Genomic DNA, 72,089 nt, shown 5'->3' with positions numbered 1-72,089 from the left:
GTTTTCACTGATAAGACTCTTATTTCTCTCAACTCCCGTCGCCTTATGGTGCCTGTGAAGGTTTTCATCGATAAGACTCTCTCATTTCTCTCAACTCTCGTCGCCTTATGGTGCCTGTGAAGGTTTTCACCGATAAGACTCTCTCATTTTATTTTTTCCAGCTGGGGATCGGAGTGTTACCGATATGACTCTCTCTGCTGGGGATTCTTTCGGCTACCAATTCATTTCCAGCCTATGATCCTCTTCTCTGTTAGGGATCAGAGTGTTATTCCCGACTTCCGTTTGCATGACTTGGCACTTCTCGGATACTGATCGGGAGGTCTTTTTGGACATCAATATGGGTTTTTGTGTATGGCTAAAAGAAAAGGGGTATCAAAAGGGTTCAAAATCATTTTGATGGGTAAAACATTACAACTCTTGGAATCGAACTTTCTTCCCAATATTACAAATACAAACTTCTGCCCCAGTTTTTCTTGCTTGGGGATTTTATTTTTTGTTACACTATGACCGAGCCGTGAGGCGCCTACGTATCCTTCTCTGAGGAATTAGGTCAAACGTAGTTCCCAATTCCTTTGTTTTTCTTGTGACTTTTCTTTTGTCTTTATTATCATTATTTTTCTCTTCTCTTTTTCTTTCATTTTCATCACTGATTCTAAAAGAGGGGTATGAAAGAATAAATAAGGCTCAAAGGGGGAAGCAAAGGTTAAAGTGTTTGGATAGAAGAACGAATTGCCTCCGTCATTTCATTCTCCGATAAATGCCAAGTACAAACAAACAACGATTACAATCAAAAGAAATCATACATAATATCTCTTAACTGCGTCCGAATTGATAGCCATGTCGACGCATTTCCCTTCGATATCTGTTAAACATAAAGCACCATTGGACAACACTCTGGATACAATGAATGGCCCTTGCCAATTCGGAGCGAACTTGCCTTTTGCCTCGGCCTGATGTGGCAGGATTCGTTTCAACACCTGCTGCCCCACTTCAAATATTTTGGGGCGCACCTTCTTGTTGTAGGATCTTGCCATTTTCATTTGATACAGTTGGCCATGGCATACTGCTGCCAATCGTTTTTCATCAATCATGCTCAACTGCTCCAATCGGGCTCTGACCCATTCATCATCATCAATCCCAGCCTCAGCGACAATCCGAAGGGACGGGATTTCAACTTCCGCTGGTATTACTGCTTCAATTCTATATACCAACAAATAAGGAGTTGCCCCTACCGAGGTACGGACAGTAGTGCGATAACCCAACAATGCAAATGGTAATTTTTCATGCCATTGCCTCGAACCTTCTACCATCTTTCGAAGTATCTTCTTTATGTTTTTGTTGGCTACCTCAACTACTCCATTCGCCTTGGGACGATATGGGGTGGAATTGCGGTGTGTAATCTTGAACTGTTGACATACCTCTTTTATCAAACCGCTGTTAAGATTAGCACCATTGTCCGTGATGATCACTTTCGGGATCCCAAGTCTACAGATGATATGGGACTGAACAAAATCTACCACTGCCTTATTGGTTACCGACTTGAAAGTCTTAGCTTCAACCAACTTAGTGAAATAGTCGATGGTCACCAGAATGAACCTATGACCGTTGGTAGCTGCCGGCTCAATCGGTCCAATGAAATCCATGCCCCATGCAACAAATGGCCATGGTGCTGACATTGTATGCAATTCTGTTGGTGGAGAATGAATCAAATCTCCGTGTATCTGACACTGGTGCCATTTTCGCACAAAATTGATACAATCACGCTCCATAGTGAGCCAATAATACCCTGCTCTAAGAATCTTCTTCGCCAATACATATCCGCTCATATGTGGCCCACAAACTCCAGCATGTACCTCTGTCATAACTGTCGTGGCTTGACTAGCATCTATACTCTCAGCAATCCCAAATCTGGTGTTCTTTTGTACAACACTCCTCCACTGAGGAAAAATCCATTTTCCAGTTGCCGAATGGCTCTCTTTTGATCTCTGGTAGCCTGCTCCGGGTATATCCCCATCCTGAAGTATTCCTTGACATCATAGAACCATGGTTCGCCATCCAGTTCTTCCTCCAACATGTTGCAATAAGCATGCTGATCACGAACCTGGATATGCAACGAGTCAACATGAATTTTGTCTGGGTGGTGCAATATTGATGCTAAGGTGGCCAAAGCATCGACAATCTCGTTATGAACTCTTGGGATGTGTCTGAACTCCAATGATCGAAATCGCTTGCTCAGATCGTGCAAACATTGTCGATATGGTATGAGCTTCAAGTCCCTTGTTTCCCATTCACCCTAAATCTGATGCACCAGGAGGTCCGAGTCTCCCAAGACCAAGACGTCCTGGACATCCATGTCTGCAGCTAGCCGTAGACCCAAAATGCATGCCTTATACTCAGCCATGTTGTTGGGACAATAGAAACGCAGCTGAGCCGTTACAGAATAATGATGTCCTGTTTCAGAAATAAGTACCGCTCCTATTCCAACTCCCTTCGCATTTGCGGCTCCATCGAAAAAAAGCTTCCATCCTGGTTCCTTGGTTATTTCAACTCATCTATATGCATCACTTCTTCATCAGAAAAATACGTTCTCAAGGGCTCGTATTCTTCATCAACAGGATTCTCAGCCAAGTGATCAGCTAATGCTTGGGTCTTCATGGCCATCCTCGTCACATAGACGATGTCGAATTCTGTGAGTAATATTTGCCATTTCGCCAATCTCCCTGTGGGCATAGGCTTCTGGAAGATATACTTCAGTGGATCCAAGCGTGAAATGAGATAAGTAGTATATGATGACAGATAATGCTTCAATTTCTGGGCCACCCAAGTTAGGGCGCAACATGTATTCTCGAGTTGAGTGTACTTAACCTCATAGCCTGTAAACTTCTTGCTGAGATAATAGATGGCTTGCTCCTTCCTTCCCGTAATGTCGTGCTGCCCCAGTACACAGCCAAACGAATTCTCCAAGACCGTTAGATAAAGAATTAACGGTCTTTCTGGCTCAGGTGGAACCAACACAGGTGGATTTGATAAATATCCTTTGATTTGGTCAAATGCTTCCTGACATTCTGCCGTCCATTCTACCGCAGCATCTTTCTTCAGTAGCCGAAAAATGGATTCACAAGTTGCTGTGAGTTGAGTAATAAACCTGCTGATTTAATTCAACCTTCCCAACAGACTCATTACTTCTGTCTTGTTCTTCGGCAGTGGCAAGTCTTGGATGGATTTGATCTTTGACGGGTCCAACTCAATGCCTCGCCGACTGACGATGAATCCCAACAGCTTTCCAGATGGAACACCAAATGCACATTTGGCCGGGTTGAGCTTAATATCGTACCTTCGAAGCCTTTGGAAAAACTTCCTTAGGTCTGCTACGTGGTCCTCCTGATGCTTGGATTTTATGATCACATCGTCCACGTATACCTCAATCTCTTTGTGTATCATGTTATGAAACACAATAGTCATTGCTCTCATGTACGTTTCCCCAGCATTCTTCAAACCAAATGGCATTACCCGGTAGCAATAATTCCCCCATGGCGTAATGAAGGCCGTCTTTTCCGCATCTTCTTCATCCATCAGAATCTGATGATACCCAGCATAGCAATCCACAAAAGACCCGATCTCACGTTCGGCATAATTATCGATCAAGATATGGATGTTGGGTAATGGAAAGTTATCCTTTGGGCTAGCCCTATTCAGATTGCGGTAATCTACACACACCCTGATCTTCCCATCTTTCTTCGGGACTGGCACCACATTAGCCAACCAATCAGGATATCGAGTGACCCGAATAACCTTTGCTTGCAGCTGCTTGGTTACTTCCTCTTTAATCTTCACACTCATGTCTGTTTTGAACTTCCTCGATTTATTCTTGATGGGAGGGCATACCGGGTTAATGGGCAATTTGTGAACCACTAAATTCGTGCTTAACCCCGGCATGTCATCATACGACCATGCAAAAACATCTTTGAACTCAATAAGTGCTTTGATTAGTTCTTCCCTGATATTCGGCGCAATGTGGATGCTTATTTTAGTTTCCCTGATATTATCTGCATCCCCTAAATTGATGGCTTCTGTGTCATTTAAGATGGGCTTGGATTTCTCTTCAAACTGGCTTAACTCTCTGTTTATCTCTTCGAAGGCTTCGTCCTCATCGTATTTTGATTCATCATCATAATCGACCTCTTGTACAATTAGTTCGGAATCAGATTGATTTTTTAGACTGGGTTGAAGATCCGTTGTGCATGTCATGTCATTAGAACCAATATAAAGAAAACTGTTCAGAAAGAGAAAAGAAGAAAACAAAATTAGAACAAAATAAGAAGAAAAAGGCTTTCACTTTATTAAAATATGGGATAACAGAGTTTCACATTTTGCCGAATACAAAACCAAACTGGATTATAACCCTGGAATAATCCAAAAACAAGAAAGAAAATCCAGAGCCTACTACCAAGACTCCCTCCGGGTAGGAACAGGAGTAGCTGTCCAATTGTTGACATTGGCCCTAGGCCCCATAAACTGTATATCTGCCCTACTAGAACCTTCTCCATCTTCTATCACGTTGACGTCGGCGAACAGCCTTTCAAAACCCTCATTCAAATCTCCATCTGGCCCAATCAGTGGTCCGAGAACTTTCGGGACCGACAACTTTCTGATACCTGCTCTGAAAAATGATCTGGATAGGCGCAGAACTGGCTTGGGAAGAACCCAAACTCTTTTCTTCAACTTGCGGGCATGTCTCACATCTGCCGCTGTAGGCTTGAACCCCAACCCAAAGGTGTCCAAATTTTTGGACAAAGAAACCGGCTGAACAATACTCTGAAGATCAGCCCCTAAACCTTTGCCTGGCACAAACCCGTTCTTCAACATCTCCGAGACTACCATGACAATCGCAGTTGCGATCCTGGGAAGTGGAAGTTCCTCGCCTTCAGAAATTTTATCCACTGATACCGTATCGAAAACCTGGTAAACCCACGGTCCCTTATCATCATCAGTCTCTATGAAGGGCATAATGGCATCATTTACGGCGCTTGCATTGTCTTCCACATGTACTATGATCTCTTGCCTATCCCACTCGAATTTGACCATCTGATGTAATGTAGAAGGCACTGCTTTGGCGGCGTGGATCCAGGGTCGGCCCAACAGAAGATTATATGACACTGCCACGTCTAACACTTGAAACTCCATGGTGAACTCGACTGGACCAATTGTTAATTCAAGTATGATGTCACCCACTGTGTCTGTACCACCACCATCAAACCCTCGAACATAGATGTTGTTCTTGTGAATCCTGTCACCATCGACCTTCAGTTTGTTCAATGTGGCCAAAGGACATATATTGGCACTGGACCCATTATCAATCAGTACTCGAGTGACTACCGAGTCTTCACACTTCACAGTCAAATAAAGGGCTCTATTATGTTCTGTACCCTCCACGGGCAACTCATCGTCTGAAAAAGTGACCCTGTTGACCTCGAAAATCTTGTCTGCTATTTTCTCCAGATGGTTCACAGGGATCTTATCCGGAACATGGGCTTCATTCAGAATTTTCATCAATACCCAATGGTGCTCGTCTAAATGGATCAACAATGATAACAATGAGATCTGTGCCGGGGTCTTCCTCAACTGTTCCACAATGGAATAATCTTGTGCCTTCATTTTCTTTAAAAATTCTTCTGCCTCTTCCTCAGTAACTGGATTCTTTGTCGCTACTGGGTTGGCCCTTCTTAACTCTGCGGGAGCAAAACACCTTCCCGAACGAGTTAACCCCTGTGCCTCACATATTTCTTCCACAACTTCCTTCCCCTTATGCATTACCATTACTTGACTGTAGCTCCATGGCACAGCTTTCTCGTTGATTATCGGCAACTGCATTACTGGCCTGATAACAACTGGTCCTATGCATGCCCCCTTCACGGCTACTGGCTTGCTTGATATCCCTTGCACCGTTACTTTGACCGGCTCTGGATTCTTGGCAACATCAGACGAACTCTTCCCTATCACCACCACTGGCCTGCCTTCTACCCTTTCCGACTGTACTACCGCTTTTCCACTGATCAACTTTTCTTTCGGAATGGCACGGATCATCATTACCGTTTGTGAGGGCTTCTTAAGCTTCCCTCCTTCGTGCACTAGTTCGATCATGTGGGCTTCATGGTGTTCCGGCACCGGGTTCTGATTGATGTTAGGTGCCTCTGGCTCCTGGACCTCAATCCTATTTGTGTCAATGAGATCTTGTACGGCAGTCTTTAACTTCCAACACTTCTCAGTATCATGCCCGGGAGCCCCCGAACAATATTCATCGCTTACCGAGTGGTCTAGATTTTTGGGAAGGGGATTTGTCAATTTGGGCTCCACAGGACTCAATAGGCCTAACTGCCTCAATTTGTGGAACAGAGTAGTATAGGTTTCTCCCAGCAGAGTGAATGTTCTCTGCCTCTGCACCCTTTCATTCCTGAAGGTCTAATTCCCACGAAAACCTGGTCCCGAAGGATTCCTGTAGGCCCTTGGTGGTGGATATGTGTTTTGTGGAGGTGGATATGTGTTTTGTGAAGGTGGATATGTATTCTGGGGAGCCAGCGCACGCCATTGCGGATGAGATGAAGGCTGGGTGTAAGTTTGGGCGTGATGGACAGAGAAATATGGCTCTTGTGGTGGGTAGTAGGGCTGTGGAGGGCCGTATGGAATGGGTGGGTAACTTGAGTGATGGGGTCTAGGTTGGTAGTGAGGAGGGGGACCTATGGATCTAGCCCAAGTACCTGCCTCGACTGTTGTGACATCTTCCCTTTTCTTCTTTCCGAGCGCACCTCCCGTGCCGCTCTAGATGGCCTGAGTGGTTGCTTTAATCGCCGAATAGCTCAGGATTTTGTTGGACCTATGTCCCTCTTCGATCATACCGCCCATCTTTACTACTTCATTGTAAGATTTTCCAACTGACGTTACCAGGTGACCGAAGTAAGTTGGCTCCAGAGTCTGCAGAAAGTAGTCCACCATCTCCCCCTCTCTCATCGAAGGATCAACTCTTGCCGCCTGCTCTCTCCAGCGGAACCCAAATTCTCGAAAGCTTTCCCCGAGCTTCTTCTCAAGTTTCAACAATGTGAGACGGTCAGGGACGATCTCAAGGTTATACTGGAAGTGACCTGCGAATGCTTGTGCTAGATCATCCCAGGTGTACCACCTACTTGGATCCTGTCTTGTGTACCATTCCAGTGCATACCCACTTAGACTTTGACCAAAGTAAGCTATTAGCAGCTCATCTTTACCACCTGCTCCTCTCATCTTGCTGCAAAAACCACGCAGATGTGCCATTGGATCACCGTGCCCCTCATATAGATCAAACTTTGGCATCTTGAACCCTGCCGGCAATTGAATGTCGGGGAATGGGCACAAATCTTTGTAGGCCACACTGACTTGGTTTCCTAACCCATGGATATTCCTGAAGGACTGCTCCAGGCTTTTAAACTTTCGAAGCACTTCGTCTTGCTCTGGGCTCTTAGCCGGCTTTTCAGTCTCTACCTGTATCTCGAAGTGAGTATTATAAGTATGAGTCTAAAGTGCTTTGAAGGTTGGTTCAGGGGGTAATATTGGTTATCGTGAGCCTGAAACAACGGCTCGCTGGATGATCTTTGCAGCGTGGTTGGTGGGGGTGCCACGAAAATAGGAACATTTGGTGGAGGAGGGTTCTGATTGGGTTGTGAAGCTTGGGGATCATAGGCATTTCTTCCCTGATAGTATTGGTGACTGGGGAAGCTTGTCGAAGGGCCGGGGGAGGGTATTCCGGCATGTGTCCTGGTGGGAGAGTGGGAATAACGGGAGGGTTAGGCACTTTTTGTACCCTAGCTAAGGCCAGCTGCATTTCTTTCATCTCTTGTCTCATCTTATCCATTTCCTCCTTCAGCATTTGATTCTCCGTCCTTTCATCCTCGACACTTTGGTCTGAACTAGTCATGCTTTTTAGTACGGGCCCTTTGGATCTTGTTTGGTAATGGTAATCTGCCAGAACGTTCTAACAAACTAACTGGTTCGAAATCTCTGGATAAACAACAAACTTGTTAGCGTTAGAGTTTAACACATATTGCAATTTCACGTTGGGGGATGCAATGTTCCTAGGCAGTTTAACCATTTCTAACATGTCTTTGCTTCGACCGCATGCGTCATTCCGGCTTACTTTGTTTGTGCCTCGTTTAAGTGTTTCTGAAACTTTCTTTATCTCTCTTTTTATTTCTTTCTTTTCCTTTCTTTTATTCACTTTGCCTTTTCTCTTTTTCTTTTTAGTGGTGGTCGAATCTTAAGTGGATTGCCTACGTATCATGTCCCCGCATGAATCAGACCGGGCGTAGTTCTTCCCTATAAGTGCGAAAAATAAAGACACCATTTTTGGAGTTTTCAACCTTTACTAGCAAAACGTTTTATTACAAGGCAAAACATTTTTGAAAGGAAATTGACAGACTTGATACAGACTACAGACTTTATGCCAAAAAGGGAAATACAAACTCCGACGGACAATAGACTCTGAAGATAAGGAAAATACAGACTCAAACTATGAAAGTTTCAGAGTTTTGAATTTTGGCACCCGCGGGGCGTCATTCGGCCTTGCCGCGGGTTTTAGTACAAGGCCCCTTTGCAGATCTCTCAAATCTTCCATGATCTGGTGGACATAAATCATTATTGAAGCAAAGAAGGTGGCCCTTCACCACCTAAATCATCCCACCATAGCCGCAACTTGAAAGGAATTTTAGTCATTATTGAAAAAGGTTCATTTTGCATCGTGTTCATTCTGCACATTTTTTAAGGTAATTAAAAAGCAAAATTTTATTTGACTCAACCAATTGACTATTTTTTAATTTTCCACTGATTAAAAGGAAGATCCGGTTCCGCACACGGCTTTTCAGCACTTCGGGAACGAAGATTTTAAAGCTGGGTGAGTCAACCGGTCAAAAATCCAAAAATGACTAAAAGTGGTCGTTTATGCAAAGTCAGCTTTCCGGTGTCCCTTTCGGGAACATTCGGCTATTCTTGCCAAAAACGGCATCACCCGACTTATTTATGTTGACAATTAAAATTTTGACATTTTTGGCTATTTTTGTAAAAGGGGAGGTTGGACCCGATGAGGGTTGCCTACGTATCCCGCGCCCTGTGAGAATCAAACCGGCGTAGTTCAGGTCGATAAAACAAACTTCTTTTGAAAACAAGACTCTTTTTAATGGAAAATAAAACCCTTTTTCATAAACAAAACCCCCTTTCTTTCTTTTTTTTTTTTCATTTTCTCAAAAATTTGACAGAGTTGCGACACTATTGATTTTTCAAAACAGGCGATTAACCATCTCTATCTTTCTTTCCTCAAAGTATTCAAAAGCCGGTCAACATGCAAGTCCGAAACAAATAAATGCACAAGTAGCAAGTAAGATGCATTAGGATGGTCATTTCCATTTTTTGGTACACCTGTCCTAGACAGACCCAACCCCTGTGTTGAGCCTCCAAAGTCAAATGCACGTGATGCAAACAAACGTTCCTACTAGGGATCCGGCATGAAGCTGAGTTATTCTAGGTTCATAACCTGGGTATTTGTTCTAGACTGTGTACCCGAGCGGACAACTCGAGTCGAGGAGGGGGGTCTACGTACCGGGAACCAAAAGGCCATCCGGCTTAGTAACTTGTCCGGCCTCTTTCTTATTTAAGGTATTGACACTAACAGAATAGGGAGTCTCGACCAGCAAGCTCCTCCCCGGGGGTAAGAAGAGAAAGGTTTCAGCACAGTTTATATACAGTTCAGATAATATCAAAGCGGTAAAAGCATTATTTAGCACATTAAGCCCAACATGTAAAAATCACATAAAACCGAATATAACAATTTATCTAAGCTCGAATTCTGAACCCTGAACCAGAAATTCTGGGTTCGATCCCCAGCAGAGTCGCTAGAGCTGTCACACCTCCTTTTTCACCCGCGCCACCACAAAGGGGCGCAGAGGGAGTTTTTCCAATTAAGAGACAATCGAAACGGGATTTATTATTTAATTCAGAGGCGCCACTTAGGAGATTTATGGTGTCCCAAGTCACCGGTTGAATCCCGAATCGAGGAAAAGATTGACTCTGTATAACAGTCCGCGAACCAGAAATCCAAGTAAAGAATTCTGTTAACCCGGGAGAAGGTGTTAGGCATTCCCGAGTTCCGTGGTTCTAGCACGGTCATTCAACTGTCATATTCGGCTTATTTATCTTATTTTAATACATGTTGAGCCTGTGTGCAAATTTTAGCTATGTACCGCTTATATTATTATTATTTTTACCGCGAATTGCGACATCGTAAAAATATATCTCGAACCACGTCACATCAATGCACCCGTGGTTATTGACACATTTCAACTCTGTTGAGATTTGGATTTGGGTCACATAAATGTGCACCCGAGTTTAAGAAAATAAATTATTAAGTACGCGCCTAAGCGACTAGCGTATCATTATTTTGGGTAAGGCCGTGAAATTTTGCTAAAACGGCCCATCCCGTCATCTAAGGAATTTTACAAACTCTTATAGAGGGCCCCGCAGCTTATGTATTTTGTTTGTCGAGGATCGTCTTGTTCATTATTAAAAAAGGAATTGCACCGTCATGGAAATGCATCTCGAACCACGTCACAATCAATGTACCCGTGATTATCGACATATTTTGACTTCGTTGGGATTTGGATTTGGGTCACATAAATGTGCACCCGGGTTTAAGGAAGTAATATTATTTACAGTACACGTCTAAAGGGACTAACGCGTTGTTGTTTTTGGAAAAGACCGTGAAATTCGCTAAACGGCTCACCTCGGAATCTAAGTATTTCAAATATACATTTGATGAGGGCCCCGCGACTTATGTGTTCTATTTAGCGAGGCTCGTCTCATTTCATTTGTAGGTCCCTCCTAAAGTGAACTAAGATTTTCTTATATTTTTTTCTCTAAAGATAAAGAAAATGTCCTAATTGGTTAATTTTAAGAGCTACTTTCCCATTTTAAGAAAGAAACTTATGATTAATCTGCATCGGGCCTCCAAGGCCTACCCGTGGGACAGCCGGCTTTCCCGGTCAGTTAACTAATTAGTAATAATTACAATTATTAGCTTAATAGCACATTACCATTCATCTCCAATCTCGTTTTAACTATTGACGATGGTCTATTATTATCAGATTGCAAACATGTACCATAACATTATTATTACAACTAAAATATGTTACTCATCTAAACTACAACACTCACTAATGACAACATTGTCTAAACTTACATAGATATACGCGTTATAGAATATATAAAAGAGAATTTCATAAGAATACTTAGATACAAGCTTGATTCTTAACAAGATATGAATAACGAATGTGCTCTTAATCAATAACCACATTTAAACCCATACTTACTGATTTCAGCTCAATTTTATGAGTACAAGTGAAACTCATGAATTCCAAAACACTTTACTGTTTCAGTTTGCAGCTTGCTTCCAATTTCAAAAATTATACTACAAAAACAAAACTAAACCCATACGACTATTACATAGTCCCATTCCAAAGTCCAAACAGTCACGGAATCAAACAAGCCAAACAACTTATAAATAGCCCTAATTATACAGTCATCTATTATTCATGTAACAGGAAACACACAATTAATATCGAGTAGAATACAAGCATTTTATAGTTTGAACATTAAATCCTCTGGCCATTTCATTTCAGCTTCAATGAGCATACACCAAGATGATTCGAAGTAGGGTACCTGGAATCGAGAATAGCAGAAGAAGAAGAAGAAGAAGAAGAAGAAGAAGAAGAAGATAGGCAGGTCAGCGGCAGCAGATAGCACAGCACAACAGCAACAGTAGTGATCAATGCCCAGTAATATAGAACAAAGAACAGACCCAAGTGATGAACCAGAAAATCCAGAAGTGTGTAAAACCAAACAGAATTACCAGAACTGACTCAAAACCAAGCCTGAATAAACCCAAAATCACTAGAAAACCAACTTGGAAACCTCTAAAACTCTCACAATAAGGAATCAAACTAGAAACATGCAACTCATTAGCTGGAATTCTAATCTGACTTCAGGAAACTAATGCAACAGTAGGTTTTCTCAATCTTTTCCAAGGTCAGGAAGTGTGTGTCTATCTTTGGACTTTTCCTATTTTGTTTTTGACTCTAAACCCTTACTCCCCTTTTTTTTAAAAAAAAAAAGTCCCCCCCCCCTAATGTCTCTACTAATCTCTATTTTTAATCAAACACTGACCCCCAGCCCTCGAGGGCACTTAGGCAGAATATTTTAAGCTAATTCTGCCCATCATTTCTTTTCAATTCCACTAGAATATGTTTTGTTCCCCACTAAACTTCTTTTTATTTATTAATCCCACGCGAGTATGGGCAACCTATTTTCTATTCAAATCCCTTAAACCTTGTGAAATGGTGCCCATACTCCCTTACACAGCCTTCAACCCCCCACTACTGTTTTAAACTATTTCATTAGTTTAATGGTATTTTAGTACCCTACTGTCAGAACATTCAACTTAACTAATTTCAAATCTTTCAATCCCAAAATACCCTCCTCAAGTCCCTAAAATTATTGCCCTACCCAATCCCCTTTAACCCTGCATTGAACCTTTCCACTCTAAACTATTCAACCGACTAAGCTGAATACAACAAGCTACGATAGATATAACCAATTCAAATCAGCAGTAACTCAGGATAACAAATGACCAATAAATCCAGTTCAATGAACTGAATATACCAACAGGTTCTGTTCTAAGTTCAAATATAACAACGAGCTCATTTCAATACAAACGTTAGAACACAAACAAGGCAGGAAGGAAACAGACAAGAATGAACCACAAATTAGACTTTTATCATGCTAATCCAACATTCAAGCACACCAGACTAATCGACGACACTTATTCAATCGATTACACAAGTTATAACACATACAATCAATAGAAAATAAGAATCGAACATGCACACAGGTGAGTCGAATCGTATTGATAGAAACAGGGATTCATAATAAAACTTAACTAATCGACGACACTCATTCAAATCGATTATATAGTTTTATCACATTCATTAACCATGACCAGAAAAAGTTCGACCAAATAAAGAGTCATTGAAGACGAACAGAATCAATCTACAAAAGAAATGGAAAGTCAATAAAACTAAACTAAATAAATAAACAGATATAAACACATACAAAATGGAACCAATAGGAAAAAGAAAATACCTCAGGAACTCGGAGACTAGAAGATCCTGACTTGGACTCTGACTCGGACCTTTTTTGAGGTCGAACGGACCTTAATCGAGTGTTCTCAACTGAGAACACTTCGACTAAGGTCCACTGGACACCCAAATTCCTTTTCTTCGGACAAACCTCAACCTTTGGTTTTCTAGGGTTCTTGGGGGTTCGATTTGGGGTTCGGATGGTTCTAGCAAGATCCGAACGGAACCAAGTGTGTTTTGGGCATGAGGGAGGCCAGGGGGTGCCAGGGTGTGAGTTTAGGGTGGATTGGGGTAGGTCCAGGTTTTGCTCGAATCTTCAAATGAAGATTCGAGAAGTTTGAGGATGATTCGAAGCAAACGGGTACTGGATTTGGATTGGGGGTGGTTAGATGTTCTAGGGGTGTTAATTTGGGGGTCATTGGACGAACTAGGGTTCTAGACTAATTCTTCGATCTGATATTCGAAGCAGACAGTGATGATTCGAGGACAACAGAGGGTAGATTTGGAAAGAGGAGGGTGTGATGGTTCAGGGGTGTGAAGATGGGGGTCATTGGACCACCGGAACCGTCATGAGGCGATTTCCGATGGGCGGTGCACGGTGGCAAAAGGCGGGGGGTATGTTTGGTCTCTGAAACTCAGAGACGAAGAGGTGAGGGGGGTTTGGTTTAGGGGGGCGTGGGGGTAAGGAATCAAGGTTATATACGCGGGGGTGTTTTAATCCTGGTTGTTGATTAAAGCACGACCAACGGCTAGGATCAAGGAGCTAATTAAATACGGTGTCGTTTGGTTTAGTGTTGGGGTCGGGGTCGATCCGGGTAACGGGTCGGGTATGGGGTTACGGGTGAGGGCGGAGTGATCTGGACCGTTGATCCAGTGAGATCAACGGCCCTGACAACGGTCCAGATCAGGGCTTCCCCAAAACGATGCCGTTTGGGTGTCTTTGAAACGGACTGGTCCGGAAAAAAGGATATTTGGCCTGGTCCTGAACTTCTTTTAAAATTGGCCCAGTCCGATTTTTCTCTTGTTTTCTTCTTTTTCTTCTATTTTCTTTTTAATTCCTAAAACCAAAATTCCTAAATTGAATTGTAAAACCAAGATTATTTTAAAAAGATATTAATTAACCCTTAACAACAATTAACATACAAGATTGAAAAATAAAATCGCACAATTAAACAATAAAAATGACAAAACTACCAAAATTCATATATTTTTGTGATTTTCATTCTTTAAAATAGGACATGGTTTGATAAACTCCAAAATGCATAATTAAATCATAAATGCACATGCAACACATATTTTTGTATTTTTCTTAATTAAAGTAGAAATAAACATGCACAGACAAAAGTACAAATAAATCACAAACAACACAAAACCATTTTATTTTGAATTTTTGAGAGTAGTTATCATAGGGCAAAAATCACGTGCTCACAGTGAGGGCTTTCAGCTGTTTTCAGTATTTGACGGAGACTTCGAGGTAGCTGCATGGCATCCGCAGCCCTGTCCTCTCCCTCTTATCTTATTATCTTTTCGCATTTCCTAGACTATTGATGTATTAGGTATTCAGACTTGTATTAGAGGCTCTAGACTCGTGACACCAGATTGTTGGGGCTGTGTAGTTATTGTTATTTTGACCTTCCGCATATTTCTGTTATTTTAACGCTTATAATGACTTCAGTATTTAAAATCTGTGTTAGAAAATGGCTTAAATGTTAAAGGAAAATGGTAAATTGATTAGTTGGCTTGCCTAGTAATGTGATAGGCGCCATCACGACCGGTATTTGTGCTCGTGACAAATACTATGCCATATGCGCGGTCATTAGCGCGCCCACTAGCGCGACCGCGATCCAGTTTGGATAAATATAATTCAGGGGTAAACTTGGAAGTTCGGGGGCAATTCCACTTAACCTATAAGAGGTCCAGATTTCCCAAAGGGAGATTATCAAGGTTTTTAGATTGAATTGGAGGCAAGAACAAGTGTGAGAAGAGCAATCAACCATTAGAGTTTTTCAATCTTCTCTTTGTTATCTTTATTTTGCACATTATGAATACTTTTGTGGTTTTATCTTGCTTTTCTATGAGTAGATAAATATTTAGTCTAGGGTTTTGATGGAACCTATTGAAGGATGAACTTCGTGTTATGTTAATATAGTTTGCCCGGTTTAATCTCCATTTGTTCAACTACGTTCTTGTTGTGGTTAATTGATAGGATCCTCAATTAGCTGTGCCTATTTAGTATGTATTACTTGGGAGAGAGTGCATATTTAGGTAATTATTGAACATCACCACTCCCAAAGTATATGAGGGATCAATAACCAAGAGTTTAAAGGCGGGATTAGGGATAACGATGCCTTGGGTGTGATCTAAAGTGAGCTATAATCAAGGCCAACTAGCATAACTCGGGAGAGTGCGTCTAGTAAATTGTCGTAATTACTCGAGAGAGATTTACGGTATTAAGAGTGCTCATGATCGATAGAGATGATTATGCAAATCTGTATGAAACATAACAGGAAGGGATTCCATCAATAGGGGAAATCACAACCTTAGATCCTTCTTTTAATTGTTTACACCTTAATCATAGTTAGTCTTTAGTTACTTAATTGCAGTCAGTTATAGTTAGTAAAAATACCCTCAATTGTTATTCAAAACGTTTGGGAAGTTGATTACCAAGAATTTAGTGAGTCTAACAAGAGTAAGTGATAGGTTAATTCTTTGTGGGTTCGACTCTGGGCTAAATACTCAGATTATATTTGCAACGTCCGCTTAGTCCTTTTTATAAGGCATAGTTGGGCGTGATCAATGGACTAGTTTATAAGTATAAGTTCGGCTGGGACCCACCGTTGTGGACCGAGAGCGGTGCCTAACACCTTTCCTTCAAGGTTATTTCGAGCTCTTACCCTAAATCTCTGGTAATGCAAACCAATCCAAGAGTTAATCGCTCTGGGTGCCCTAACACACCATAATCCGTTAGGTGGCAACTGGTCAAATACCAAATTCCCAAAAGGAAATGAGTTATTTCCTCCATGAACGTCGGAACCCAGACTCTCTCCGCGGAGGGAAAAAAGGGGGCGCGACAATTATGAACACATGTACTTATGCACGACATGATATTCACATGCATATGCATGACACTATAAGTATTTCATAATGTCTAGACTTACAGGTTGAGTCATGTTCTCTATATTTCTTCCATGATTTTTATGTACTTATTTATGTGCTTTACATACTCGATACATTATTCGTATTGACGTCCTTTTTTTCTAGGGACACTACGTTTCATGCTCGCAGGTTCTGATAGACAGGTCGAGAGTCCTCCAAGTAGGCTATTAGCTCAACGGAGGATATTGCTGTGCTCTGTTTGCTCCGGAGTTACTTGTTTGCCCAGTATGATTTAGACGCATATTTTTTGGTATGGCGCGGCTCTGTCCCGACCTTTATGATAAGTATGTACTCTTAGAGGCTTGTACACAGATGTCATGTATACGGATATTTGTATGGCCTTGCCCGCCTATGTTTCGAGTTTACAAATGATCATGTTGGCCTTATAGGCCCGTATGTCACATGTATAATTTTTTATATATATCAGGTTAGTCATCCTATATTGAGTATTTCCCCTATGTCTATTCTGGCTAGTCTATGACGGCCCGTTTAGCTCATTTGCCAATGAAATTATAATAAAATAGAGATATTATATTTGTACTCGGTTGAGTAAGGTATCAGGTGCTTGTTGCGGTCCATCGGGTTGGGTCGTGACAGAAGTAGTGAAAGTGAAGAAGTTATAGATGACAAAAATTGTGGTCATTATTACCTCGAAAGTCAAGAAAATATTTGCTGAATCACGGGGCAATACGTGTTCGTGCAATTAAATGCGAGAAGATGTGCATCCCTTCAAATGTCAGAGACTGTTAAGAAACTTTCATCTATTTCCCGGTAACACTACTAAGTTACGTCAGCGAAAAGTAGGGGGACTATCTGTATGGGATAAAATCGGTTGATAACAGGTGGTCGAATGATAAAGTGACACATGGAACCGAAGACAGATAAAAGATGAGCTAACAAATAATTGGCACCGTGTGCGAAGTATGTAACTGGTACAGGGTGGATCCCAAAAGAAGTACAACCGATGGTAAAGATTCAAAGGCTTGACATCGGATAACATTTAATGAGCAGTTGGTAAGGAGAATATTTGCATTCAAAGACAAGACGTTATGAACCCATCAATGGCGTTTTTATTCTCATTCAAGAGGAGCTTGATTTTAGGATCTTGTCTCCCTAAGGATAGCTATAAATAGCAGGATTGAAAACCCTTGTAGAACATGAAATATTCTGCACAAAAATCTTTAATATACTATTTTAACGTTCAATCTAAACAGTTTTATCATTGCTTCTGTTTTTGCTCTAGAAAGACCGAGTTCAGAATCAGGCTTGCTATTTTATTTAATTTCAATTGTTGATCTTATTTTCATTCTTGTTTATTTATTATTTTTGGATCAAATCGATTCGTTTGTTTATAAACCATGCTATAAATTCTGTACTTTTTTATGGGTAAACACCAACTTCAGTTCAAGAAACGACTCAAACATGTCTTTGAATCTCAAGCCCAGTTTGTACCAATTACTGTCCCAATTAATAAATATTAATGGAATGAGCTGTTCAATAATATATATATATATATATATATATATATATATATAGTCTAGACGAATATTGTAATGATTAAAGTTCAAGAAAAAAATTAAGTTATTAAATGTTTTTCTTAAATTGCATGTAAACTTTTTTTTTAAATAAAAAATCATAGGGACGCGAGATAGTATTTATTTGGTTATTATGGGTAAAAGCTCATGCAACTCAATGATATGGAGAGAGAAAAATACACATACGTGCATTTCATTATAACTAATAATTAAAGTATGAACATAAGAAGTTCAAGCTGAATCGAATGACATTATCTTTCTTAGTCAAGGCTATTAATTTCTGTTGTTAACTACTAATGAATTTGTTCATTGACTAAACTCATATAGCTGGTCGGTTAGACTTATATGGTTTTGGTCTTCGATTGTTGCCGCAATGTTGAGCATGTTTACAAGAGAGGAAGCACAAATTAATTAATTGTTCAACTATATTTTATTTGACGGACATGTGGTTGCTACTTATTGGGTTTCAAAGAGATATATACTCCTAATCTGTGTTATTCTTCTGTTCCTTGATAGAAATAGTCATTTGATTTGACATATATTTCCCCTGCTGAAAGAAAAATAAATCATGTCATTTAGTTGTGTAATTTTATTATGGCAGCTTAAAATAAAAATAAATTTGTTTTCCTATTCAAAGTTTGTTATCGAACACTAATTATTCTTCAACATCGATCATTGCACGCTCTCGATGTCGGATGTAGCTCCTCAGTTATGTCCTTATGAATTCATTCGAGCTCAATATTCTCGACGTGAAATATAATATACATGTAAAAATTCTATGTATTTCAATAGATATTATATCTGAGCTAATAGAAACCTTCAACATCGAACCGTTCGAATTTAAATTATAAATTTGCCTCAATACACCTTAACCATTATGTCAACTAAAGTCAAGTAATAATTTAGTTTTATTTATTTATTTTTGTTTCTTTTGAGTGTTTTGTTTCCTCACGTGGGGGCATTTAATTCGGGTTCCATGCATGAAAAGCACCTATATCTCCTAAATCATGAAAATTGGCTACTCTTATGGAGCAACGTAACAGGGTTAAAGGGGATGGATCTATAGTCAACGCAGTCTTCGTATATTGTGGTATTCGTACTGAAAATGTAATATTAGAATCAATAAATGTAATTCTTTTCTCGTTTAAGTCGTTGTCTTCAGTTGTGTTCCACGTTATGGTTTGGCTCAACAAACAACAAGCTTTTTCTAAGGCAAACGTTTCAAAAGCCACCTAGGAATTGGATTTAGGTGTAATTATGTGTAATTACATAGTTTGGCATATTTATTTGGTCAAGTAATTATTTGGTCAGCATAGAATTAGATGTAATTGGAAGGATATAATTACACTCTCCAATTCTCGAGGGGGAGGTGAGAATTGGTGTAATTATACTGTGTAATTACAAGGTTCCCTTTTAGTTTCTTTCCTTTTTGTTTTTGTTTAACTTTTTATTTCTATTTTTTTTAATTAAATTTATTTTTACTATTTAATTTCTTTTGAAATTTTAAAATATATTTTTCTTTTTACATATTTATCTTTTTTCTCTACATTTACTTCTTGTGATTCTATGTAATTGCTTGTATTTTATTAATTATTCTATTTTTTGAAATTACACCTCCTGATATTAGAAATAATAAGTCATTAATAAACTTGGCATATAATGAGTGATGCAATTAAAATAGAATTTTGTTGTTGAATGTGAATATAAACTTATTATATTTCCTAATCTTAAGTTGTAGTGGAATTTATTATTATTATGTTGGAATTTGACATATGTTAAAATATATTTTTTTGAATTTTGAAATTATATTATATTCATGGTTCTAATTTACTTGTTTTAGTGGTATTGGCTCATATTGCATGTTCTTCATTTTTTAGTTAGAATTGATAGATTAGTTTTGTCAAATATTTGAATAATGTTATGACATTATATTTATAAATATTAATTTATTTTATCAAACATGAATTCCATGATGTTCTTACGAAATGTATGTTTTTAGTTTTTGAAAGTATGTAAATTAAATATTATTACTTTGGAAAATATATATATATATATATATATATAAATTATTTTTACAAAATTAATTATAAATATATGATTACTAATTAATGTATATTCACTAAAAAATATACATTTTAAATACCAAATATAATATCATTTAAACTTCAAAAAATTTATAGGCGTATTTATTATATTAACTTTTAAGTTTTGATAATTATTTTATTTAAAATTTAATTTAACTGTGTAAATACAATTGTGCAATCAAACATTAAACTTGTAATTACACGGTAATGACACTATGACAAACAAATAGGTCGTAGTAATTATACAACAGTGTAATTACTAGGTTGTATAATTACTACCCTAATAATTATACCAATTCCAATTGGTTTTGAAAATGTTTTCCAAAGACCAAAAATATTCTCGTTTGATACTGAACAAAATTTTGGAAATTCGGAAAACATTTCCAACACCTGACATATTTGTTAGGGTAAATATATCTTTCCCGTACTCGAGACAACGTAAATTCCCTTAAATTCAAAAAACAAAAACTATTCCAAATTATTAATAAAAACATTTCCGAAAAAGAAATACAAATACACTAGTCGCACTTCCCAAAATTGCGGATGATTCTTCCCCATAAATGTTACTCCATTTATCAGACTATATTGATGTGAGGGGATCTAATTTTTTATATGAATTCGGACATAGGTCCTTCAAGGTTTTAACAATAAAATTTACGGATAATTTTACAGAACTGTCTTCAGGTTTTTCTTTATTGCACTGACTTTCCGCGTGGTTTACGATATTACGCTTACTTCCCTGTTTTGTTTTTTTATAATAATTCTTTTAACCTATTTACCATTAATATAATGTAATTATTATAATTTAACCAATTTGTCTTTATTAATATTCTTTTTATTTTAATTTAGATATATAAACAATTTTTTTTAGAAGCCCTTTAAAAAGTCCCTTTGGCTTGAGAATATATAACAGAAAAATCTACGGATATATTTATAAAACCTCTCTTCTATTCATCATGAAATAAAACTGGTAATGCATCCTATGTATTGGTAAATTAACGCCTAACACAAAATTGACAGACAAAGCAAGTGCAAACACTTGAGTTCTACATCGGTTATAACATGCTGATGTGAGATTATATATTTGGCTCTCCCACCTGAATAGCTAACTTTTGGAGCTAGTGTGGTTCTCTTTGGATTGTATTATCAAATCTATTACTGAATTTGATGCTGTTTCGGAAAATTTTCGCTTTCTGATTATCAAGATAAATATCAAAATCTCCAATTGTCCTTGGACCGTGATAAGGCAACTTCCTTGTTCTTTGGGGAAAAAAAATTAAAATTGTTGTTGTAGTTTCTTAAAAAAGATTTTTGTACAATTGGTTAATTAAAATAGTGTGATATTAAAAAGGGAAATCTAAATTATAATCAGTTTATATTAATTATAAATAGTTCAAAAGTATTGTTCCAACAAAATCAAAACAAAGAAGGTAAGTGTAATATCGTAAAGTCGACGTAATGAATTAAATTCTGGAGAGAGACCTCTAATGTATTATCTCTAAAATTTATATATATATAGAAACTATTAAAGAGAGCTTGAGAAATTGTAATTAAAAAAAATGTTTCACTCCACACGTGGTAACACTTTTACAAAATGGGGTGAAGGGAGTATTGAGAAAAATGTCATGGTAGGAAGATAGGGAGTCCTAATGTGGGGTTGGGGGCGGGGGGAGTGGAGCTTTCATGCTTCACACTCCAAAACTGCAGGTCTAAAGTCTTTGAAGAAGAAAGAAAATGACAGTTTAGAATATGTGATTATGACCACCGACCCCCGGACCATTCTTATTCTGTATTTTCTGTCCACGTACTTTTCAACTTCACCTAAGAGTAATTGATAGGTGGACAAGTACCTCCTTCTCCAAAATCACATCCTTCTCCCAAATGCCAAGTGCCTAGTGCGCCAAGTGAGTGTCTCTATCTATTTTTACTTAACAAAAAGATATGCCTCAAATGAGTAATCATTGGCTTGATATTGACCTCCATTATTACCCAGCAGCTAAACGTCACGAACTTCTCCACTGAAAAATTAAAGCAAACCTAATTATGAAAACGCAGTATTCATTCCGTCCTCCTGTATTTACAAGTAAAACGCTATCGTTGAATTTGCAACCTGATTCATAGACAAGTAAATTGATTTGATCAAAAAATGATAAAGAAACAAGATTAAGAATAACACTTAGCGATAAAATTGAAGGAAATGACAAGCTTGGCTCCGAGAGTAATGCCTCCGAGAACAGAAATAAGAACAATGAAAAAAAGTAAATAAAGTTAATTGATTGAGCTTGAGAATGGAATATAGCATAAGTTTTGCGAAGGATCTCGCGTGTTACAATGGTTGTTGAGCCTACTATTTATAGCTATATCTAGGAAAACAAGATTTTATGATCAAGCCCCTCTTAAATGACAATAAATGGGCCATTGATAAATATGTAACGATATGTCATGAATGCAAATATTCTTTGAAACGGCTGCCCATTTAATGCGAAGGAACATTCTTCATTTAATGTTGTCCGATGACGAACTTTTGATCTGTTCGTGTTGACCATGCTCTCTTCGGGGTCTATCCGATGCCAATTGCAGTTGTTACTTTCGGTACTAATTGTTACTTAGACTTACTTTTTATCTGTTTTCGGTTGCACACGTCGGGCTATCCTTCCATCATTCATTATATACCAATTCTACCCAAACACCGTAGCTCCCTAAGATAACTGACTATTGACTTTAACTTGACTATAAAAACTAGCTTAAGAGGTAATCCTTTACCAAATGTCAAACATTTAAATTTCCGTTCCCCAAACGCTTAGAACTAGACATTTGAGATGTACACAGTGTAATACAAACGGCAAAGGCGAAGGTACCCTTTTCTAAGTGGAGTTAATTGACATACCTCAATTATAACATTACACTGTATAGATAGATAAATTACTTTTACATATACGTATTAATGTTGAGTAGATGAGGATCCTCATCGCCTAATTAAGACCTTATGAAAACACAATTCCATTCAAAATAGAGACATTCTAACACCCTTTCCAACCCTAGCAAAAATCATGAAAACGATGAAAGGAAAGCCGATATCCTTAAACTGTTATAAATAAAGAGCATGTGGTTTCCATGCCAAATATTCGCCGTTATTTTCACTTTGAAGTGGATATCTTTTGTGTCTTACTATGATAAAATTTGTTTCATCTTTTGCAATTTAAGGATATTTTCTCAAAGTTAGGATAAGTTTTTCTTATGTTTGCCCATAGACAAGGAATAAGTGTACCTCGAAATTACGCTTTCAGCCGTTTTAGAATTGACGATGTTGAATGATGAATCATTGAATTCAAGGATCTTTGAAATGGAAATGAGCCAAATTCTAGCTATCTAGCTTGAAAAGGATTTTTCATGATAGGTTTATCTTTTCTTTAAAGTTCGTTGCCGAAAGGCCAGTGAACAGGAACAGAGTTAGAGAATGCAAGGGGTTTATCAGAATCTCCATCGCCGAAATTTTATATATATATATAAAGTCAAAATTATTTTTATGTATATACAATTATACATTATATGTTCAACTATCTTAGCACAGCCAAGAATGTTTTGTGCTAAGATATCAAGTATGCACTTGGTGTGGTTAAATCCTCGCAGTCACCGGGCATAATAGTTATGCATTAGACATATAATCCAATTGACATAGTAGCAAAAATTATAAGAATAAATTATATATGCAAGGATTCGTATATACGCTCATAAACAAATCCTATTGAAGTATGGAAAAACTAAGATCAGCTAGAATTAAAAAAAAAAAATGCATGCGTTAAGGAAATATATAGACATTAATTTTGTGATTTCCGAGATTTTCTGAATTGGAATCTTAATGAAAAATTATTTCCTGAAGTCTTCTACGTAACATACTAATATATTATAAGGGATTTTATAAATTATAAACCTTCTTTTTTAAGAAAATCCAATGGTGTTGGAAGTTTAAGCGATTCCCTTGATATTCCTGAATCCAAAATTTAGCAAGTTGTGAATTTCGACAATGGCCAGACGCAAATTGCAGCAATTTTATTTTTAACAAAGCAAAAAAAAAAAAAAATAGGGCAGCTCGATCGATACATGAAGCATCTTGTGTTCATGCGGGGTTTGGGGAAGGATCGTAATCCAAGGAGATGTGAATGTAGGCAGCCTACACTGACACAAGCATGAATGATTTGATTTCATGGCTCGAGCCATGGCTTATAATTATAAGTCACATAAACAATTTTACAGTTGCTGCAAGGCTCCGTCAGCAATTTATAAATTTAAAAGATAAAAAACATGTGAGGATCATGTAACGCATCATTGTCATTGATGAGTACCAATCACAGTTATAGACAAAGCAAGTCTAAGATTGTGTTTTAATATTTTAGGACCAAAATTAAGTACTGTTAACTTCGGTCGCTGCTGCTACTATTCATTTTGCTGCCCCATATGATTAAAGATAATATACTCTTTGGTGACTGAAGTTGCTTGGCTTCATTTTGAAAGCTCAGTTGAAGTTAAGGATAAATGATCCAGAATGAGATGACAAGGCTAAACTTATTGCTGAAGATATAATTAAATATCTTAGGACATCTACTGATGCAAAAATACCCTCACATTTAGAGGGAGGGATGGATAAGCTCGGGATTGGCAGAACTTTTGTTCCGCTAAGTTTGTGTTGTGAAAGATCGTTGGTTAACTACCACACAATCACAAATAAAATAATTTAAAAAGAAGTATTTACCTTGAAAATAGTAATAACAATTAGATTTAATTTTGTGGTTTTAAAAATATGTGATCTATTTTTATGCTAGTTGTTGGGCAATAGATGCTAAGTGAAAGATTAGAAGATAATATAATAGCTTGTAGATAGTGTAATAATCAAACCGAATGGCTGGGAATCGGGGCCTCGAGCTTGCGTATACGGGGCCTCGAGGTCGAGTCGGATGCCCGGCTAAGGGCAGTCGATGGAGGATTAACAGTTATGACAAATTTGATTGTGGCTCTTTATGACCAATAATGAGCAATAAAATGAAGAACAATAAATAGAACACAATGAATATAAGCAATAAATGTAAGTATCAAGACAGTGAGTCCAAGTTAGAGAGCAGAGAGAATGTTCTTGTATTAAATGTTGTGTGTAGTATATCTTCTTACAAAATGACAAGGGTCCCCTTTATATATAAGGGGGGGAATACCAAAATTATACAAATGCATTTATTACCAAGATATTGGTTGGTACAACCATTTAATGCCACGGTACAGGCTTGAACTAGCCAAATAGACTTTATCAGCTCTAGTCACGTGCCTTGGGAACCTCACATCGATCCACCGTAGCCACTGAGTTACACTGTCTCGAGGTCGATCATTGAGAACCTCGGGGTCGAAACCCCAAGCTGAACTTCGAGCCTTCTGGGGGCAGTCTTTACGAGGCGCCTTAATGGTCATAAAATTGGACCACAGATTTTTACCGTATACAGATAGTACCCGCGTTTCTTAGATTAAAATGATGAGAAATGATTTTGACACCGATCTCTTCGAGCCTCTTGTGATGATGTGATGCTTATGACGTCAGCCTTTGCAATGACTGAGACGTCCCATCGATATGTCTTTCCTCAGAACATTTAATGTAGCACCAGTTTACTTTCTCAAGGCGATAATATCGCCGCCGATCCATCTCCCAACAGGCATTGATTGTGCCTGTCGATACGTTTTCCAAAGACATTGATTACGTCGTCTGTTACGCTGCCACCCTTTCTATAAATGGAAGATTTCTTGAACCAAACCTTCATACAAACGTTCTTCAACAGCCTTTTACTCCTTTCTTCTCTTCGTCCTCACCCAATGCTATTTCTTATGTTTGAAGCCCGTGGCCATAACGGCAATGTTCTCATCAGTTATGCCATGGCCCTTTCCCAAAGCTTTCCCCTACTGAGTGAGATTGCACTGGTTTGTCGTTGTTGTTGTTGTTGTTGGCCCTAAATAATGAGAGAGAAATCTCAAATTATCTTCGCGTTAAAGGATATGTGGACTATGAACTTCTACTCATCTCTCTTAACTACCCGGTGTGGCGCTTCACTCCTTTTGCTTTCTGTGGAGTGAGGTGGTGTCATATACTAACTATTGCATCCCGCAGCGGTGCAACATCTCAAGAAGTGGCTTCACAATAGTAGTGTTGGCGAGACCCACACTCGCCAGATCTTTTACCCAGCCACTTCTTCATCTTTTTCTGCTTCTTCTTCATCTTTTTCTACTTCTTCTTCATCTTTTTCTTCTTCTTCATCGTTTTCTGCTTCTTCTTCAATCTTGAAGATACCGTTTGAAAGACCGAGATGAGCCCCCTGAGGAAATGGTTCTCGAAGATACTGCCCCCGAGGATGTACCCCCGAGAGCAGATTAGGCTTGTAGCTGTTATATTTTATTTTTTTTGGTTTCTTTGTTTCAGTGCAAGGACCCTTCGTGAGCTTTTGTAATCATGTGTAAGGACCCTTCGTGTGCTTTTGTAATCATCGTTTACAAATGAAAAGGTGTTTCTTCAATTTTGTACCTGATTTATGCCAGATTTCCTTTTATTTGTGTTTGTGAAGAATCCGAGTGCATGACTCTACCGATCGGTCCGAATACCGGGCTCGGGTGTAGGTGTTTCCCCGGTTCCTGATTGGTTAATACGATATCCGTGGAGCCCTTTGTCATTCCTCGGAATGAGCCCAGATTGAATTGATACAAGCTTAGGCTGCTGGGACCCCCGACTTCGAGTTGAGTGAGAGTAGGGCTTCAAATTTTTAGAACAAAACTTATCCTTTTAGACCTCGTCGATAGTCCTCGAGGGGGAACTTGCTTGGATGCCTGAGAATAAAGATATCCCTGAGGCTTTCGAAGGCAGTCCCCGAGTGAGAGTTCGCTCAAGCTCGGGCGACCTGAAAACTTATTTTGAACTTAGAGCGAAGATAGCCTTAAGGCGTTATAGATAGATCCTGAATGAGGGTACGCCTGGACTCGGATAGCCCCTGGATTAAAGTAACCGAGAGGGAGTTTAACTTGATCTGAAGGTGAGAAATATCCCTAAGGATTTATTAGTAGTTTTCGAGTGCAAATTGGCTCGGGCTCAGGTAGCTCGAGGGCCAGAGGATCGGGTAAATGACCCGTATTTGCAATAGCAGAAATCCTAGAGGTAGGGTACCACCTCGAGGTCAGGCCCGTATGGGTAGATTTTTAGAGCTTATCTTCTTTTTGACAGAGGTCCTCGAGATCGGGTACCATCTCAAGGCTGGTAATGATATCAATTGCTCCTTAGAGCCTATCTTCTTCTTGACAGAGTTCCTCAAGATCGGGTACCATCTCGAGGCTTGTAATGATATCAATGGCTCCTTAGATCCTATCTTCTTCTTGACAGAGATCCTCGAGATCGGGTACCATCTCGAGGCTTATTAATGTGGGGGTCTTTAATCCCCAAAACGTCATACGGCAGCATTAATTGTATGACATGGTTATGAAACGACCGTGAAATCTCGCTGGTACATCTTCCCAAAGCGAAAATGGCTTAGTCAACATTTTTAATTGGCCTTTGAGGTAGGCGGACAATCACCGCTTTCTCTATATATAGGGTTGTCTTCCCTCCTTTGAGGAGTCCGCTATTCTGAGTAGGTATCCTCCTTCATAGAGTTCTTCTTTCCTACGTTAGGTCCTTCATCATTTCAACTTTGAAGCCCTTGCTCAAATTCCCGCTCCAATTCCCTAGTTTTACCACAGTTATGACTGATACGCCAGGGTCCACTCGGCAAGGAGAAGGGAGTTCTACCTCTGGTTCCCGCCTGGTTGGTGGTGCGCCATTGGTTCCAGGCGAGCCAACCCCGGGACAATTTGTTTAGAGGGGGGACTTTCCGTCAAAAAAACCTCCCAATGTTCAGGGTCATTGGGAGTATGCCTCGAAGTTTATTTCTTTAATAGGAGATGGGCACCTTGAGTTAGTGAGGAAATATTGTGGATGGGGGGAAAGGTAGTACTACAGGTACCTTCCCCGGAAGAGAGTATCATGGATTATGTCGAGGTTTTTTGAACGTATACACGTACCATTGGTCCCCCTTGATAGGGTAACGCTCGACTTCTGTCGAAAGTACCAGGTTACATTGGCACAGGTTCATCAGTCATTTTGGAGGATAGTATTAATGATAAGGTTCTTTACGGAAGAAGTAGGGCTTGAGTTCACCCTTAGCCATCTCATCAGGCTGTACATGCCTTTTCACCACCGAGGACTGTTAACCCTATGGTGCCGATCCACCACGCCGTTCGTTGTTGATGATGAAGAAAATGGGGATCAGGGATGGATGAGCCGATTCGTCAGAGTACGGACTGTTGATATTATCCCTGTGGAGTTTCTGTCATTTCCTGAGGATTGGAATTTTACACATAAGTGGTACACTTGTGCCTTCATTGTTTTCCTTATGGCGGAGGTGGGCTCCGTAAATGTGCCTTTCTTCCCTTTCTGCAGCAATTCCATGGATGTCGTACGAGGTCCCCGACCTGACGGATTGGGCTTGAAAGTTGGCGACCCACTCGACTTACAATGAATGTAAGTGGCGAGCCTTGTCTAAGGGTATATGGGAGGCAAAACACCACGGTACGTGCTATGTGATTTGCTCCTTTTTTGAAAGGCACTTTCTTTTTATGCGTACTAACTCCGTCATCGCAGGGATTGAGGAGTTCATTGAGGCAAGATTGTGCCCTCTCGGAGAGGGAGAAGGATCGTCAGCTTTGGGTCCGAGGGATAATAATAATAAGTAAAAAGGGCCTTCGTAGGGAGACGGTGATTATAGCAAGACGAGTCCAGACTGGAGGCTCAGCAAGGGTGTATCAACGGAGCCTATAGTGCTCGAGATCTCTGGTTTTAGAAAAATGATCCATCCTCTACTGCCGTCTTCTTTTCTCGTCGAAGGTACCTCGAGGAACGGGGGTTTTCTGCCGCCGACTTCTTCTCCCATCGAAGGCATTTCGAGGGATGTTTGAATCCAGGGGCCGCATATATCGAGCGATCATATCCCAACCGGGAGCGGTTCTACTGGGGTTGATGGAGACAGACTAGTAGATGTGCGCTCAACGTTTGAGGATGCTCAGCGGCTCTACTCTGTGGTGAGTTTTGGTCGATCGTATTGGTTTTATAGTTTTTGCAATTTTTACTCTCTTATCGAGTTTCTCCTTCATAAGCTTTTAGCAAGCTCAAGTCTAAGTTGCTTCGTCGTGAGACCAGGCTGCAAAAATCCGTGGATGGGGAGAAATCCCTTAGGATTCTTTGCGATGAAAGGGAAGACGAGTTAGCACACTTATGGTATGAGGCGAGTCAAAGTCTGAACTACAAAAGCTACCTCGAGGAGCAGGTAATTTTTGTTTCAAGGAAGTGTGTGTTTCTTCTTCTATCTTCTGAGGCTAATGTTTTGTTTACTTCAGTTGCAGAAAAAGACAGAGAACCTGCAAAGCCTTTAGAGCGAAGTTGGTCAAGCCAAGTACGTGCGTGATGAGCTAAAGGCTCTGGTGGACACCCAAGTTACGACTAAGAAGGATGCTTTGGCCAAGGCTTCCGCCCTCGAAGTGCAACTTCGCAACACTCATGAGAATAGCTTGGTCCGAACGGACATGATTTCAAGGATTGAGTTTGAGCTTCTGAAGATGAAGGCTGATGTTATGGATGCCCAGGCTGAAGTCGAAGTGATTCGAACTAAGGCTGATAAGAAAGTGGTCGTCTATTTGAAAGTCACTACCGGTGCTCGTGCTGAGCTAAGGGGGGCTCTCGACCAGGAGAGTAGGAGCAAAGAGTATATTAGGTGTAAATCTCAGAGGGAAACCCTCGAGGAGATCCATGTCAGGGGCTTCGATCTCTCGGAAGAGATAAAGCAGGCGAAGGTGGACGAATATGACGCTAAGCTCCTTCTGTCCGATGCTGAAGATAGCGAGAAAGAGGCCGACGGACCATAGTCCCCGAGGGGGACGTAGATTAGGCCTTTCTTTTCTGATTTTGTGTATAGTGCTTTTAAAGAACATGGAGCTTTGTATTTTTTTCACATATACCTATATATAAGGAAGCCTTGCGATTTCATTTTTTATGCACTTCCCTTTGCTTTAACCAGATGGACTAGTCTTCGAGTCAAAAGAACCCTTAGGTTTATAGTACGACCCTAGGGCTCATTGGGCTGTCCCGTAGGCTCTTATGTGTTTGGTCGGTACGATCTTTTAGTATAAGCCTGCGTTTAAGCTCTTACGCTTTTGCCCTTAGGCATATCCAGTTAACTATTTTGGGTTCAGTCCCCGAGTCGAGTTTCGACTCGAGCTCATTGACCCTTATGTTTTTGAATTTAAAGTTAGCCCTTAGGTCTTACGCGCTAGGTCGGTACGACCTCTCGTATGGCTGGCGACAGTGGCTCTTACGTATTAGGTTGGTACGACCTTTTATATAGGCTGGCAGTAGTGGCTCTTATGCGTTAGGTCAGTACGACCTTTTATATGGGCTGGCGGCAGTGGCTCTTATGCATTGGGTCGGTATGACCTCTAATAGGCTTTATTTTTCCCTCGTTAAGGACTTTTTGATATTGTGTTTGCCTGACTCTTCGACGGTTCGATTAAAACCTCGATTGTGAGTTGTTATGTGGCAATGATCGAGCACCTTGGGAGGTTTTACTCGGTGGCTGAATGTTTCGAAGCCTATAATTTGGAGCTGACATGGTCGAAGCTCCTTTGCCTATGTCGAGGGTAGCTTGTTTAACCGGTTCTTTTCAAATACTTTCGAAGTAATTGAAGAGGTGTGATTTTATAGCGACGGTCGGGCATCCCCGAGTTGTGTTAGTTTGGCTAGTACGGCCTTGTGACCGTAGTCATTGTGTTTGGCCGGAGCCTTTTAGTCCCCGAGTGAAGTAGTTTCGGCGTCTATATCGAAGGTATGCCTTTTTAGAGGTCTTACAAGTTCGGATATATAGCCTTAACTTTAAGGTCGGGATAATGCCTTTTGGTAAGGTTTTATAATTTTTACATGCCTTTGAGGTCTTACAGTTTTGGTTACTTGGTACAAGTATGGTTCATGTCTTGCTTGAGGTCTTATAGTTATGGTCACTTGGTACAAGTATGGTTCATGCCTGGCTTGAGGTCTTATAGTTTTTGGTGTTGCCTTATAAAAGTCTTACGGGGTCGAGGTTGCCCGTATTGGGTCTTACCCCTTGGCAATCCCCGAGACATTCTCTGGACCCATTTTTTGTAGACTTGACGTTGCCTTATTGAGGGCTTACGAGCTTGAAGCTTCCGACCCGGGGGTCATACGATTTTGAGTTTTTGACGCCAATCCCCGAGGTTCGGGATGTTCTTGACTTCTGGAGCCATTTTTGTAACCTTGATGTTTCCTCATTGAGGGCTTACCAGTTCAAAGTTTTTGACCTGGAGGTCATACGGCTTCGAGTTTTTTGACGTCAGTCCCTGAGTGTTCGGGACGTTTTGGACTCTGGAGCCGTTTTGGTAAAAAAAATACCGAACTCCTTCGAAACGCGAAATACTTTGATTAAAGGGAGAGTATTCTTTGATTACTTGGTACAAGTATACACGTTTTTGCTGTCAAGGGCCTGGTTATTCTATACGGACATGGTTCATTCGACCGTTTGTCCTGGTTCATTGTTTTTCTATCGAGACCACATTTAGCGCATATTGGCTTCTCCGATGAGGTGACCTTCTAGGGGGATGTCCCCCAGTCTTTGAGGTTGATTGAAGAGAAGCCTTGAATACTTGTTGAGTCTTTCTTAGGTAGCATATGGATGTTGCCTCGTTAAAGACCTTACCGGTAAACCCTTCTTGGGATAAAAACCCGGCCGAAGGAAAAGAGTGCAACGTATGGTTTCAGAACCTAAGGCCTTCAATTTGGAAAGCGCTTCTGCTGTTTCGATCGGATACCTGCACATAGGGTAGTGTAAAATGTAACTAAAAAGGGAGACGGTTATACCTTAGTGTCGATGGTGCCTTGGGCCTCGATATGCTACGATGGTTCGTTCTAAGGACACGACACAGTCCTCGCTTGTTTTATTCGGGTATAGCGGAGAATGTATCTCGTGATTGCTATTTCACTATTTGTTAATCCTGTGGTTTCTTCGACGTCGAAGGCGTCGGTGCCGGTGCTACATCATGTACTGCGAACATCTCCCTTGCTGCATGTTGTTCCCCATACACGGTTTTTATTCCGTCCTTCGCCAGAAACTTCATCATTTGGTGAAGGGTTGATGGAACTACTCTCATGCCATGTATCTATGGCCTTCCGAGCAAGGCGTTGTACCTCATGTCTCCTTCGATGATATGGAATTTGGCATTTTGGATAGTACCAACCACATTGACCGGGAGGGTGATTTCCCCTTTCATTGTTTCGCTCGCCATGTTGAACCCGTTGAGGACTCGAGAGGTGGGCACGATTTGGTCAAGCAGTCCGAGCTGTTTTACCAACCTCGACCTAATAATATTGGTCGAGCTACCTGGATCCACAAGTTTACATTTAATTTGAAATGTATTTACAAGAAAAGAGATTACCAGTGCATCGTTGTGAGGCTGAGACAAGGTCTCGATGTCCTCGTTGCTGAATGTGAGAGCGCCCTCGGGTATGTAACCTCGAGTTCGCTTTTCCCTGGTGATGGTTATTTTTGTTCTCCTGACCATAGGTTCTTGTGTATCATTGATGCCTCCTAAGATCATGTGGATGACATGTTGTGGCTTGTCTGTTTCATTCTTCTTGGTCGCCTCTCTTTTTTGGAACTGATTTTTGGCTCGATCGCTAAGGAATTCTTGGAGGTGACCTTTGCTGAGTAGTCGGGCTACTTCTTCCCGTGTTGTTGGCAGTCCTCGGTCTTGTGACCGCGCGTGCTGTGAAATTCACATGCTAAGTTGTGGTTCCTTTGTGAAGGATCTGATTGTACAAGCTTTGGCCACCTGGCATCTCTGATTTTACTGATGGCGAATATAATGTCCGAAATGTCGACGTTGAAGTTGTATTCCGACAAGCAGGGTGCCTCCGTCGGCCCTGTGTGCCTATCTAATCCAGCTATGCTAACAAGTCCCCGAGGATTCTGGCCTCGATCCATCCTTCGGTCATTGCGGGGTATGTTGCGCCTTGGGGCATTCCTTCTATCCTCAGTGTATGGTTGGTATCTTTCTTTGTTTGGTTTTGGATCCTTTGCCGGAAGCTTGCTAGGATATACTAAGCCCGAGGGGACTCCTAGTTTGTCGTCTTCGACCCTGATCTTTGATTGGTATCGGTTGTGGACGTCCGACCAAGTCACGACAGGATATTTGACTAAGCTCTGCTTCAGCTGCTTCGAATCTACCGAGATTCGCTCGTTCAAACCTTGAGTGAAGGCCTGCAGTTCCTAGTCGTCGGAGACTGGTGGTAGTACCATTCGTTCAATTTGAAAGCGATATACGAACTCTCGCAGCATCTCGTTATCCCTTTGCTTGATTTTGAAGACATCGGATTTCCTTTTAGCTACCTTGATGGCACCAGCATGTGCCTTTATGAAGGTTCGAGTTTGGGGCCAGGTTATGATACCACATCATTGCCCCTTTCGAAAGCGTCTCTCTGAACCTTTTTAGTAGGACGGGTTCGATCTCATCGTCCTTTAGGTTGTTGCCCTTCACTGCACAAGTGTAAGCAGTGACGTGCTTGTTGGGGTCCAAAGTTCCATTGTACTTTGGAAGATCGGGCATTCTGAACTTCTTTGGAATGGGTTTTGGGGCCGCTTCCCGTGGGAACGGTTTTTGTACGAACTTCTTTGAATCTACACCCTTCAAGATTGGGGGTACACCCGAAATTTGATCGACCATAGAATTTTAGGTTTCCACCTTCTTGTCATTGGTTTCTATCTTCTTCTTGCCTGATTCGATCCTCTTTGTGAGGTCCTCGAGCATCTTTATGATGGCGGGGTCGGTTGTCGACCCGTTGTTGCTTTATCTTTCTGGTGCCTGCTCGGCTTGGGGAGTCGTTTTCGGTGCTACTGTATTGGAGTTTCTAGTGTCTTTGTAGTTGAGCAATTGCCAGCTGTTGTGCCTGTAACATTTCAAAAATAATGTGAAGGCTAACCTCTCGTTCTTCCCTAACTGGAGTTTCTTTAGCTTCTTGTTGGTCTCCTTGGCGTACACTCCTGTTAGTGTGGGAGCTTATATCGACGTGTTGTGCATCACGTGAGACCACATTCGCGGGGATTGGCTCCGGCACGCCTTCCGGGTTCACCGGTGGTGCGCCAATACCTGGAATAGCTACACCATTCTCTCTATTGTCCTCAAGACCGTTGTTTTCATATGCATTCACTGAATTAGACATTTTGACCTGAAATCAAAGATTCTTGGACAAGAAAAAACATAAAAGATAACTTGTGTTATGTAGTAAACCAGCAAGAAAACAATCACTATTATTTTTAGCCCCACGGTGGGCGCCAAACTGTTTACCTTGAAAATGGTAATAACAATTAGATTTGATTTTGTGGTTCTAAAAATTTGTGATCTATTTTTATGCTAGTTGTTAGGCAATAGATGCTAAGTGAAAGATTAGAAGATAATATAATAGCTTGTAGATAGTGTAATAATCAAACTGAATGGCTGGAAATCGGGGTATCGAGGTCGAGTCGGATGCCTGGCTAAGGGCAGTCGATGAGGATTAACAGTTATGACACATTTGATTGCGGCTCTTTATGACCAATCATGAGTAATAAAATGAAGAACAATAAATAGAACACAATGAATATAAGCAATAAATGCAAGTATCAAGATAGTGAGTCCAAGTTAGAGAGCAGAGAGAATGTTCTTGTATTGAATGTTGTGTGTAGTATATCTTCTTACAAAATGACAAGGGTCCCCTTTATATATGAGGGGGGAATCCCAAAATTGTACAAATACATTTATTACCAAGATATATGGTTGGTACAGCCATTTAATGTCACGGTACGGGCTTGAACTAATCAAATACACTTTGTCGCTCTAGTCACGTGCCTTCGGAACCTCACATCGATCCACTGTAGCCGTTGAGTTACACTACCTCGAGGTCGATAATTGAGAAGCTCGGGGACAAAACCCCAAACTGAGCTTCGAACCTTCTGGGGGCAGTCTTTACGAGGCGCCTTATTGGTCATAAAATTGGATTACCAATTTTTACCGTATACAAGAAGAAACAACACAACGATTTTTAACAATGTTTGGCTAAAGCAATGAAGCAAATAGATTTTTCCACCGTGAATGGAAAGAACAGTATAAGAGATCCCAAAGTAATACTTAAACTAACAAAGGACAATATATATAGTTTCCCCGGACTACTAGGGTAATGAATTTCCCAAACATATAGGGAAAAAAATAGGCTCCCAAACCGACTAGAAAATCTAACACAATTAGATTTCACAAAATTCATGACATTAGCAACAACTCCAATTTGATGAGGAAAATACTATGTTTTGGGATGCAATTCCCTCCTTTATTTACTCTTCTTAAAGATTATTGAGTATCTAATCCCCCCCCCCCCCCAAATAATAAACTTTAACTTCAAAGAAAAGATACTAAATAAAAGTGTGTTTTCAATTATAACAACTTAAACTTTAGATTAAATGGTATCAGACACTTAAATGAGATATTACAACAAATAGACGTCATGGCCATTCAAGTCTCGTTACCATCTATTATAAAAATATTTAACGTGTTTGGTCGATAAAAAGTCTGGATCACCCGTGAGAGGATATAATTTTAAGTAAATTAGATAAAATTAAAAAGTGTGATCTATAACCCTTTAAACTTTTAGAAATGATCACACATTAACGTACAGCTACACCTCAAACATATAAACGTTTTAGTTGCAATGTCATTTTGGTATATTGCGTGGTCAACCAAGATTCGTTTACATTGTACTAATTAGTACTCCCTTTGTCCATTTTTACTTGTCCACTATTGATTTTGCATACCCTTTAAGAAATATAAATAATATGCATAATTTACTATGATAATGGATTTGAAAAATATATTAGAATGAGTAATTATATTAATGTTAAAGCAAATTATAAAAAATAGGTTATTTTTCTCTTGATATGCGAAAAGTGACAAGTAAAAATAATTTTTTTTTTAGAATACTTGACAACTAAAGGTGAACGGAGGAAGTAGAAATTAAAGATGTTAACAGAAGTCTGAAGCCCGTCTTTCAACTTTGATTTTTATGCCAAATTTATCGCACTGTCTATATGGTGGATGATATATGAATGGAAATTTGGGCATAAGTCGAGCAAGGAATAACAGAAAGTCTAAAAGTAAACAGGCACACTCAAACCATTTGAGGTTTTATTATAGACTCTTCATTTCAAACTGTGAAACGTCCCTCTGACTTTCTAAATAATTCAGTCAAAACGAGAAAACGAGCCCCAAAACAGGAAAAACGAGAAAAAGAACCAACTATATTCTCGGGAAAGGTTGAAATTAACATTAATGTGTTTTCAGATAAAATTGCAATTCAAAGAAAAAATTATAAAAGAAAGGCGAAATGGCCTCTGCCCACTTAAACTTGTATCGGATTTTAATGCCGATACACAAACTTATATTGTTTCCATTTGAACACTCTAACTCACATATCCGGTAACTAATAAACTTATTTGACCATTGACCATGCACATATGACAGTGACAGCGATGATGTGGACAAGGTGTGTGCCAGTCACGAAAATTACGCGCGTGACTACAATAGTTTTGATTTAGAAAATCTAAAACCAGGAAAAAAAATACAAATTAAAAAGAAAGAAAATAAACCAGACCCACTTCCCACTACAACAAATTTGAGTATTGGTGATAAATTATTTTGTCACCTAAAATTCATTTTTGGTCACAAATATTTTTTCGTGACAAAATTTATTTTGTCAATTTTTCGTCTCTGAAATACCGTCACTAATAGTATATAAAGACAACTTTGAGTTTCGTCACAAAATAAAGTTATATTAGCTACGAAATGTTTTTCGTCCCCAATTAAGTTGTATTTATGACGAACTTGTTTGTCATAAAAAGTGTCAAAATTTTGTAGTTAAAAGTATCATGTCGTCGCTAAAAAGGTCTTCAATACTGACGATTCTAATTTGTCACTAATTATAATTTTAATTAGTGATGATATTAATTGTCGTTAAAGCTATACGTAATTTGTAGTTAAAAGAATATGACCGTGTCACTAATTGGTTATGCTTTATGTACAAAAGAAATCTTTCATCTCTAAATATATAAAATAGAGACAGATTTGTTTGTCTAAGAAAGCAACATTTTCATAGTTGAAACTATTTTGGGTCTCCACAAATAGTGCTATTAGTGACGAGACTAATTTGTCTCTATGTGTTGTCTTAGTTAGTGAGAATTTTAATTGTCATCAAATATTAAGTTAATTTGTAGATAAAAATATAATTATGTTGTTCATATGAAGGAAAATCATAGACAAATTAATTTTTTGTCACTAAATGTACTCTTATGTAAACCAAAAACATCACAGAAATAAAAGAGAAACATAATACCAAAATTCATACAAAAAATATGTACTATACATCTATAATTGTTCTAAGATAACATCTGAGTACAAACTACAAACTAAAAGCCCTCAAACACAAAAAGTCTAATTGAAATACATGTTAATGCTAAAAAAAAAATAAGTATGTTGCTTCCTCATGTGTGCAGCATCCCTTGGTTAAAACTCACACTTTTTGCACCTTCATATACCTGTGAAAAGGGAAAAAAATAGTATATCATACCTTCTAATTTCGTGATTTAAACAAAATATATCTTCAAACTTAAATCACAAAACTAACACTAATTAGTGAATCAAATAATAAAATGAGAAATAGATAGTAATTAAATTTTTTTAAAAATTCTAAACTACATCAAGAGAAACTTACCTCTTCATCAAAAGAATGTCAAGAATTCCTTCGTTAAGCCATGAATCAAGGCCTTCAATTCATAGCAAAGGACAGATTTCACAACAAAAGCTTGTGAAATTACTTTTGTGTTGATCAACTTTTGCATAGAGACTAACAGAGTATTGGTGCGAGGTCAATATCATACGATGGAGATGAGTTGTTTTAGTTGGGTAATAGAAAGCACTTGATAGAAAAAGAAGAAAAACACTAAACATATGCAGGAACTTCTCTTTTCTTTAGGAGTCTACGTAGTTGTAGTTGAATTGGATACTTCAAGTTAATCATAGTGGGAGGTTATTCATGGTTTATAGGGAGGGAATGGGTGAGAGAAGAATTTTACGCGGAAATATTGGAGGGAAGGTGAAATAATTGAAAGTTTAACTTTTTTTTATATTCCCTCCAATATTTTCGGGTAGAATTTTTATACATAAAACTTCTCTCCTTTAATGACTTCCTATTAAATATTAAGATTATATTATATATTTGTATTTTTGTATATTAATAATTTCAATTTTCAAGGGAATACATTAAATTCACGCCAAGAAAATAGTCAAGGCTAGAAAATATTGTAAAAAGTGTAGCATTTTATTCCAAATATTTTAAATATTACGATCTCTAAAGTTCTACTGATTCTTCTTTAAAAAAAATTTAAGAGTTTTTAAGCTTGATCTTGAATCTAGCCATGAACAATAATTTTAAATTCAACGGACAAATACTTTAGACTCGTACTCCTTGAATCTTGATTTATTTTTCGTTCTTTCTTGAGCTTGATATCGTAAGTGTCCAAAATGCCGGGCGTCTCTTCTTGCGTTTTAATTAGGTACTTTTTTATTTCTTTTTATTTCTTCCTTTGGTTTGTTCTTTCAAATTTTACAAGTCTGAATTCATATTCAAATTTAATCACCATAAAGCTTTATATAATTAAATTACATATGTATATAAAAATTAGTAACATTGAAGGATGTAGCATATAGTCGATGAATTTTGACTGATCCCATCTTTTTCAGCAAGGAGTATAGATGTATGCAAATCGTAAAATATTATATTTAAAAAAATTGAACCTATGATTTTAAAAGTATAATAAGATCAATGATAAAATTTAAAAGGTTGAACCTATTAAATTTATATATTAGAACCACTTTTCATAATAGTGCATCCATCTTCTTGTAATCTTAGATCCATTTGTACTCCTATCAATCTCTAATGTAAATATAAAAAAGAAAGATATTAATTGGAATTATATTTTTTTTCTAATATGCCATAAATTTCAAATTGGTAAAAATAATGATGGAAACATATATATCACTTTTTTCTAAAAAAAAAAGTTAATTTTTATCCGCTTTTATCTCAACAGACGATAATCATCTTCTAATATTAAAGTTTAAGTAAGACGAAATAATTAAAGAGGTACACTAATTTTGAAATGTAGATTTAATTTTACAGTATAAATTTAATATAAAAACCAAATAAAACGGTTCGCTTCAATATGGAATTAAATAAAACTAAAACTTTTTCCAATAAGAAATTTCATGTGCTCAAAGTAGAAAAAACATATCCATACAATTTCTATATAAGTAAAATTGGGGATTCATCGCTCAATAATTTTTCAAAAATGGTTGTTTCACTCACTAGTTCAATTAGTCTTATGTATATTGCATGAACAAAACTTCAAATTCATAGTTAAAATGAAATATGGTTTTCTATTTTTTAACTACAAATTATTTTGTAGCCAATAATGATACGATTCAACTATAAAATTAAGTCGCAGAAAATTAAAAATTATATATTATATGACAAAATTCGTTGTGACTAAATTTTAGGTTAAATAGCGACAATAAAATAATCGTCACTAATTGTTTGTACTATCAGTGACAAAAAGTAAGGTCACAATTAAATATAGAATTTTATGGCTGAAATTTACAATATTTAACTACAAATTGTAATTCGTCGCTATTGTAACCACATATTTTTTGTGATGAAAATTTGTCGTATCCAAAATTTAACTAATTTTATGACAAACAATGGCTCGTCGCTAATTAGGTACATCATTAGTGATAAACTTATTTGTCACCGATAGCTTCAATTTTGTGGCTAATATTACTCAATAAATGGCGCCAACTTATATTTTGGTGGGAAACTTTAGTGGACAATACTTTGCTACGAAATTTTATGTTTCGTCACTAAAAGTATGAGATTTATGTATTTAAAGACGAATTATAATTTTTGTCACGAAAAGTAAATAATTAGTGATGAATTTTATGTCGTGGCTAATAATTTCGTTGCTACATATCATATTTGTTGTAGTGTCCCCCATCCCCGCAAAATTCCCTTCACCCACTATGTTCTTTCCAATCCTAAACCCTCTCCATTTCCAAATATTAATTCCCAGAGCTTCATCCACTTCCTCAAGATCCACGTATCCCATCTTCTCACATATTCTCTCCGTCGTCTTATGAAACGTCGTCGCCACATTCACCGTCGTTTTAGCAGAAGCTTCAATAAACAAACATCCATTACTCTTTGCGAATTCCTCGCCTTCCTCTGCATTAACAACCCTAATATTTTCTCCGGCGTCCCACTTGTTCCCCACCACTATTACTGACGTGTCGTCTTGTTGCCGTATATCTTCAAGCCAACTCGACAGCCGCCCGAAAGTGTGCCTTTTAGTCACATCGTAAACAAGCAAAGCTCCTGCAGCGTCTCTGTAATATGCCCTCGTAATTGACCGGAATTTCTCCTGTCCCGCCGTGTCCCATATTTGAAGCTTGATTAAAAGTGAAAAATGAAACGAATTTTATGAAAGTTCATGACTGATTGAGCATATGGTCAAGTGATGGCTGAGATCTTTCTCACAATGGTGGCGATAAAAGGTGTAGAAGGAATAATGGAAGAAATAAAATAAGAAAGGAATTTTGATAAATTAATTATTAAAAAAATGGGACCCACTGATGACACGTGAAAAATAATAAATTGTCTTAGTATTTGACGTGTTCTTTTTGTCAAGGAATTGAGCTACACGCTCCGACGAAGAGATTTATTTATAATCAACTGATTGAGTTGAGGTGCTAAAATTGGAAAGTCAAAAATTTATATATCGAGCTTTAAAATCCGGTACAAATTTAAGTGGTCAGGAGGACATTTCGCCTAAAAGAAACAAGTGATTAGATAATAACTTTGTTTAGATTTCACACATATTAATTTTGAAATAATAACTTTTTTGTGTTTAATTTTATGTTGCATAGATTAAATAAGGTAAAGCTCAAATATAGCAGCATCACTTGTAATTTCTTTTGAAATAAATAAATTTGATACAAAGCATTAATGGATCACTGGGAGTTGATACCACAACCTTGAGAGTGATCATGCCTTTCTCTTTCCGACCAAAATATTACTCCATCCGTTTCAATTTAGATGATGTAGTTTGACTTGGTACAAAATTTAAAAAGAAAAAAAATGTTTTGAAATATATGATCCTAAAAGCTTAAGGTGCAAAAACTTTGTAGGACCATGTTATTTGTGTAGCTATAAAAGCTTGTCACTAAGGATAAATTAAGTAAAATAAAAAATTTAAAGTTAAATTATTTCTGAATATAGAAATGTGTCATTATTTTTGTAACAACCTAATAACGAAATATAACATTTATATTGAAATGGAAGGAGTACTATATATACTCCAAGCACTTTTGATTTTCTTAATCAATTCAATTAGTTTTTAAAATATGCTTAACTTCGTTTTCAGCGTACGTAAGAAAGATTGGGTACGATAAACTCAACATGATCAACACGTCTTAATTTTGACCTGTATAAAAGTATAGTGTATCCCTTTTATTTAAAACGAATAATTTTATTTGGTACAACTTATTTTTATTACCAAAAAAAAAAAAGTGTGGAATGCTTTCTCCATGGACGGACTTCATGTAGTACAAGCTATTAGTTCAACCGAATGCAATAATTTTGACCCATGCCTTGTATATGTGATAAGTCCACTAATCTATACTTTATTAAAAGTACAAAGGTCCTTAGAGAAATATCGTTCGCTTTTTTTGGCCTTTAAAATTAGATTTTACACTAGACAAAATTGTCATTTAAATTGTTTTTCTAATATTTAGGAGTTTGAAATTAACTAAACTTTTAATTAATAAATCTTCCTTATTTGAACTATATAAAAAATCATAACATTAAATTTAATTTCACTTTCACGACATTTGTATTCGGCAATATTTTAGTTGTCGTAAACACGTTCTCTCTCTCTCTCTCTTTTTTTTTTCCTTTTTTTTTCCTTATATCCTTAAGAATTAGAATACTCTATTAAAGAAATAATTTTATATTTGATAAATTTGTTAACAATCAATTTTACAAACAATTTCCACTTTTCCAATTGAATCTGGGTACCCACGCAAATATCTTCTCATACAGAAAAAGTACCAAGTCATCAACATAAAACATTGAAGGCTTTCTCATATAAGAGAGATTTATGAGAATAATACTAATCAACCTATCTAGAGAAGATGGTGAAAAAAGAATTATTTAAAAAAGATAAAATAAGAAATTTATCCACTATTTATTTAATTACTATTATACAAAGTAAGAAACTTATAATAGTCAGTTGATAGAACTAAATGTTAAAAATTTGAACGATCATTTTACTCTTTAAACGAATATTATTTCTACAATATTTTTTGTACATAAAAATAATTTTACATTCTAATAAATAGAACTTTTAGATATAACCATAGAGTAACTAACTGTTCGTACTGTTTTTATGCTAATATTTAAAAGGGAACATAAAAAAAGTGCATGAAAAACATAATTTTGATAAAAATAATATGGAAGAATTAACGATAATTCTTATTTGAGGTAACATGTAGGCATGGGTTTAGACTTAGCAATTAGGACGTTCTTTTTCATTGAACATACTCAAATTCTTTGTCCACTTTTATTGTCTAAATATTAAAACATGATCAAATTATAATCTTTTTTAAATATGAAATCTATTTTAAACGGTAAAAAGATTGATTAATATTTTGTACAAAGGAATATGAATAGGAAAATGACGTATATATATAATGGGTCTCAAGTAAAAGAAGTACTTTAAAAAGAAATTATAGGTAATATAAAATAATGATCGAGCTAAAGTTTTATACGAACTGTTAATAATCATTGACTTTGGATGCCTATTGGAATTATAGAGGTAGGAATATAATAGAGTGGATTAAACTCCTAAATATGACTATCACTTTGAATCTTGCAAATTTTTATTAATTTTTATATTATAACGCAACTACTGTTGGGAATAAACCCCTTACCAAAATAATATTCACGGTAATAAAGCGGAATAATAATGTAGCACCGAGATACGGTAATTAACAAGAATAAAAGAGTAACAATGACACCAAAATTTTTACGTGGAAAACCCTTCTGAATAAGGGAAAAAACCACGACCCCGAGAGGAGCAACTGATATCACTATAGTAAGGAATTTTACACTTTGTAGGTCGGAGGTAAATACTCCAAAGACCACTACAACACTCAAAAGAAATAACCCTCTTTTGATATTCTCACCTCACTACAATATCGCTCACTCTCTATTTTCCTCACAGACTATTTTCTTATACCTTGTCTGTGAAACCTCACTCTTTCTTTCTCTCTTTGTTGGTGTGTAGAAATGAGAGTTGAAGCTCTCCTTTTATAGCCAAAGCTTCACTCTCTAAAGCCTACCATATTTGACAATTTACACACACTTTTCACAATTCAACAAAGTTGGCTACCAAACCAAAGAAATTCAACAAAGTTGGCTACCAAATCAAACTAATTCAACAAGGTTGGCTACCAACCAAACCAAGTCAACAAGGTTGGCTACCAAACCAAAGAAAACTTTTATTAGGCACATGGTCTAATACTTCTTCAATGAGATGGACCTCATCAATCTCCCCCTCCAGTCTCATTCATCTAGAGGAGGTAGCACTGTCTTCTAGTTTGAGTGCATGCCGACAAGTTCTTTGCATAGTTCGAACTTGTTCCTTGGTACCACCTTGGTCAGCATATCTGCGGGATTCTCACTTGTAGAAATCTTCAAGACTTTTAGAGATTCATCATCTACCATTTCTCGAATCCAATGATATCTCACATCAATGTGTTTGGTCCTTGCATGGTACATAGAGTTCTTGCTAAGGTCTATTGCACTTTGACTGTCACAATAGACGACATACTCCTTCTGATGCAATCCAAGCTCTTGAAGGAATCGCTTGAGCCATATCATCTCCTTGCCAGTTTCTGTAGCGGCAATGTACTCTGCTTCAGTTGTTGAAAGTGCAACGCACTTCTGCAACTTAGACTGCCATGATATAGCTCCCCCTGAAAATGTAAATAAATATCCAGTAGTAGATTTTCTGTTGTCAATGTCACCTGCCATATCAGCATCTGTATAGCCCTTCAAGATTGGATCAGATCCTCCAAAGCACAAACAATCTCCCGTGGTACCTCTCAGGTACCTGAGTATCCACTTGACTGCTTCCCAATGTTCCTTTCCAGGATTTTCAAGAAACCTGCTGACAACACCAACTGCGTGAGCAATATCAGGTCTAGTACATACCATTGCATACATCAAGCTTCCGACTGCTGAAGAATAAGGAACTTTAGCCATGTTTCCTTTCTCCTCCACTGTTGTAGGACACATCTTCTTACTCAACTTTAGATGACCAGCAAGAGGTGTGCTGACTGGCTTAGCATTCTTCATGTTGAAGCGTTCTAGTACACGTTCAATGTACTTCTCCTGAGATAGCCACAACTTTCTACTTGTTCTCTCTCGAACTATCTTCATCCCTAGAATTTGTTGTGCTGGGCCCAAGTCCTTCATATCAAATGACTTGGACAGATCTCCTTTCAACTTTGCTATCAACCCCTTGTCTTTTCCTACAATTAACATGTCATCCACATACAACAACAATATAATAAAGTTATTCTCAGAAAATCTTTTGAAGTATACACATGGATCAGAATAGGTCTTTAGGTATGTTTGACTTTTCATGAATGAGTCAAACTTCATGTACCACTGCCTTGGTGCCTGCTTCAATCCATAAAGACTCTTATTCAATTTGCACACCATGTGTTTCTTTCCAGCTACTTCAAATCCTTCTGGTTGCTCCATATAAATCTCCTCTTCCAAATCTCCATGAAGAAATGCAGTTTTCACATCCAACTGCTCCACTTCAAGATCTAGGCTAGCTGCTAAGCTCAAAATTGTTCGAATAGAAGTCATTTTAACAACGGGGGAGAAAATTTCGTCAAAATCAATACCTTTCTTCTGTTCGAAGCCTTTAACCACCAATCGAGCTTTGTATCTGACCAGCTTGCCATCTCCATCTTTCTTGAGTTTAAAGACCCATTTGCATTTGAGTGGTCTTTTACCCTTTGGAAGTTCAACCAGCTTGTATGTGCCATTTTTCTGTAGAGATTCCATCTCTTCTTGCATAGCTTTCATCCACTGGTTCTTTTCTGGATGGGACAACACCTCCTTAAGACTTTCTGGCTCCCCCTCATCACTGATGAGGACATACTCTGTGGAAGGGTACCTGCGTGACTCTACCCTTGGCCTCTCTGATCTCCTCAGAGGTTGAGGTTGTTCTTCTCCCTGAGTGGGGTGCTCCACTTCCTCGACACCTTCATCAAGTTGCTCCCCCTGCTCAATAACCTCACCAGGTTGCTCCCCCTGCTCGGCAACCTCGTCGGTCGTACTTTCTGCACTTGTGGGATTGTTAGAAGTAGAAGGAATAGTAACAAAGTTAGGAATTATACCATTCTTCGCCTTTTCTGACATATCAGCAGCAGTTCCAACTTCACTTTCTCGGAAGACTACATCTCTGCTTCTGATGACCTTCTTCTTTACAGGATCCCACAGTCTGTACCCGAACTCTTCATCTCCATATCCGATAAATATGCAGGGAACAGATTTATCATCCAGCTTTGTTCTCTGCTCTTTTGGTACATGTGCAAAAGCTCTGCAACCGAACACCTTCAGATGCGAGTAGGACACCTCCTTGTTGGTCCAGACTCTCTCTGGGATTTCAAACGCCAACGGAACTGATGGACTCCTATTGATCAGGTAACAGGCTGTCTGAACTGCTTCACCCCAGAATGACTTAGGCAGTTTAGCCATTCTGAGCATGCTTCTCACCTTCTCCACAATGGTGCGGTTCATCCTCTCGGCTACGCCATTGTGCTGTGGGGTTCCAGGAACTGTCTTTTCATGTCTGATCCCATGACTTGAACAATACTCTTCAAATTCCCTTGAAGTGTACTCACCTCCATTGTCACTTCGGAGACGCTTTAGCTTTCGACCCGTCTCCCTTTCATCTAGAGCATGAAATTTCTGGAAAATTTGAAACACCTGATCTTTGGTTTTCAAAATATAAACCCATAATTTTCGTGAAGCATCATCAATAAAAGTAACAAAATATTTGTTACCGCCCATTGATTCAATTTCCATTGGGCCGCAAACATCAGAATATACTAAATCAAGTATATTCAATTTTCTTTCAGACGATGTCTGAAATGAGACTCTATGCTGCTTACCAAATAAACAGTAGTCACAAGGTTTTACAGTTGTACCTTTGGCATAAGAAATGAGTGATTTCTTGGCAAGAATCTGCAATCCCTTCTCGCTCATATGACCCATTCTTTTGTGCCATAAATCTACAGAAATCTCATCTTGTGCCGCGTTCAATTCACCTTGGCATATTTCTGCATTTGTCCTGTACAACGTGCCACGAGCAACTCCCTTTGCAATCACCAATGATCCCTTAGTGAGTCTCCACTTTTGATTTGCAAAATAACTCTCGTATCCATCTCGGTCTAAAGCAATTCCCGAGATCAAGTTCATCCGCAAATCAGGTACATGCCGCACATCCTTTAGAACCAATGTGCATCCGACATTTGTCTTGATACAAATGTCACCAATCCCCGCAATCTTTGAGTAACTTGTGTTACCCATTTTCACTGTGCCGAAATCACCTGCTACATATCTGCAAAAAAGATCTCTTACCGGTGTGGCATGGTGAGATGCCGCTGTGTCAACCACCCATTCCGACTCTGAACCTGACAGGTGCATGCATTCCTCTTCCTCATTTATAAAGAGGACAACATTATCATTATTTTGCACCATGGCGGCTGTGTTGTCGTCATTCTTCTGGCCACTGGTTTCACCTTTGCCCTTCCTTGGATTTGGGCAATCTCTTTTGAAGTGACCTGGTTGATTACAGTTGTAGCAATTTCTGACTCTTGATTTGGATCGGTTCTTTGACTTCCCACGAGCTCCGGATCTACCATAGTTGTTCGAACTCCTTTGATAACTCCTGCCTCTACCTTCTGTGATGAGAGCCTGTCCTTGATTTTCAGGCTTCTTTCTCATCTTCTCATTGAGTAGAAGAGCCGATGTGACATCTTTCAACTCAATAGTAGTCTTACCATGCAGGATAGTTGTTGCCAAATTATCGTACGAAGATGGCAACGAGTTCAATAGCAAGATGGCTTTATCTTCTTCCTCGATTTTCACTCCGAGGTTGGCAAGCTGTGTGATTAGTCCGTTAAACACATTTAAATGTGACAAAAAATTCGTACCTTCACTCATGTGTAGGGCGTATAACTGCTTCTTCAGGTATAATTTATTTGTCAGCGTTTTGGACATGTATAGGCTTTCCAACCTTGTCCAAATTCCTCGTGCAGTGTCTTCATCAATGATGTTATTTACCACATCATCTGATAAGTGCAACCTAATTGCACTAGCAGCTCTTTCATCCAAGTCAGCCCAATCCTCAGCTTTCATGGTATCAGGCTTTTTGGAATCAACATCTAGAACCTTGTGTAATCCTTGTTGGATGAGCAGATCTCTCATCCTTCTTTGCCATGTTGAGAAACCGTTATCTCCGTTGAATTTTGCTACCTCGTACTTTACTCCGGACATTTTTATTTTTCACCAAGTATAGTACTACCGACAGTGAATAGTATTTCAGTGAACGAGCAGAACCTGTGCTCTGATACCAGTTGTTGGGAATAAACCCCTTACCAAAATAATATTCACGGTAATAAAGCGGAATAATAATGTAGCACCGAGATACGGTAATTAACAAGAATAAAAGAGTAACAATGACACCAAAATTTTTACGTGGAAAACCCTTCTGAATAAGGGAAAAAACCACGACCCCGAGAGGAGCAACTGATATCACTATAGTAAGGAATTTTACACTTTGTAGGTCGGAGGTAAATACTCCAAAGACCACTACAACACTCAAAAGAAATAACCCTCTTTTGATATTCTCACCTCACTACAATATCGCTCACTCTCTATTTTCCTCACAGACTATTTTCTTATACCTTGTCTGTGAAACCTCACTCTTTCTTTCTCTCTTTGTTGGTGTGTAGAAATGAGAGTTGAAGCTCTCCTTTTATAGCCAAAGCTTCACTCTCTAAAGCCTACCATATTTGACAATTTACACACACTTTTCACAATTCAACAAAGTTGGCTACCAAACCAAAGAAATTCAACAAAGTTGGCTACCAAATCAAACTAATTCAACAAGGTTGGCTACCAACCAAACCAAGTCAACAAGGTTGGCTACCAAACCTTCAATGAGATGGACCTCATCAACTACATCTTTTGAATATTTTTTATATTATTTTTAAAATTTTATTTTTATTAACACGAAGAACACGCGTAATGCGCGTACGCTTAGACTAGTTAGTATAAATGACAATGAGATCTTTATACAAACAACTAGCTGATTTATTGTTTATTTTTTTAATCAATATATATATATATATAAATTATGTATTAATTATATGCGATTATATACACATTATACTTGAATTCTACGTATGTACAGTCTTTGACTATTTTTAGTTAAACAGTTGGGTCGACAACTATTAAGGTTAATTTTTTTAATATATAATATTTGAACCCATTAAATCAAATAGAATATAATAGTATTTAGAACTTCAATCTATAAAGCTTAAATTCTGAATTCGCCTCTGTAATAGGAGAAACACCATCTGCATCTCCAATATCTGTATGTGTAATAATTATCGATTGTGAAAAAGAAGTAAGGAGTAATTTTAACACGAATTGATTCACCTTGGACAATCATATTGGCCTAGTTTTCTCATTGTTTACGTATTAGCATGACATTATGACACATCCTATAACCGGGAGGGGTATTTATGTCATTCTACCCATACTGGACCCCCTTTCGGAATGGACGGCGGCCCGATGTAGAACAAAAAGCGATTGCATGTGCGCCTACAGTCGTCGAACGGGGTCGGTGGTACGATGGCAGACTACGTAATTACAGTCTTCAGGAGAGGATGCTTCCGTAAAAGCCTATTTCCTTCAGGTAAAAACAAAACAGAGCTTTTTGAGACCACGCACCATTGAAGTCTATTGTGCGAATTGCACTTTACATAACACTTTGTAATCCTAAAAGGAGTAGGCAAGAAGCATTTATTCATCACGGCGCATGCTATATCCTTCTAACAAAGAAAATCAACGCTTGAATTATTCTCATTTTTACACCAAGTTATAGAGCACTTTATGAAATTTTTTGGACATGGTCCCTACAATTTGAATGGGCTTCCTTTAGCTATCTATCTCTTTGTATATCTAATAATTAATTACTGATTGTTATATACTAAGGTTCTTAACAGTGGCCAATTCAAATTCAGACTTTACGGGTTTAATATGTAAGGTTCTATTTGATTATTAATATAGTATAAATCTATTATTTATTGCAATCTTAATAAATTATATATATATATATATATATATATATATATATATATATATATCTAAATATATATTTTGCATCGAAATCACCGAATCAGATGAACCTGGTAATATAAGGCTACATTCACCTTTATACATATATATATTAGTATCATGCTTCTTAGTAGAGATAGATCTAGGGCATGTTTTATGTGGATTTTGCCTAAATCCCTTGTTTGTGGCTCGAATTATGATGAAAAGAAAAAATTTAAACGTACTCATATATTAAGATCCCAATCTTTTTGAACTCATTCATTCTAAATTTTGGATACGTCTATGCTTTTAATTTCGATTTTTCAAAAAGTTACCGCCTCAGTTGCATTGTATAGAATTACTTTAATTTATGTGGGTATAAAATCATATCATTAAGGATAAAATGAGAGTGTTAAAGTTAATTAATTATTTTTTAATATAGAAATACATCACTTTGTGGAACATACTTAAAAAAAATAGTGTCACATAAATTTAATTACTTTTAACTATACAAATAGTGATAGTGTTGATGTAATATCTTAACATGTACTCCCTCAGTCTAACTTGTTCACTATACTAAATATAAATATTCATTTTTATTTGTCTAGTTCGAAAAAATAATAGATATTTACCATATACCTATGTCACTCTTCTTATTAAGTACAATTTATTTTCAATCCACTTTCCAATATATAATAAATAATAGGGATAATACTGTAAAATCATCATAATATTTATTGTTTCTTAAGGGGTGTACCAAGTAAACAGTGGACGAAAGGGAATATATATTCACATATTAGAATTAAAAAAAATTTATGTCTGAATTTACATTGTACATTAGATGCGTCTAATCATGTACTCCAAATCCAACTATCCAATTGGCGCGCGAGTACTAAGGTAGTATATTTTTGCTTTGTGGAGTTCAAATGTGATGAGCAGGGCAGGACGGCTAGTGGGTGAAAAATAGGAACAGACTTATGAAAAGTTAATGGTAAAATTAGTCGTCATTACTGTTAATTACTTTTTACATAGTTAGCTTTCTGCATCATCTTTTTGGCAGTAGCTCTAACAGGACAATTTGAGCTAACAAATCCATTAACCAACTGAAGATAAGTCTTTAATTCATGGCAAGCTGCAATATTGATCCCATTAAGGTACGGCGAATCACTGCTACTTAGACGCAGTTCACACCCAACATCTGCATATACCCATTGAGTATCTTCCACAAGCTTTTGGATCCAATGGCCACCTTTATTGTTGGTAAAATTATCGTTGTTGTTATGGTTGTCGATGACAAATCCAGGGACTTTGGTTATAAGGTCATCGGAGTTGACAATGCGCAAGATTTTTGTGCCTTGTTTGTCAAGATGGTGTCGGAAGCTGTGGTTCCCGACCCTCGGACCGCCAAAAGAAATAACTGTAACGAGGGGTATCTCCTCTAAAGCCTGTTTAATATCGTAAGCCATCAGGGTAGCTAAGGCTGCCCCGAGTGAGTGGCCTGCGATGGTAAAACTTAAAGTTTCACCTGGGTAAGCTTTTATGATTCGGGCTATTTCTTCTTTCACCATGTTTTGTAGACTGGGACGTGTGCCCATCTTGGACGTATACAAGCTTAGGAAACCGCTTTCGACCATTGGGCAACAATTATCGGGATATATGCTGGAACAACATTCATTATTATTGTTATTGTTATTATTATTATTATTATTCGGGAGAGGGGTGAGAATAGCTCGTAGATTCTCGAGCCACTCTAAGCAAGTTGCAGTGCCACGTAAGGCAATGACAACGTCCCTTCTCCCGAGTCTTGTAATTTCTCTTTGGTCATGGCAAATCGCGACATAACCAATCCAACTCGACTGCTTGGCCATCCAATTAGGTGCTTTATCCACCCAACTTGGAAGCTGTATCCCGCTAGTGGCTTTTAAGTACTTAGAAACACGATAACCAGTACCTGAAAAGCCAGAAAATTGGAGCAGCTTCTTTTTCGAGTATTTGCACATGGCGTATGAAGGAGAAGAAGGATCAAAATTACAAGCTCTATAAGCAGCTTCAACAAAATGACCATATCTGATTATTTCTCCACGTAAACTGTCGTCGAGGGGATCAAGCAAACCTTCCCAGTTCTTGATCCCTTGATAGTCCATCCAATTATTGCCCAGTTCTTTCGGGTACTGTCCGGAGAAACTGGGCATTGACGAGGCTGCTGATGATGTTGAAGCTAAATTCTCACTAGGCTCAACAACATTCCAGCCAAACAATAAATTTTCGAGGTTTTTCGGGGATAACGTTTGCATGGTGAGGTTTAAATTTCTTGTAAACCTGTTTGGTTGAGTAGTGGTGATGCACTGGAATGTAGGTCGTTGAGGGTTTTGTTTAAAGCTGGTGCATGGCTGTACTGGCTTAAAAGAAAGTTTCATGATTTGGAGAACCGAAATAAATGACTTCTAAAAAATATCTTTTGTGCACTTTAAATAAGTTAGCTTCAAAGTGACCTTTTTATAGTTGCATAAAGTGCAAGCGTATCAAATATTGACTCTCTACACCATGATTGATTATATTCATACACAGCTGTGTGGATCATGTAAGAATTGATAAATTAATAACAAGTACAGTACGTATTTGGTTTGATTTTTCTTTTGTTTTCGTGTGTACATATATAATAATAGGAAAGGGTGGGGTTCGGTATATAGTTGGTAATGACGAAAGCCAATATAACAGGAAAAACTGCATACTTGGGGTCTAATGGGTTATGATGCATCAAAGGGTGAAGAGGAGGTAGTGGCAGAGGTGGTGTCGGATACCGATCTGAAATTTAAACTTGATCTCTTCAATTTTAATGTTTTAGCCCACTAAATTTATTATATTTTTAAAATTTCATATTTTTTTTTATATTTCATACACATATATATATATGTTCCATATCGAAAATAATAGGATCCACGGAAAATTCCATCAATCACTGGTATGTGAGAAAGTTGTTGTGGCAAATCCTGCGGTTCAAAATGAATCTGCTGGACGGAGAGATTTGACTAAGAGCCGAAATTTTGTGAAAATGATGGTGATTTTTCCGTCAAGTTTTTTTCCAACCAGACCGAAAGCACTTATGACTCATGAGACGGTGAGAACATACAAATCAAATGGATCCCTCCTTTTGGGTTTTATGTGTGTTATCATTTTAAAGCATGGTATTCGCTAATTTCCAAGAGTTTTGGACTAAATATTGAACATTTGCTTTTAAAATAGGTGAAATTTCCGAAGCAATAAATAAAAAGGCGAATTTTGTTTTTGGGGAATATCTTTAGCTAATAGTTTTTGTGAGAAGTACTAGAAAAGAAAATTTTCAGAATTCTTTTTCAACCAAACATTGAAAAAAATTTCAGAATTCTTTTGCAAAAATTGAAAAAAAAATCTTCAATAACATTATCAGAAAAATAAAATATTTGCAAAAAAAATTTCAATACTTCGTGAATCAAATGACAAATAGCTTCAACTCTCATATTATGACAGTATATACACATTAAGTTAAAGTAGATTGCTAAATAGGTGAAGCTAACTTCATGCAAAAGATTAGGTCAAATAAGTATATCTTAATCATTTAGAAACAACGGTTATCGTATACGGGTAAAATAGGGGTAATGCATACCCCGATTTCTCGGTGAAGAAGACGGAGGGAGGGCGCGAACACACGAGGTTAAAATCAGGGGCCAGGAGCCTTTTGTACCGAGACCCATGAAAGATGAACAATGGGCTCATTATCGGCCGTGATAAAGCAACGCTCCCTAGACCCAAAACAAGCTCTAGGACCTCGAGAGATATGGCAAACGGTTACGCACGACTAACAGAGGACCGTGATATTCGTACGTAACCGGATAACACGGCGCAGAACTCGCCCGATGACAATTACAGATCAGTGATTGGCGAGAAAGGGAGATTTTTGCCTTTTCTAGACTTGTACTAGGGATGAAACTCTCTTACTATATAAAGGGAAAGTTTTTCTTTGATAACACACATTGTACCACGCAAACCAAGGCAACATAATTTTATTTTTCTGCTCTCTAGCTATAGGAAAGCTATTATTTTACTATTTGTTCTTCATTCACTGTTGGCTTCGAACCGAGAGCAAAACTACTGTTCAACTTAAGCTCGAGCTAGGCATGAACATTAAAATTGGTTTGTTTATTTATTTTGTCTTTAATTCATTTATCCAATCTTAATTATTTGTGTTGAATCTATCCACGTATCCTTAAAACTGCATTTAAATTTAATTGTTACCCATTTTAAGGGTAAACAGTTTGGCGCCCACCGCAGAGCTAAGGATAATAGTGGTGATTTGATACGAATCTCAATAACACACTCTATTTTACGCTTGTTCTTTAAAGTCTTAATTTCAGGCCAGTTTTTAAATGTCAAATTCTCAGTCTGCCCACTTGAATGTTGACACTGAGTCTGGCCATCATGGCAAAAACAACAACCCGGTGCCTAGCAACGAGATACCTCATATTGATCCCAACGGAGTCCCAGTTGCCGATGCGGTTGATGCTAACTCACAGGTGGCCATCAACGTCAACTTCCCAATTGATCCCGAAAATGGCATTCGCGGGGAACCCTGATAAATAGATCGAGAAGCGCCCGAATGCGAAGACGACGGGTTAAACCTACGGTTAATCTTCGAAATGTTGTAGGCTCAAGAGGCAGCTATAGCACAACTACAAAATCAAAGCCACGCCCCCAATAGCATTGAGCCCGAATAGTCCCGAAAAAATATCTGAAAATATGAGCAGATCACCGAGAGGCCGGGTGAAGTTGAGCCCGAGGTCAATCCCAAAATTATGAGAATGCTCAAAGCTTAACGAAGCGGGTGGAGTCAAGTGAAAAAACAATTAAGGCCAATGACAAGAAGGTGAAAACCTAAAACTCCCGGGTCGATCAAATCCCGAAAGTACACCCGATACTGAAAGGGCCAAATTCCAAGAAGTTTATCCAGAAGCCTTTCCCTCCGAGCGCGACACTTAAGCAGATCCTAAAGAGGTTTTGTATGCCCTATATCCCAAAATATGACGGAACCATGTATCTGGATGAGCATGTGACCTCCTATACATGCGGAATCAAGAGGAACAACTTAGAAGATGATGAGATCGACTCGGTGTTACTGAAGAAGTTTGGGAAACATTTGTCCAAAGGAGTGATGATATTATATCACAGCTTACCCCCCAAATTCCATTGACTCATTTGCTATGCTTGTAGATGCTTTCGTGAAGGCCCATGCCGGGGCCATCAAGGTCGAGACCAGAAAGTCGGACCTTTTCAAGGTTAAATAAAGAGACAATGAGATGCTCAGGGAGTTCATGTCAAGGTTCTGGATGGAATGGATGGACCTACCTCCGTTCGTGTCAAGCTCCTTGGCTTCACAGCAGCTAAAGCAAAATTTGGTAGAGAATCGGGCAGTAACTTGGGGCGATATCCACAACATGTACCAATCAAAATTATAGTCAAGGACGACTAACTCGGGACTCTCTTTGGGTCTGTTTATTCTGTCAGAGCCGATGATAGGTCCAAGGACAGTTCGGTATCGATATCTACCGTATAGTGAAGACCGAAGGGGAAATGGATCCAGGCCCCACCCTAGAAGGAACGAAAAGAGGTGCGATCGAGGGCCTAGCAGCCGAGGTCTGATGAGCAAAAATGGTTTCGACAGGCCACTCGGGGGTAGGGAAGCATCGAGATTATCATAGTATAACTTCAACGTTGATGCCACCAGCATCGTATCCATCAGGCGAATCAAGGAAACCAAATGTCTTCGCCTATTGTAGTCCGACCCTACCCAAAGAGATCCTAACTTGATGTGTAAGTATCATGGCACTCATGGCCATAGAACCGATGATTGCCGACAATTGAGGGAAGAAGTTGTCCAGTTGTTCAATAACGGGTACCTCTGAGAATTTTTGAGTGACCGAACAAAAAAAAACTCTTTTGGAACAGGGACACCAACAAACATGCCGAACAAGAGGAGCCTTAGCACGTCATCAACATGATCATTGGAGGGGTTGATATTCCCCAAGGACCAATGATAAAGTGCACTAAAGTTTCCATCCGAAGGGAAAAACGCATCCGAGATTATGTCCCGAAGGGAATTATTTCATTCAGCGATGAGGATGCCGAGAGCATCGTACAAACTCACAATGATGTGCTGGAAATATTCATACTTACTAATAAATCTCAAGTTAAACGTGTATTTGATTGATCCAAGTAGCTCAGCCAAAATCATAAGATCGAGGGTCGTGGAGCAATTGGGGTTATAGGACCAAATAGTGCCGGCAATCCGGGTGTTGAACGGATTTAATATGGCATGTGAAACCACTAAAGGGGAGATAATCCTATCAGTAAACACCGTTGAAACAACCCAAGAAATAAAGTTCTGCATGATCAAAGGGGACATGAGGTACAACTCCCTATTCGGAAGACTGTGGATTCACAATATGAGGGAGGTATCCTCGACCTTGCACCAGGTGTTGAAGTTCCCTACATTAGAAGGAGTCACGATGGTCTATGGAGAGAATTCGGCCGCAAAGGAAATGATCACAGTCAACAAGGTAATCCCAGTGCCCACTATCTCGACATCAAGGAACACGGAGCTGACCAGAAAGGCAAAAATTAAATAGCAACCACCGATGCCGATCTCGGCTAGATCAGAGGAACAAGGAGTAGATGAGGAGGATGATTACAGAGTTCCGAGACCATTCATAGCTCCTAATGATACTGATGCCACCAAATCGATGGTCGAATAGTTGGGGCAAGTCATATTGATCGAACACCTACCAGATCGAAAGATATACCTAGGCACAGGGTTAACCCCAAAGCTTAGAAAAAAGCGCATTGACTTTCTTAAAGCTAACATAGATTGTTTCGCTTGGTCCCATCTTGACATGACATGGATCCCACTGGAGGTAACCATTCATAAGCTGCGTTTCGACCCGAAGTTCCATCCGGTTAAGTAGAAAATAAGTCTGCAGTCCAAGGTCACGAATGCATTTATCAAGGACGAGGTATCTAAACTCCTTAAAATCGGATCCATTCGGGAGTTTAAGTACCCGGACTGGTTAGCTAACGTAGTAGTAGTGCCTAAAAAAGCGACTAAGCTAAGAATGTGTAGATTACAAAGATCTAAACAAGGCATGCCCTAAGGATTCTTTCCCTTTACCTAATATCGATCGGATGATCAACGCGGCGACCGGACATGAGATACTCAGTTTTCTCGATGCATATTCTGGGCACAACTAAATTCGGATGTGTCACACCTCGAACCCGAGGGGGGGGGGGAGACGGCACTCGGTGCCTCACCTATTCTTGCGCACCAACTTTCGACTAAAGGACTCTGAACATATGATGTCATACTTTCGCCATGCACCACATTGCAAGACAACTGCAGTTTCTTACTAAATATCAATATAAAGCTGGGCCGACAAGGCCATCATAATTACTACAACTGACAAACCAACCAAATATACATACAAGGCCTACAAGCCCAACATGATGCACTAACTGACATGATATGTCTACAAGCCTCTACTGATGGATATACTGTGATCGGAACAGGGCCCAAACTACTCATAACATATAAACATATATACACAAGATGTACATAAAGCTCTAGACCCGGCAACTCCGAAGGGCATGGAGCTTACCGATCAAGCTGAACTCGGGCAACACCTAATGAGGAGGTCTACCCACCTGTCTATCTAAACCTACACGTATGAAATGCAGCGCCCCCAAAAAAGGGACGTCAGTACGGAATAATGTACTGAGTATGTAAGGCAATATATTGAAAGCTGAAACTGAACTGATAATTGTAAGCACGTGATTTTTGCTTTACGAGCAATCGCTCCAAAAGAAAATAAAAATAGTGACAAATGATTTCGCTGTACAATTTTTCGAGTTTTCCGTGACATGTGTTGTTAGTCATTTATGGGTCTGTCCATTTTACATCTAGTCATTACCAAACAAAAATACAAAAATATGTGTTAGTAAAAGAAAATTCAAAAAAAAAATATATATATACATATGTGTGCATCGTTCGTTCTAGGCTTTTAGTTAACTTACTTGAATATTTGGTGATAATTGTGTTAAAATGTTCCATTGTTGTTTAGTTTTAATTTCATTATTTTATTGTCTATTATTTTATTTTATTTCATTTTTTTTTGTTTCAAAAGAAAAATGAAACTAGAAAAAAAAAGAAGAAGAAAATCGGTTGGGCCCAAAATAAATGGAACAAAAACAGGCCCAAACCAACACTGATCCAGTCCAAATCCAGCCTGCCCAAGCACGGACTCAAACGACGTCGTATCGGCGTCCCCATTTGAAGCCGTTGATCTGATTCAAAGGAACGGTCCAGATCAGGCTGTCCAACTCACCTCAACGACGCCGTTTCAGGCAAGTTGATCTGAGCCGTCCAACCTCATTGATCCAATGGTCCCTGGCTTCCCTCAGGACCCGACCTATTTAGCCGGTTCAACCCAACCCCTCACCTAAACCAAAACGACCCCGTTCCCATACCAAACGACCCCGTCCTGTTACCCACCAATAGATCTAAGCCGTTCAGATCACTTGATCTAACGGCTCCAATCTCTCTTCCCCTTCCATATATAAACTTGACCCTTCACCCCGCACCCCCTATCCGAACCCCACCCCTCACTCGTCTCCTTCCCCAGCCTGAAACCCCCAAACCCTAGCAAGCCGCCTTAGTTCCCCTTCCACAAAAACCCGGCGGCATGAACGCCGGTGGCCACCTCCCGAACACCCTAAAACCCCCTCACTCTCCTAAACATGGATCTGTTACTCCCTAGCCTCGAATCACTTTCGTTCGTCTCGAATCTTCATTTTGAAGATTTGAGTCGAACCCGGATCTATGCCAAACCACCCCATCTTCATACCAGACACCCCCCTGACCTTCCTCGTGACCAAACCAAGCTTGGTTTGGTCCGAATCTACCCACAACTCCCAAAAATCCAGATCTGGATATCCAGACTTTAGAACACATGCACTTGGGGAATCCGGCCGGTTTGGACATAGGTTTGAGGTCTAATAGACCTTAATCAAGGTGTTCTCATGTGAGAACACCCTGATTAAAGTTTGTTCGGCCTCAAAAGTTCGAAGTCGAGTTTGATTTGGGTCCGTTTGATTTCAAACTTTTTCAGTAAGTTTCCTTTTCTCTTTGTTTGGTTCTAATTAAGTTGTCATCATATTTCTTTGTGTTTGTTTGTTATTTTGTTATTTTTCAGTCGGATTTCTTCCATCTCTGTTAAAGGCCTTTTTATTTGGCCAATTGTCTTCTGTTTGTGTTCTGAATATACCCTGTGATATAGATTAGTCGTCAAACGAGTTTAATTCACATAAGTTCCCAGTGTTTGAACAAATTGGTCTGAAGTCATTCGGGACTCTATACGTGTTGTTCATATGAACGATTGATTGTTATGTGTTACGATTAATATAGTCGAGTCGATATATGTCGTCAATTAGTTTCAATCGTTAATGGTAACAACTTGATTCGTATTGCTTATTTGAGTCCCATTAGGAACTGAATTGTATTGCCTATTGATTTTGTTCAAATTAAATTAAAAGAACATCTAGGGGGAAAGGTTATAATGGCAGATTCAGATTTTGGTTTTTAAACACAACGCCATTTGGTTTGGACTGTGGGCAGCATGTGTATGGTCTGCTTTAAGGAATTAAAATAATCGGACAGCATGTGCTGTCAGATTATATTCCTACTGCCCATACTTTGATTAAACAAACAAGTGATCAGTACACTTTAACAACCAAAAAAGAGAGAGGGGCTGTCAGGGATTTCATGGGGGCTTGGTTATTTAAAACAAGTGAGTGGAAAAGCAACATTGGGGGGGGGGTAATTTTGAGTTGTAAAACAGACTGTAAAGTGTTAAGGTTAGGATATAAAAGAGGGGACCTTCCATTAGAAAAGAGAGGTTTTTTTATTCTTTTGAGTCTTAAGAGATTTCGGTGAGTAAGAAAACTGAAAAGAAAAAGAAATTTTCAGAGCATTTTTACAAAACATTGTCCAAAACTGCACAAAGAACTAAGTTGTTTAAGCTGTTCTGGCCAAGTCAGTCACTCGAACTGGGGCTGTTATTGTTCCATTAAGAGAAGTTTGTGTATCTTCTGCTGTGATTGTTACTACACTAAGTTTCTGTGTGTTGTGGATTGAGTTCAGTCTTACTGATTATCGAAGCTGTGTTGGCTATTTGCTGAGCTTGTGTGACTATCGAATTTCTTTTGCTATTGCATCAAAATAGTCTAGTTTTCTCGACTGTCTCGTTATTCTGTCTCTGGGATCGATTGGTGGGTACTCGACCACTATGGATTTCATCGTTTGAAATTGCTGTTGGGTCGTTTGTGGGCTGTTGGTTGTTGTTGCTGTGTTTGCTGTTTGGTTGCCGGTTGCTGACATCTTTCTTCTTCTCCTGTCTATTGTCCAAACATCCAGGTACACGACTAATACTGTCAATGTAATCTGAGGTTGAGCATGAATACAAAGAGAAGAGTTGAAGATAGTTTATTTTATGTATAGCATGTACACTGAATGATCTGTGATGTATGATAGCCTATATTTTGTTCGGATACTGGGTTAGCTTTAACACATAGTAACTGTAAATGTAGGGTAATTTGACATCCGATTGTGCGTGTAGGCTGTTGGATAAAAATTTTCAACCATGTAGTAGGCTGCAGTTTAGAAATTAATTGTGTTAGTGATTAGCATGTCTAGTAGCGCACGAAAACTATTCATCCTTAGTTAATTGTTTTTCCCTTTAATAAACGGTCCCTTTATAACTAATAAACAACGCCTATAGAACCAAGAACAAGTTCACGACCTCAACCTCACAGGGGTCGAACCCAGGTCGAAACAGACCAAGCAAGCCCTCATTGAACAAACAGTGGCCCAGGTCTGGCCCATTCCGCATGAGCTGGATTTGGGCCCGTAATGTTCAATCAGTTGTCCGTGTGCGTAGTCATATTTTCTTGTTCTATAAAAGCATTTTTGAATCCTGTTGTAAATAACCAGCAAGCATGTAATTAACTAGGACTATCTCTATTTTCAATTAGTAGAGACAAACGCGACAAGAAACGTAGTTGCTATAGGATATCCTTTTTTTTAAAAAAAATAAAATGAGACGAGCCTCGCCAAATAAAAGGGACAAATTGCGGGGCCCTCACAAAATATATGTATTAATTACTTAGATTCCTGGACGGGCCGTTTAGCAAATTTTACGGTTTTCCCCAAAACAACAATACGTTAGTCGCTTTAGGCGCGTCTTAATAATTTATTCTCCTTAATTCGGGTGCACATTTATGTGACCCAAATCCAAATCTCAACCAAGTCGAGATATGTCAATAACCACGGGTGCATTGATGTAACGTGGTTCGAGATATGTTTTCACGACGTTGCAAGTCCTATAAACTAGCAGTGAAGGACAAAAGCGGTTACAAGTTAAAATTGGCACATTGGTTCATAATTGTATTTAAAATCTGATAAATAAGCCGAATATAATAGTTGAGCGACCGTGCTAGAACCACGGAACTCGGGAATGCCTAACACCTTCTCCCGGGTTAACAGAATTCCTTATCCAGATTTCTGGTACGCAGACTGTAATATGGAGTCATTCTTTTCCTCGATTCGGGATTAAAATTGGTGACTTGGGACACCCTAAATCTCCCAAGTGGCGACTCTGAAATAAATAAATAAATCCCGTTTTCGATTGTCCTTTAATTGGAAAAAACTCCCTTGCGCCCCCGCGGGCGCGGAAAAAGGAGGTGTGACAGCTCTGGCGACTCTGCTGGGGATTATTTACCCAGAACCTCCGGTTCAGGGTTCAAAAATTCGAGCTTAGAATAATTGTTATATTTGGCTTTATTATCTGATCTTTATTACATGTTTTTGCATAACGTGCTAAATGTTGTCTTTTACCGCTTTGATATTATCTGAACTGTATATAAACTGTGCCGAAACCCTTCTCTTCTTACTTCCGGGGAGAAGCTCGCTGGTCGGGACTCCCTATTCTGTTAATGTCAATACCTAAAATAAGAAAGAGGACGGACCAGTTACAAAGCCGGACGATCTCGCGGGTCCCCGGTACGTAGCCCCCTCCTCGACTCGAGTTGTCCGCTCGGGTACACAGTCTAGAACAAATACCAAGGTTTAAACCTAGTATAACGAAACTTCATGCCGGATCCCTAGTAGGAACGCTTATTTGCATCATATTGCATTTGACTTAGGGGACTCAACACAGGGGTTGGGTCCGTCTAGGACAGGCAACCTGAAATGGAAAAGACCATCATGCTGCATTCCTATCTGTGTTGTGCATTTATTTGCTTCGATTCCGCATGTCGACCGGTTCCTAAAAAAAGAAAAAAGAAAAAAAAGAAGGGAAAATAGCAGCGTAGGGGAGATAATTACTTAATTTTGGAAAATAAAAACCAATGTCCAAGTAGTGTCAAAACTTTGCCGAAATTTTCCTAAAAAAAAACTGTCTTGTTTATTGAGAGTCATTAAAAAAAAAAATATAAAAATTTTCTTTTATCACTCTCAAAATCAAAAAAAAAAGGAGAAAAGGTATTTATTTTTTAAAAAATAAAAAAAAAAAAAAATCAATCAAAAATTCATAATTCAAAAAATGTGTTGTTTCTTTCGTAGTACCCCTTTTATGAATTCAGACTAAAGGTCCAAATTTTTCCTAAAAAGAAATATAATATAATCTTTATCTCTTTTCAAAAAATGTAAAAATACGCATTCTTGATTTCTAGGTTTATTCGATTTTTTCCCCTACTTTACGATATCCCCGAACTACGCCGGTTTGATTCTCACCGGATGTGAGATACGTAGGCAACCCTCGTCGGGTTCAACCCCCATTTTGCTAAAATAGCCAAAATCAAAAAATATGTTTCAAATTTTTAAAGAGTCATAAATAAGTCAGGTGATGCTGTTTTGACATGAATAGCCGAATGTTCCCGAAAGGGACGCCGGAAGGCTGACTTTGCATAAATAGCCACTTTTGGGTTTTGCTTAGCATTTTTAGACCCACACAGCCTTAAAATCTTCGTCCCCGAAGTGCTTAAAGGCCGTGTTCAAAGCTTGGTCCCCTCTGTAAAATATTTTGAGTCAGTCATTTTTGTTAAAATCACCTTAATAAATGTGCAGGATGAGCACGATGCAAAATGAACATTTTTCAATAATGACCAAAATCCCTATCAAGTTACGGCTATGGTGGAATGATCTAGGTGTTGAAGGGCAAAATGAGGTTAAGAAAAATCTGAAAGGTCTTGTGGGTCTGTTGGAAATCCAGCCTCGGGGAGATATCATAAGAGCTTTGGTTACCTATTGGGACCCGGCGCACAATGTTTTCCATTTCTCTGATTTTGAGCTCACCCCAACTTTGGAAGAAATGGCCGGATACATCGGGAATACTGAACTTCCGTTGAGGGAAAAATACTTGGTCGCCCCAAGAGTCGTCACGGTACATCGGTTCCTGGATTCATTGAAAATACCTAGAACAGTCCACAACCCGGATCTAGCAGCCGGATTCTGTACTCCATGCTTCATATATGATAGATACGGTCACGAGGGGGGATTCAATAATCCAATCAACAAACTGTGCAGCAAAGGAGTTCGTCAGAAGTGGGACGAGCACAGACGGGTGGCGTTCATGATAACGTTTCTGGGTCTTCTGGTATTTCCCAGGAAAGATGGAAACATTGATTTGAAGATATCTGGGGTCGTCAGCACTTTACTCACGCAAAGTGACAGTACTCTCGCGCCTATGGTGGTATCCGACATCTTTCGAGCTCTCACAGCTTGTAAAGCTGGGGGAAATTTCTTCGAAGGTTGTAACTTGTTCTTGCAGATATGGATGACCGAGCACCTTTGCCATCATTCCGAGATTTTGAGCCATGGTTCCCCGGAAAAGACCCGCATAGAAAGAATCTTACGCGAGAGCCAAAGAGATCAGTTTGCCCGAAGGAGTCCTGGCTTGGACCTCGTTCTTTCAAACTCTTACTGCCAGCCAAATACAATGGAAGTTGGGATGGTTGCCCGTTGATGAGGTCTTATATATGTCAGCGGCTAAAACTCATTTCTTGCTGATGGGGCTTAAGAGCATTCAACCTTACGCACCCTGCCGAGTTTTAAGACAGTTCGGAAAATGCCAGACAGTACCTCATGAGGAAGATCTAAGCACTCAAGCAATTGAGATAAGTCCTAACGGACAGTTCCCAGAAGCAAAGATTCGCCAAATCTGGAATGAGGGTCAATATTTGAAATCAGATACTTGCGTGCGGGATCAAGCCAAAGGAGAAACGGCGCCAGGTTACCTTGCATGGTACAGAAGGGAACTCGAGCATGAAAGGCCAGCTAAGAGACCCCACATCCGGAATTTTACCGAATCATCACAAAAGCAGTGGGATTGGTTAACAAAAGAAAGAGGCTATTGCACCGAAATCAGCAGGTTAAAGCAACAAGTGGAAAACTTGAAATATGAACACAACGTGCAAGTTGCTACCGATCTGGGAGAACGGAACAGGTTGATTCAAGAAAATGAAATGCTCAGAGCCCAGATCAAACAGATAAGGTTGGATGCAGATAGACAACCAAGGCGTCGATCGGACGAGCAGCTGATAAAAGGGCTAAAAGGTGAAATCAGGGAATGGCGAGATGGTTTGGAGAAATCTGAAAACATCATAGCAGAGCTCAAAGCACAGTGGGATACAAGAACGGATAAGCATCGCAGGTACCTGAATCGATTGGAAAGCGACCATGAGAAGACTGTTGCTAAAATAAAGAGGGAGATGGCTACACTCGAGTTTAAAGCAGTTAAGCAGGCCGGGGATTTCCAATCGGAGAGTAGATACTGTTACGACTTGTTGGCCCAAATGAAGGAAGAAGTGCGGCAGCTGAGGGATCAGCATATACAGGACTCACAGGTATTCAAGACGTGCAGTGATCAGATAAGACACCTACTCATAGAGAAGAAAAAAACCAGAGACAAGATCAGGGCCATTGCCCATGCCATCATCAGAAGGTGTCGACGGTGTGAAAACATGACCTGCGTTACCGTTCTCCCAGTAGTGATGGGTTATGTCAAACAGACCATGCACGAGTTGGAGCAGCTCGAAAGGGATCTCGCACCTAGAACCGCGAAAAGGCCGAACGATGCCTCGCGAGTCCCTAAGTTGGAAAATTAACCTCTGGTCGAGTCTTGTTTTAGTTAAGCTTTGATGTTTTCCCATATGTTGTTTTCCATTTTTCCTTCAATCAAATAGGGTCAAAGAACCGTGGAGTCTGTACTGTTGCTATGTTGTTTGAAGCAATGTGTAATAGCAAATTTTGATAATGAAATTAAGTGACTCCGGAAGAATTTCTATGTGTCTTTACTTTGGGGCAGAACTACGCCTGGTCTGATTCACGCGGGGACGTGATACGTAGGCAATCCCCATAAGATTCGACCGCTTTTAATAAATAAAGAAAAGAAAATGTAAATAAAATAAAACGCGGGGTTTCGCAGAATACTCTAAAAAGAGACGAATGAACAAACCGGGATGACGCATGTGGTTTGAAGCAAAGCATGTAGAAACGGTTAACTGCCTAGGTGCATTGCATCCTCTATGTGTTATGATCAAATCTGTTAAGCTCTGACACTAACAAAGTTTGTTGTTGTCTGATATCCAGACAGTTAGTTGTTAAAGAATTCTGGCAACACATTCATACCAAACCAGATCCAAAGGACCGGTAGCAACAAGCATGACTACTTCAGAGAATAGTAATGAGGAAGAAAGGCCGATGAGCCAGTTGCTAAAAGAGGCAATGGAAAAGATTGAAAGGATGGGACTAGAGATGCATGCAATGCAGCTGGCCCTGGCCAAAACGCAAAAGAGCCCTGAGACACTGGGACACGTGCCAGAGTACCCTCACTCTGGCCCTTCCACAAGCCGCCCAAATCCCCTCTATCATCAAGAAAGAAGCCCTCATGATTCCCAAGCTCCACCACCCCATCAACCTCTCCCAACACCCAATATTCCCATTTTTGTGGGACCTGCATCAGCCCCTTTGCAGCGAACGACCAGTGAGCCATTGTTTCAGGCTCACGATACACAATACTATCCCCCTGAGCCTACATTCCACGCACCGGAACCACAGGTTTACAATCCCCATTTGGAAGTACCGGCAGAGGTTGAGAAGCCGGTTAAGGCCCCTGAACAGGATGAAGTGTTAAGAAAGTTCAAAAGCCTGGAGCAATCCTTCAGAAACTTGCACGGGCTGGGCAATCAAGTCAGCGTGGCATACAAAGATCTGTGCCCTTTCCCAGATGTCCAACTCCCGGCTGGGTTCAAGATGCCCAAGTTTGATTTATATGAAGGGCACGGTGATCCCATGGCACATTTGCGGGGATTCTGTAGCAAAATGAGAGGGGCAGGAGGCAAGGATGAGCTTTTGATAGCTTACTTCGGCCAAAGTCTGAGCGGATCTGCACTGGAATGGTATACCAGGCAGGATTTCAGCAGGTGGTACACGTGGGATGATCTGGCACAGGCTTTTGCAGGTCATTTCCAGTACAATCTAGAGATAGTCCCTGACCGTCTCACGTTATTGAGAACTGGGAAGAAACCCGGGGAAAGTTTTCGCGAGTTCGGATTCCGCTGGAGAGAACAAGCAGCTAGAGTCGATCCTCCCATGAGAGAGGGAGAAATGGTAGACTACTTTTTGCAGACATTGGATCCAACCTACTTTGGTCACTTGGTGACAACGGTTGGAAAATCTTTCAACGAGGTGGTCAAAATAGGGGTCATGATAGAAGAAGGTTTGAGGTCGGACAAGATCTTAAACTATTCGGCACTTAAGGCCACAACCCAGGCTATTCAAAGCGGCACGGGAGGTGCGCTAAGAAGAAAGAAAGAAGAGGTTGCCACGATCGAGGCAGGCAGTTGGTCCAGGGCTGGCAGGCCGCACTACAACCAACCCAGGCCTCACAGGTCAAACTACCCATACAACCCACCACAAAATTTCTATCCACCTCGAGAACCACATTGTTCCGTACACCAAGCCCAGGTATACACTCAGCCTCCGGTTCGCCCACAATGGCGCGCACCGGCTCCCCAGAACATATATGCACCACCACAAAACACTTACCCTCCACCAAGGGCATATAGAAATCCTTCGGGGGCAGGTTTCCGGGGAAATCCAGATGCTAGAAATGACAGGTTGCGGAAACAAAGAACCTTCACCGAACTGGGAGAAACCTACACCGCTGTGTTCCACAAGCTGCGGCAATTAGGTTTGGTTAGTCCTGTCCATACTCGGGAACCAAATCCCCCGCCTCAGAATTTGGATCGTTCAATCAGTTGTGAATACTGTTCAGGGATGCTCGGGCACGATACCGAGAAGTGCTGGAAGTTAAGGCATGCCATACAGGATCTTATTGACAGCAATAAGATCGAGGTCCAGACACCAGAGGCTCCTAACATCAACCAAAACCCACTGCCAGCGCACCACGAAGCTCACATGATTGAGTTGGTGTGTGAGGGAGGCGAATTAAGAAAACCCTCACAAACAGTGATGATGATCCAAGCTGCCCCAAAAGAAGTCTTAACCAGGGGAGGAACAAATGTACAGTCGCAGGGAGAAGGTGTCAAACCGGTAGTATTATGGGGGAAGAACCCGTCCGTCATAGCAAGCAAACCCGAGCCAAGCAAGTTGGCAATACCAGGGATCCTGCCCACACCGGCGGTCGTGTTGAAAGGGGTATGTAGAGAACGGGTAACCATAAAGCCGGTGGTCCAACTGCCAATGCTTGACAGCAGGGCTGTCCCCTGGAAATATGAAAAAGCAGTGATAACGTACCAAGGAAAACAGGTGGAAGAAGTCAGTTGTGAAGCGCAAGGGCTGACTCGATCAGGTCGATGTTTTGCTCCGGTGGAGTTAAGAAAAACCAACCCAGTGGCAACCAAGAAGCCAGTGTCAGAAGAAGAGGCTGAAGACTTCCTGAGGAAGATGAAAGTGCAAGACTATTCTGTGGTTGAGCAGCTGAGAAAAACACCTGCCCAGATCTCACTATTGTCATTACTCCTCCATTCCGAGGAACATCGTCGGGCCCTGTTAAAGATATTGAACGAGGCTCATGTACCCAGTGAGATTTCTGTAAACCACCTGGAAACCATTGCTAGCAAGATTTTCGAGGTGAACAGAGTGACATTCTCAGATGATGACCTGCCGGTGGAGGGTACGGAGCATAACAAAGCTCTATACCTAGCTGTCAAATGTGAAGACTCGGTGGTAACCCGAGTATTGGTGGATAACGGCTCAAGCGCCAATATTTGTCCATTATCCACCCTGGACCAGTTAAAGATTGACCGTGGAAGAATCCGGGAGAATAGCATCTGTGTCCGAGGGTTTGACGGAAACGGAACAGCCACTGTGGGGGATGTTGTACTTGAACTAACCATTGGCCCGGTCCTGTTTACCATGGAATTCCAGGTATTGGACGCCACGGTATCTTACAACCTGCTGTTAGGACGACCCTGGATTCACGCAGCTAAAGCGGTGCCTTCCACCCTACATCAGACAGTGAAGTTCGAGTGGGAAAGACAAGAGGTCGTGTTGCACGGTGAGGATACAACATGCACCATGGGCGGAACCATTGTGCCTTTCATAGAGACCACTGATGACAAGGGTCCTTGGGTCTACCAGATTCTCGATACAGGGTCGGCCAACAAAATCTCTGAAGGAGAAATCATCCCGCACCCTAGGGTAGCTGCCGCAACAGTCATGATGGTATCGGAGATGCTGGGTAACGGATTTGTGCCGGGAAAAGGCCTGGGAGTTGAACTTCAAGGGATAGTCCAACCTGTTTCCCTTCCTAAGAATCTGGAAACCTTCGGGTTGGGGTTCAAACCAACCGCAGCAGACAGGAAGGAGGCGCGAAAAATGAAGAAGAGGGTCTGGTTTCTGCCTAAACCAGTGCCACGCCTCTCAAGGTCTTTTGTTAAAGCTAGTGCCAAGGGGTCAGCGATCCCAAAGATTCGAGGACCTTTGATCGGTATAAATGAAGACCTCAATCAGAGTTTTGAAAGGCTATTTGCGGATGTCAGTATGGTGGAAGCTGGAGAGGGTTCCAGCAGAGCAGAGATACAATTCGTGGGGCCTAAGGCCAAGACCAACAATTGGACGGTTACTCCTCTTCCTGTCCGAGGGGAGTCTTGGTAGTAGGCTTTGATTAATGTTTTGTTTGTTTGTTTGTTTGATCGGATTATTCAAGGGTGTAATCCCAATTTTACTTTCGTTTTGTAAAAGTGTGAACCCTTTTTATCCTGCAAATTTAATAAAGTTCTTTTCTTTTGTCCCATTTTAATTTCTTGTTTTGTTCTTTTTCTTTCTGAACAGTTCTCTTTTTACTGGTCCTAATGACATGGCATGCACAGCGGATCTTCGACCTAGTCTAATAAATCAATCTGAATCTGACTCAATAATGCAAGAGGTCGTTTGTGATAATGAATCCGAATGTGACGAAGGGGAAGCCTTCGAAGAAATAAATCGAGAACTGTGCCAATTTGAAGAGAAACCCAAGCCTAACCTAAATGACACTGAGGCTGTGAACCTAGGAGACGCTGATAACATCCAAGAGACCAAAATTAGCATCCACATTGAGCCAAATGTCAAAGCAGAATTGATCAAAACTCTCAGGGAATTCAAAGATGTTTTTGCATGGTCATATGATGATATGCCTGGATTGAGCACCAATTTAGTGGTTCACAAATTGCCCACTGACCCGGCATACCCTCCGGTCAAGCAAAAACTAAGGAAATTTAAAACAGAAATGAGTGTAAAGATCAAAGAAGAAGTGATTAAGCAATTACAATCGAAGGTCATTCGGGTCACTCGGTATCCCGAGTGGTTGGCCAATGTGGTACCAGTCCCAAAGAAGGATGGAAAAATCAGGGTGTGCGTCGACTACCGCAACCTCAACAAAGCAAGTCCCAAGGACAATTTCCCGTTACCCAATATTCATATCCTGATCGATAATTGCGCTGGGCGCGAGATCGGATCCTTTGTAGATTGCTATGCAGGTTATCATCAGATCCTAATGGATGAGGAGGATGCTGAGAAGACAGCATTTATTACGCCATGGGGAACCTACTGCTATCGGGTAATGCCGTTCGGTTTAAAGAACGCTGGGGCAACATACATGCGAGCAATGACTGCTGTGTTTCATGACATGATACACAAGGAAATTGAGGTGTACGTCGATGATGTGATCATCAAATCTTGGCGTCAGGAGGACCATGTGACAGACCTAAGGAGATTTTTCCAAAGACTCCGGAGGTATGATATCAAGCTTAACCCGGCCAAATGCGCATTCGGGGTTCCATCAGGAAAGTTGCTAGGATTCATCGTCAGTCGACGGGGGATTGAGTTAGACCCATCCAAAATTGAATCCATCCGAGACTTGCCACCGCCAAGGAACAAAACAGAGGTAATGAGTTTGCTGGGTAGACTCAATTACATCAGCAGGTTCATCGCTCAACTCACAGCAACTTGTGAGCCCATATTTCGGCTACTGAGAAAGGATGCTGCAGAAGGTTGGACGACAGAGTGTCAAGAGGCTTTCGACCAAATCAAAGGGTATCTGTCTAATCCACCCGTATTGGTCCCGCCTAAGCCCGGGAAACCCCTAATCCTTTACCTGACGGTTTTAGAAAATTCATTTGGTTGTGTATTGGGGCAACATGATGACACAGGGAGGAAGGAGCAGGCCATCTACTATCTTAGCAAGAAATTCACAGTGCATGAGGTCAAGTACACTCAACTCGAGAAAACATGCTGCGCCCTGACTTGGGTAGCTCAGAAGTTGAAGCACTACCTGTCTTCATACACTACTTATCTCATATCCCGTTTGGACCCGCTGAAGTATATCTTTCAGAAACCTATGCCCACGGGAAGGTTAGCAAAATGGCAAATTCTGCTCACAGAATTTGATATCATCTACGTGACGAGGACGGCCATGAAAGCCCAGGCACTGGCAGACCATTTGGCAGAGAATCCCGTTGATGAAAAATACGAGCCCTTAAGAACGTATTTTCCTGACGAAGAGGTGATGCATACGAATGAGTTGGAATTACCTGAGGAACCAGGTTGGAAGCTTTTCTTTGATGGAGCTGCAAACGCAAAAGGGGTTGGAATAGGAGCAGTACTCATTTCTGAAACAGGACGGCATTATCCTGTTACGGCTCAACTACGCTTCTATTGCACCAACAATATGGCCGAATATGAAGCTTGCATTCTGGGTCTGCGCTTGGCTGCTGACATGGGTGTCCAAGACGTCTTGGTCTTGGGAGACTCGGACCTCTTGGTACATCAAATTCAGGGTGAATGGGAAACACGAGATCTAAAGCTCATACCATACCGTCAATGCTTGCATGATCTGAGCAAGAAATTTCGATCGGTAAAGTTCAAACATATCCCGAGAGTTCACAATGAGGTTGCAGATGCCTTGGCCACCTTGGCATCAATGCTGCACCACCCTGACAAAATGTATGTTGATCCTCTACACATCCAGGTCCGTGATCAGCACGCCTACTGCAATGCCATAGAAGAAGAAGCGGATGGCGAACCCTGGTTTCATGATATCAAAGAATACCTCAGGATGGGGATATATCCAGAACATGCCTCTGGAGACCAAAAAAGAGCCCTTCGGCGGTTGTCGAATGGTTTCTTCCTCAGTGGAGGGGTATTGTACAAAAGAACCCCGGATTTGGGATTGTTGAGATGCATAGATGCCGGGCGGGCAACGACGGTTATGGCAGAAGTACATGCTGGAGTTTGCGGGCCCCACATGAGTGGATATGTATTGGCAAGAAAAATCCTTCGAACGGGGTGTTATTGGCTCACCATGGAACACGACTGTATCACTTTCGTGAGGAAATGCCATCAGTGCCAAATACATGGAGACTTGATTCACTCTCCGCCAACAGAATTGCATACGATGTCAGCACCCTGGCCGTTTGTAGCATGGGGCATGGATGTCATTGGGCCCATCGAGCCAGCAGCATCCAACGGTCATAGGTTCATTCTAGTGACCATCGATTACTTCACCAAATGGGTTGAGGCTAAAACCTTCAAATCGGTAACTAAGAAGGCAGTGGTGGACTTTGTTCACTCCCATATCATCTGCAGATTTGGGATCCCAAAGGTGATCATCACGGATAACGGTACGAATCTTAATAGCAGCCTGATGAAAGAGGTATGCCAACAATTCAAGATTACACACCGCAATTCCACCCCATATCGTCCTAAGGCAAATGGAGCAGTCGAAGCAGCCAATAAGAATATCAAGAAGATACTGCG

At 39.7% G+C, this 72,089-nt stretch overlaps 2 protein-coding genes across 2 annotated transcripts; both read right to left on the bottom strand.

The window, feature by feature from the left end:
• Positions 1-40,112: 40,112 nt before the first annotated feature.
• On the bottom strand, positions 40,113-46,215 carry LOC104210857 (ras-related protein Rab-2-B-like). Its single transcript, XM_070153830.1, has 2 exons — positions 46,210-46,215; positions 40,113-40,673 (listed from the first exon to the last, which is right to left on the bottom strand). Exons 1-2 carry the CDS (start codon positions 46,213-46,215, stop codon positions 40,113-40,115), a joined length of 567 nt encoding a protein of 188 aa, XP_070009931.1.
• Positions 46,216-50,668: 4,453 nt separating this feature from the next.
• Positions 50,669-52,109, bottom strand: LOC104228519 (phospholipase A(1) DAD1, chloroplastic-like). The gene has a single exon (XM_009781004.2). The coding sequence runs from the start codon at positions 51,985-51,987 to the stop codon at positions 50,707-50,709; it is 1,281 nt and encodes a 426-aa protein (XP_009779306.2). The 5' UTR covers positions 51,988-52,109; the 3' UTR covers positions 50,669-50,706.
• Positions 52,110-72,089: the final 19,980 nt, after the last annotated feature.

This window comes from Nicotiana sylvestris, chromosome 8 (assembly GCF_000393655.2).
Source record: "Nicotiana sylvestris chromosome 8, ASM39365v2, whole genome shotgun sequence".
Classification (NCBI taxonomy): Eukaryota; Viridiplantae; Streptophyta; class Magnoliopsida; order Solanales; family Solanaceae; genus Nicotiana; species Nicotiana sylvestris.
This window is presented reverse-complemented; position numbering and strand designations above follow the sequence as displayed.

Coding starts and splice junctions, on each gene's coding strand:
- LOC104228519 (XM_009781004.2), bottom strand. CDS start 51,987: ATGCAAACGTTATCCCCGAAAAACCTCGAAAATTTATTGTTTGGCTGG.